The sequence below is a fragment of the Erinaceus europaeus genome, chromosome 1 (genome assembly GCF_950295315.1).
Source record: "Erinaceus europaeus chromosome 1, mEriEur2.1, whole genome shotgun sequence".
In the NCBI taxonomy this organism is placed as follows: domain Eukaryota; kingdom Metazoa; phylum Chordata; class Mammalia; order Eulipotyphla; family Erinaceidae; genus Erinaceus; species Erinaceus europaeus.
In genome coordinates, this window is record NC_080162.1 from 39,144,837 (window position 1) to 39,216,925 (window position 72,089).

A 72,089-nucleotide genomic window follows, 5' to 3' on the forward strand; every position below is an offset into this window, starting at 1 on the left:
AAGAGAAAGAAAAAAGTTCTTGAAGGGACCATGGCACCCTGGGATCTGTTTGTTGCCAGGTGTTTTGGAATATTCTTCTCATTTATTTCTTGCAGTCACAGCAAAGGATTTCACCATTTATGAGTCTTATTAGATGATCTTTACAGACACAGAATTCATAGGAGGCAAAGCTGGGTTTGAACCAGACGTTACTGTGGTCTCAACCCAAATCATCCCACTCTCCTTTCTGCCCTCTCTCCTACTATGTAAACCCATGTGCTCAAGGATGGGCAGTCCAGTCTGTGTAAACCAGGTGGGGACCACACTCACACCAGGTTACATGCATCACAAAGCAGTACACTATCCAAGTGAACTTTTCTGCCAGCTCCAAAGCATATGACATTAAATAAACAAAAGCAGCCAAATTGCTCAGACTCTGAGAACAATGGTGCTTGGAAGTAGTGAGTGACCTAGAACTTTGGTGGTGGGTGAAGTGTGAAACTGTACTTGGGAAAGCCTTCGATATTGAACTGTTTTGCAATGTGCACGATCCAATTTCAATCCCTGTCCTCATCACACTGAAGTAAAATTCACTGCTGTGGTCTCTCGGTCTCTCTCTCTCTCTCCTCTGTCTATCTATAAAAAGAAAAGGGAGAAAAGAAAATTATATCTCTGAAATCTTGTAATTTTATCAACTAATATTGAATCACTTCTTCTTCTAGCATTTGCCCTTCTTCCGTAGCCAGTCAACAGCGTCAAGTTGAGCCTGATGTAAAGCTTCGAGACCTCCTTTGAATCACTAATAAATAGTAAAGAAAAAAAAAAAAAGGATGAAGGGTGTGATTTGAATACTTCATTCCCCACCACTGGGATTTCAAGAGCCATCTTAAGACCCTTAAGGACCCACTTTGGGGAAACAGGATGAACCCAGGTCCTTCTACCATGAATTCCAGGGGCTGCGGACTTAACCAAGTCTTCCCCCTTCCTGTGGTGCTCCAGGGTGAGAGGGAACACTGTCTGCTGATTTCTGCTCTTACAAGTGGAGGTTGCTGTGATTAAAACTGAAAATGTCCTAGTACAAGACTTGACAGGAGGGTGGGTACTCAGCCCAAGTGCAGAGATAGAACTGCCTAGTTATAATGCTTGTTGACCCTTGAAAGAGTGGAATCAATTGCCTTCTCTCTTTCAGTCTCTTCTCCTTGGACGCCCCCCCCCCCCAAATGTGACCACTCAAAGCTATTTCCTGTACTTGGGGGCCTCATCTAGGGTGAGGGTGGGATAAGTCTGCACTCCATGACAAAGCTCACTCTTGGTGTCTGGCTGGTGGAGAGGCCGGAAATAGAGCAGCCCTTGGGGAAGAGCTCATACCCGCCTTTGATGCAGCGTGGTTTGCGGATAGACACAGACAATAAATCCACACTTTTCTAAAAAGTGGGAGGCAGGCCCATCCCAGTTGCCCTGGGGACTCTACCAGAAGTGCTTCCCACAGTTCATTAATCTCTCTCTCTCTTAATATTTCTTTTTAAATTAGAAACAAAATAAGTAAAAGACTAAAGAATAAAGAACCCCTCCTAGAAGCCACATGATTGTTCCCCAACAGGGCTGAATACAAACACCCACCACTCTGTGCCCATCTTGTGTGAGTCTGAGGGTGGGGTGCAAACTGAGTCCAGGCTTTGCATGGTCCAGGATGGTGTCCCCATGTGCCCTCTCTCTCTGGGTGTGGGGCCTGTAAAACCTGGTGTTATTGTGGGCAGCTGCTCAGAGCCTGTAGCCCCCTTACCTTGCATCCCCCCACCCCGGCTTCCTCCTGATGCAGTGAAAACCCTGGCATGAGCTCCAGTGTCTGACCCTATCATGGACAGTGGACAACATGCCCTGTGGTGACCTCTGTGGTGGCTGGGATCTCTTGCATGAGGCAGCACTGACCTTCTACTCTGAGAACTGCAAGGCACAACTCAGCTAACACCCAGCACATGCTCTCAGGGGTGAGGGAACAGGCCCTTCCTCACCCAAAGGCCACCCAAATGTCTAACTCTCCCCCTGCTGAGGCACAAACACTCAGACTTCCTGAGATGTCTCTGCATATCCTGGGCTGTGGCTGCTGCCTACAGAATGGAAAAAGGGTGTGTGTGGTGGGGGTGTCTTCTCCCAGTCAGTTTCCCCACCCCATCGCCAAGTTGTTCTACTGCTGCTTCCCTCCCTACCACCTAGACCAGAAAAGCCACCTCTGCCTCAGAGACTCCATTCTAGGGGGCCATGCAGTGGTGCACCAAGTTAAGTGCACATGAGACCAAGTGTGAGGACTCAGGTTTGAGTCCCTGCTCCCCACCTGCAGTAGGGAAGTATCACAAGTAGTGAAGCAGGTCTGCAGGCGTCTTTCTCTCCCTCTCCCTCTCTCTATCTCCATCCTCTCTCAATTTCTTTCTGCCCTATGTGATTTAAAAAAAATAGAAGAAAAAAATGGGGGTAAAATGGCTACCAGGAGTGTTGGATTTGTAGTATAGGCACTGAGCCACTGAAATAATCCTGGTAGCAAAAAATTAATTAATTAAAAATATAACAATCATAATAATAATAACAGATTTACATATTACCAAGACTCCATTTTAGAAGGCAGATAGCCTGATATCCCTCCTCTTCATTCTCCTCCCCCCCAGACATTCCAGAGAAGTTTCCTCCTTTCTTTTTTTTAAAATTTTTTTTAATTATTTATTTATTCCCTTTTGCTGCCCTAGTTGTTTTATTGTTGTAGTCACCATTGATGTCATTGTTGTTGGATAGGACAGAGAGAAATGGAGAGAGGAGGGGAAGACAGAGAGGGGGAGAGAAAGATAGACACCTGCAGACCTGCTTCACCGCTTGTGATGCGACTCCCCTGCAGGTGGGGAGCTGGGGGCTTGAACCGGGATCCTTACACCGGTCCTTGCGCTTTGCACCACCTGCGCTTAACGTGCTGCTCTACAGCTTGACTCCCAAGTTTCCTCCTTTCTAAAGACTTAGTAATGTTCCATGGGTACAAGGATTTGACCAGAAAGCAGTTCTCAGTTCTGACTTACGGTAGTGTAAGGGCTTGAACCTGAGACCTCTAAGTCTCAGGCATGACAATCTGTTGCATAACTGATATGCAATATTCCCAGGTAGGGTCCCTATTTTTTTAAATGAGCCCCTATTGATGGATATGCAGGGTGACACTGGTCTCACTCTCACATACAAGGTTTCTGTGAGCACCTACAGATTACCTTTTGTGCAGAATTTCTAGGACTCTGTAGGATTAATTCTTAGCACTGGGATTGGAGACATTCCTATTTTGATGGACTCTACATACCCTGCTCATCCCCCAACACTCAGGAAAGTTCCAGGTTCCAGGAAAGCTTATCTACAGCTGAGAAAAGGAAACAGTGGAGGAGAACAATGCTGGGCTAGCCTAAGGGTGTCTCTTCCCTGGCATGTGCTCTCTGTGTTGGAGAGAACTCAGCCAGAGCCAACCTAGGCTGCTGCTTACTCAGCGACGGGGGAGAGGAACCAGGAATTCTTGGCTGAGTGGGAACGCAATGCAGTTTTCCTCTATTGATCAGAAAAGAACTGCCTTTATACCTTCCGAAGCGGAAGTGGCAGGCCAGAAAAGGAAATGGGTAGGATGGGGGTGGAGAGGAGAAAAGAGTGAGAAAGTAGCAAGCTTCCATCTAACCAGTGGGGATTAAATCAATGCCCTGCAGGCAGGGTGGGTCTCAGACAAAACAATGATTATGTAAATAGACCACAGTGTTAAGCAATGGAGCAGGGGGGAGCTGGCTTAATGCCCAACAGACCAAGCCCTTGTACCTCTCTCTGGGTTGCTGTTCCTTCTCCAGAGCAAGGCAGCAGCTTTTCTGTAGGGAGTTCTCTGGGTGCTTCTGATCCCTCCCTCTTTATCCTAATCCATCACACCTTGCTGGCATGTCTATTGACTCTTCCTCCAGCATATGCCCCAAGCCAGCCACTTTCCTCCACTGCCTCTAGTCCAAGCCACCACTACTGCCTCCTCTGTATATCAGTGTCACTGTCCTCTGTACCCTCTTTATCTTCAGTGGGAATCAGAGTGGTTGCTGTCACCCTCTGCTTAAATGTATCCATTAATGGGACCACGTGGTGGCACACCTTGTTGAATACATGTTACAGTGCACAAGGATCTGGGTTCAAGACCCCAACCTCCACCTGCAGGGGGAAAACTTTGCAAGTGGTGAAGCAGTGCTGGTGTCTTTCTGTCTCTACCCCTCTCTATTACCCCCTTCCCTCTGGATTTCTGGCTGTCTCTATCCAACAAATAAACAATGATAATTTAAAGAGTAGAAATATGAAAAAATACATCCATTATCTTCTCACCAACTTTAAAAGAAAGATTTTAAAGTGACACATCCGGTTGACCATATATGTTAGTGTGCAAGAATCTAGGTTCAAGATCTCTGGTCCCCACCTGCAGGGAGGAAGCTTCATGAGTGGTGAAGCAGTGCTGCAGTTCCCTCTCTCCCTCTCTTTCTTGTCTCCCTTCTCAGTTTCTCTCTGTTTCTTTCCAGTCAATAATACATGTTAGCGAGCATAAATCAAACCACCATCCACTGTAAGGAAGCAAAGATGTTTATTAACGAATTGCAATCCGGGCCGAGATGGTGACTGGTGTTAGTCTACCAAACTCGACCCCGAACAGGGCTCAAACCATACAATTTATAGGAATTCAGACTACACTCAGGGAGGGGGAGCACATCACCTTATCAACCTACATCCAATAACAGGCTATAGCAAACACAAGATCCAATCATTTCAAACTTAGCAAAAGCATGATCCATTCAAAGCAAAGCGCGGGCTAGTTTCAAATATAGTAAGATCACACAACCAATAGAATTCAACCAGGCACATCCTCCTGGCTATGACCACCCATCCGGTAGACAGCACACCACAAAGTCTGTTCAAAGGTCCTGATAAGGCTTGTCCCCATGTAGGGTCCTTCGAACAATGGGTGGCCTTCACTGGTGAGGTCCTGATAAGGCTTGTCCCCAGGCAGGGTCCTTCGAACAATGGGTGGCCTTAACTGATTAGGTCCTGCTTATTCAAGGGGGAAGGGGCAAGGAATTTTACACCTCATACTACAAGCAACTCATACTAAAAGCACTTAACAAACAACTGCATAAAAAGGGAATTTCAAGGCTACTGCCTTTTACAATACATAAATAAAATATTAAAAATCATTAGTGATTCAATAAATAGCTCACAAGATTATAAGATCATAGTGACATAATTCCATGATGCACTCACCACCAAAGTCGTGTGCCCAACTCCTCCCCAGACTTGCAACTGCTGCCTCATTTGACCTCCACTCTGACCGTATTACCCCCCTCCAAGATGTCCAGGCTACCACAGGGCATTTATGCTTACAGCAAACCCAGGCTGCTATATATTTCTTTTGAATGGCAAAATGCCTGTCTGATTATTATTTAGAGCTCAATATCTAAGCCATTGCCTCCAGAATCCTTCCCTGCCTACCTCACTCACATTGTTCCCCTCGAAGCCACTCTTTTCCACACTGTCTGGCTTGACTGTTTTCATTGCTCTTTGCGAAATGTATAAGCAGCATAGGTGTGTGTGTGTGTGTGTGTGTTTTCTATCCCACATTTCAGTGCACATTCCCTGCAAGAGCAGAGTCTGATGGTGACACCATGTGGGTGGAGCAACATGAACCAAGATGAACAAGATGCTTCGTTGTCCTTGTAAGTGCACAAAGTAGACAGCTCTTATGAAGCCAGAGAACACCCTGAGACCACCACTCTTTGCATAGATCCAGAAAACCCTCCATATCTTGTCTTTGAGGGAGGGTCATCAACCAGGCTGATTTTCAGAATGGGACTTGAAGTACCAATGGGTGCTCTAATTTTAATTCACATGGAGAACCTAGGTCATGGGAACCCAAGAGAGCCAGAGCAGAGTCTATACAGGCAATAATACTGGCTCTTTAATCCCTGGGAAGTGGTGAAAGGTGTGACCTCCTCACTGCTGATTAGTGAGGTGGGTCTGGGCGGGGTTCAGGAAGCTACAAGAAACCAGGCACATCTGCTCCCCATGATGCAACCCCAGTCCAGCCAGTGATTGGTAAATCAGCACGTAGCTTCCCTGCTCCTGGAACTTGGCACTAGATATGGAACAGGGTGAGCAGGAGTGGGTATGTGGACTAAGAAGTCAGGAAGTCCAGGATGAGATGGGAGAAAGCTGTCTTATTGCCTGAAATTTCCAAAAGCCAAGAGGTGGTAAGAGGAATCTAGACCTCTGGGTAAAGACAAGCTGGTATCTGATGTCATGGGACAGGACAAGTGTGTTGAAACAGTCTCTTCATCTCCAATGGTTGTGAGCTCAAGACATGAGGAGCTGACATGCATGAACCTGCCTCCTGTGGTTCCCCAACTCTAAGCTACCATTAGGCAGGAGGTCTGTGAGCTACTGGAGTATCCTCCTTGTAGAGGCTGCATATACAGCTCTTGAGTCAATGTGGGCTAACACTGTGGTTGTTTAGCCTCTTGCACTTGGGTGATAGAAATACAACCTGAATAAGTTTCAGATGCAAGCGAATCTGAAAAAAGGCCATGAGGGCAGCATGCAGCCTGGGTATCAGGAACTGGAACCAAGCACCTCTTCTCTCTGCACATGCACCTCATTGCTTTTCTTTCTAGAAGGACTAATTTTCTTGGCTTCTCAGCATTTTGAAAAAAACATGATCATCAAAAACTTCAAAGACTTGCCTGTATGTGTTCTCTAGCAAAGTTACAGATCCTAGATAAAGTTTAGGGACTAGGTATATGTATGCATGTAGCCATCAGTTAGGGGCAACTATATACCACAAAGTAAAAGTGCTTAATAGTCCTCTGTGATAGACTTAGACCTAATAAATCTCAGAAATCTAGTAGAATGGCCCAAAGAAGGCACCATAAATTATCTAATCAAATATTTATTACCTAGGCTTAGACACCCTTCTCTCCTATACTCTACTTCACTTCCCTCAATCTACTCAATTGACTACACAAAAGAAAGTGAGTAAAACATATCTCTTAATCTTTTCTGACAGCACCAGTACTACTGTTACTCCTTGATAATCTTTAGAAGAAACACTGTCTACAATTAGCCAAAAGATATACTGGCAAAAGAAAAAACAAGGTAAATATATATATATATATATATATATATATATATATATATATATATAGAGTAAGGGACAATTATTGTCTCCATGATAACCTTTATTAGAATCATCACACAAGGAAATGCAGTAAAACTTGAGGTTAACTTAGACTTCACTAAAATCCTAAGTGTATTTTTTCCCTAACTTGAGGCCAGAACCCATAAACCCAATACCAGTTTGGATACAACAAATGACACTCAATGTTTTAATAACTTGGAGGAAGTTTAAGCTCATCATATAAAAAAGGGACTACACAAGCTGGAAAAAGGCAAGAAGCTGGCTCACTTAATGATGGCCTTTTTGGTTACAGTTAGGCCAGCTCATCACCTGGGGGCCTAGTCAGGGAATTCTTGGATTCCCTCCATAGGTACAACGAAACTAGACTTCTGCTAGATCACTCTCTCTACCAACACTGGTCACTTCCATCAGGAATGTCATCATAAACCCTTTGGTAGGTCTCTCCAGGACCTTTCCCTCACTATAAAGTAGTGTGGTAGGGACTGCCCTACTCTTAAAGGGAGGCTGGTTCATCCTACTCTATCACTCAAGGAAGGCTGGTCCTGAAATGGGTGCAGCCTAGAATGTTCCTAGCTGTGACCATGAACTATGAGCTCAGACTGACAGGGACTCAGAAGTTGTACAGGCTCCTGTGCTAATATACATAGGCCGTGGGTCAGATTGATAGGGTAAACAGCTAATTGTATTTATATATTTTCTTCAAGCTTGGGAGTTACTCTCTGCCCTAATCCAGCTTTCTAGTCCTTTTCTAAACTCTGACACCATTTTCCCAGATAATATTTTTAGACCACCTCCATGTTATTGCTACTTTTAAAATCTTCTAAAAATGAATTCTTTCCTAGGAATTGACTTTTTTTTTAATTTAAGAAAGGAGACATTAACAAAACCATAGGATAAGAGGGGTACAGTGCCACACAATTCCTACCACCCAATCTCCATATCCCATCCCCTCCCCTGATAGCTTTCCCACTGTCTATCCCTCTGGGAGCATGGACCCAGGGTCATTATGGGTTGCAGAAGGTCTGGCTTCTGGAATTGCTTCCCCGCTGAACATGGGCGTTGACTGGTCGACCCATACTCCCAGTCTGCTTCTCTCTTTCCCTAGTAGGGTGGGTCTCTGGGGAAGTGAAGTTCCAGTACACATTGATGGGGTCGTTTGTCCAGGGAAGTCTGGTCAGCCTCGTGCTGGCATCCGGAACCTGGTGGCTGAAAAGAAAGTTAACATACAAAGCCAAACAAATTGTTGAACAACCATAGACCTAAAGACTGGAATAGTGCAGATGAAGTGTGGGGGGTATTCCCTGCAGGCTTTTGTGTACTTCAGCTTTCAAGTATATATTTTTCCCTAGTTTATGGGCACATGTGAACATATGCTCTATCTCAGGGGACCTGGACTATATCTAGGTTTGGGGACTTTATTGGGGAGTGGGACATCTGGAATGGAATTAGAGAATACTATGAAAGGAAAGGTCTCTCCCAAGTGATGAAGCTGAAGGGTTGTCATTCCACCCCTGAAGTCTCTGGACACAGTCTGAAGTGAAGTATGCTGGAAAAACATGGGCAATATACATATATACATATATATATTTAATAGTCAACCCATATCTGTGACCTTAGGAGGACTATAGCAGTTTCCAATGGAAGAAATGGGAATACAGAATTCTGTTGGTGGGAATGGTGTAGAAATTTACCCCTGTTATCTTATAATTTTATAAATCAATATTAAATCATTAATAAAAATTAGGGGAAAATTACTTCTAATATCCAGGTATCTAGCCTGTGCTTCCCAGAGAAGGAAACTGACTGACTTGACTTGGATCCTTTTCTCATTTCCAGACCAACCAAAAGAGACCATATGGTCTAATATGGCTGCTTCCATTGGTAATTCATGATTTCTCCATTGGGATGCTGAACAGATAGAACATAGATGGACTTTCTTCCATAAGTCTCCTTAAAAGAAATTAATTCCTGTGCTGACTATGGGCTTCAGATCAAACAGTTAACAGTATTTAAATATTTTCCCTGTATTTGGGAGCTACTTTCTTCCCTGATCCAGCTTGCTAGTCCTTTTTTTCCAACTATGACACCATTTCCCCAGACGATAACTTAGGTCACCTGTATATTAGATGTCAGGCTCAGGCAAAATCTAGTAAGGTCACGGATCCTTGGAATATACTTAAAATAGACCTACTAGCTTTTTCCAAAATGGAGACCCCCAAATCTTCATCTGCAATATTCTTGTCTTTAGGTTCATGATTAGTCAATTTTTTCTGTTTTATATTTTAAATTTTTTCAGCCACCAGGTTGCAAATGCTATCATGATGCCAATCTGACTTCCCTGGGCAGACGATCTCATCAATGTGTCCTGGAGCTCTACCTCCCCAGATCCCTATCCAACTAGGGAAAAAGAGAGACAGGCTGGGAGTATGGATCAACCTGTCAACACTCATGTTCACCGGGGAAGCCAGACTTCCCACCTTCTGCACCCCATAATGATCCTGGGTCCTTACTCCCAGAGGGACAAAGAATAGGAAAGCTTTCAAGGGAGGGGATTGAATACAGAGTTCTGGTGGTGGGAATTAGATGGACTTGTACCCCTTTTATTCTATGGTCTTGTTAATACTTCCATCTTCCATCTTATAAATAAATAAATAAGCCAATTCCTAGGAGAGAATCTATTTTAGAAGACTTTAAAAGTAGCAATAAATTTAAGAGAGAGAGACTAAAAAATAGACTAAAAATTCAACAACTCAGAGATGGTCATCATCAACATTCTTTACATCTTTCTATCTTTTAGTTGCCTTTGCTATTCCTAAAATGCTGGAGAACCCCAGAGCTCATCTTGGAAAACTCTCTCTCTCTCTCTCTCTATATATATATATATATATATATGTGTGTGTGTGTGTGTGTGTGTGTGTGTGTATGTGTGTGTATTATTGGATGGAGACACAGAAATTGAGAAAGGGGTGGGAGAGATAGAGAAGGAGAGAGACAGAAGGATACCTGCACTTGTGAAGCTTTCCTGCAGATGGGGACCAGAGACTTGAACCTGGGTCCTTGCACACTTAATGTGAGCACTGAACCAGGTGAACCACCACCTGGCCCCTTGGAAACTTCTCTTTTCTGTTCATATTTGCTTACTTGACAGCTCATTCAGACTTGTGTCTAGAATATTATGGAATTTTCAACTTCTCCCCAGACCTCTCTTTGATACCTATTTATATATCATTCTCAACAGCATGTTGGGTAACAGGCATCTCAGACTCCTTCCTTTCCTCTCATCTGATTGTCCCTGTGTCCCATTTCCTTCCATGTTAACTCAACTCTTGTGTGTGTGTGTGGGGGGGGGAAGGGGGTTCAGTTTGGGATCATCATGATGTCTCTGCCTCCTAATATTTCTCCTTATTTTCCTGATCTATCAGCAAATCCTATTAGCTCTACTGTCAAAATAGATCTTTTATCCACTACTTTCCATCCTGTCCACCTGCCACCCTAGTCCAGTCACTACCACCACCTTCTCCCACATCATTGCCACATGTTCCCACTGGCTGCCTTGCTTTTCCTGAATCTTGGCTTAAACCCCACCCAACCAGAAGGACTAGTGATCCTGAAAAAATGAAAGTAGGTTCATACCACTGCTTTCTCCAACCCTCCTCTGGTCTCCCACCAAATTCAAAGATAATGTCTCTTACTGTAATTTCTTTATTTCTGGGGTAGTGAAGATATTCTAACATCTTCAACTATTACTGGTGATGCTTGTACAACTCTGAAAGTATTACAAAAAACCACTAGTGTGTACACTCAAGAATGAGCTTTATAGTATATAAGTTTGTTTTTTTTTTTTTGCCTCTGGGTTATCGCTGGGGCTCAGTACTTTCACTATAAACCCACTGCTTCTGGAGGCTATTTTTTTCCATGTTGCCATTGTTATTGCTGTTGTTGGATAGGACAGAGAGAAATCAAGAGAGGAGAGGAAGACAGAGAAGGGGAGAGAAAGATAGACAGACACCTGTAGACCTGCTTCACTGCTTGGGAATCAACTCCCCCTGCAGTTGGGGAGCTGGGAGTTTGAACTGGGATCCTTACATTGGTCCTTGTGCTTCACACCATGTGTGCTTAACCTGCTGTACTACTACTCGGCCACCTAAAATTTACATCTTAAAAAAAACTTGTTTAAAAAAGATGCAAAGCTGTAGAGAAACTATTTTTAAAGCTTAGTATGGAATTTGAGGTCTTCTAACTGATTTTCAGGGCATGTCTGGAGAATGCAAGAACAATCTACCAAGTAAGAGGTTTCTTCTGGCTCTGTGATTCTCTAAACTCTGGCACTTATAAACTATTCCTAAAGCTTAGAAACTATTTTTTAAATCTTAGAATGGAATTCAAAGTCTTCTCACTCATCTGCAAGATTCATAGGGTCTGTTCAGAGTTCCCTTCCAAAGTATTTTTCCTTCTGTCCTTGTCCCTGTCCAGACAACATGCTTCTCCCCCAGCTCTGCATCTGGGACCTTGTTCAGAGTGTTCTTCTCCTGGGTTGTTCTTCTTGGCTCTTTCCTCTTCTTCAGTGAGGCTGTTCTGCCTGAACGTGTCATTGGTCACGTGTCAAAGTCTCCACTGCTTTCCAGTACTGACATGTTGGGTAGCCAAGAGACTTGTTTCATTGTAGGCATTTGGATCAGTTTCCTGGCACTGCCATAATGAAAGCTCATTGGTGTTCTTAATACAACAGAGATGGATTCTTTCACAGTACTAGAGGGGGAAAGTTCAAAATCAAGTTGTTCATAGACTTGGCTCTGGCTCAGAGACTCTGAGGGGAATGTGTTTCTTGCAACTCTCCTGGATTCTGGTGGGTCCCACACTCCTTGACTTATAGATGTTTCATTCCATTCTCTCCCTCCACTATCACCTGACTTTCTCCCTGTGTGTTGCTTCTAAGGACAATTGTCATATTGGATTTCGTTCACACTGCTTCAGTAGGACCTCAAAATAACTTAATAGCATCTGCAAAGACATGTATTTTACAAATAAGCTCACATTCAGTTTTCTTATATATATTCTCATTTTCTCTTAGCCTAGATGATCCTACTCTGATGTTGTTGGGGTGGACATTGCCAGCCCCATGCTGGAAATGAATGTTGAATAGATTACACTGTTCCTCAGCCTCTCCCATTCACTGTAAATGGCTCTCTAAGCCAGGTTGTGGTGCACCTGGTTAAGTGCACATAGTACTATGTACAGTGACATGAGTTTGAGATTCCAGATGCTTCACAAGTGGTGAAGCAGGTTTGCAGGTATCTATCTTTGTCTCTCCCTCTATATCGTCTCCTCCCCTCTCAATTTCTCTCTGTCCTACAGAATGAATAGGGGAAAAAAATGGCCACCAGAAGTGGTAGATTCACAGTGCCAGCACCAAGCCCCAGTGATAACCCTGGAGGCTAGAAAAAAAATTTTGCTAAGCAAAACAAAACAAGAAGAAAAAAAAAAGAAAGAAAAAGAAAAAAAGAAAAGGTTTTTTAGGGAGGATATGGATCATCCTGTCAACATCCATTTACAGCAGAGAAGCAATTACAGAAGCCAGAACTCCCACCTTCTGTACCCCATAAAGAATTTTGGTTCATACTCCCAGAGGGGAAGAAATATTAATGGAAGATAACCAGAGAGCTCTGAACTCCAATTCCATCAGGACCCTGAGAGAGAAGAGGAAGAAAGCAAAGAAACTTCAGAAGTAGTAATAGGTGTAGGTGTGACTTAGAAAAAAAAAAAAAAGAAGGCAGAAGTATAGAAAATTAAAGGGGGGCAAATATATATAAATATAGGTAGTTATAGAAATAATAGTTAGCGGGAGTCGGGCTGTAGCACAGCGGGTTAAGCGCAGGTGGCGCAAAGCACGAGGACCGGCATAAGGATCCCTGTTCGAACCCCGGCTCCCCACCTGCAAGAGAGTCGCTTCACAGGTGGTGAAGCAGGTCTGCAGGTGTCTATCTTTCTCTCCTCCTCTCTGTCTTCCCCATCTCTCTCCATTTCTCTCTGTCCTATCCAACAACGACAACAACAATAATAACTACAACAATAAAACAACAAGGGCAACAAAAGGGAATAAATAAATAAAATAAATATTTTAAAAAAACTTATTTAAAAAAAAGAAATAATAGTTAGCTCATATATATAACTATGGGAGAGTATTGCAACTTCCAATGGAGGGAATAGGGACACAGACCTCTGGTGGTGGAACAGTGTGGAATTATATACCCCTGTTACCTTAGAAATTTGTAATTAAATATTTACTCACTAATAAAATTTAATTCTATTTGTTTGAGTCCTCTCCCCACCTTTTTTTAGTGAGTCTGGCTAAGGGTTTGTCAATTTTGTTTAATTTCTCAAGGAACCATTATTTAGCTTCATTGATCTTTTGTGTAGTTCTGTTATTTTTGTTGTTGTTTATTTATGCTCCAATTTTGGCAATTTCAGTCCTTCTGGATGCTTTAGGGTGCCTTTGTTCCTCTTCTTCTAAGTCTTTAAGGCATGCAGAAAGGTCATTTACTTGAGCTTTTTCTTGTTCTCTAATGTGTAATTGTATGGCTATGTGTTTCCCTCTAAGTACTGCATAGCTGTGTCCCATATATTTTGATAGCTTGTGTCTTCATTTTCATTTGTTTCCAGAAACATTTGAATTTCTTGCTTGAGTCCCTCTTTGACCTAGCGGTTATTAAGCTGTATGTTGTTGAGTTTCCAAGTTTTGTGACTTTTAGTAGTTTTCTGTTTGTTGTTGAGTGTTAGCCTTACTCTACTGTGGTCTGAGAAGATGCTTGGGATAATTTCAATGCTCTTGAATTTGTTAATACTGTCTTTGTGGCCTAGCATGTGGTCAACCCTTGAGGATGTGCTGTGTGGATTTGAAAAGAATGTGTATTCCAGTTTCTTGGGGGTGATGAACTCTGAAAATGTCCAGGAGGTCTAGTTTATACATCTATTTGATTAATTCTCTTGTTTTTTTTTTTTTTTGATTCTCTGCTTAGTTGATCTAAGTGTGAGAGTGGGGTGTCAAAGACTCTTACTATTTATGTATATTTGTAGCCTTTTCAGTAAGTTTTTGATGTATTTAATGCTTGATGTTGAATAGATGTTAATAATTGTTAAGTCTTCTTGACTGATTTAGCCTCTGATCATTATGTAATGACTTTGCCTATCTTTTATTACTTTAAAGTCTATGTGTCAGAGATGAGATTGGCTGTTCCTGCACTTTTTTGTGGTCTATTAGCCTGCATGATAGTTTTCCATCCTTTCACTTTAAGTCTGTGTTTGTCTTGTTGGGTTAGGTGTAATTCTTGCAAACATATGGTTAGGTTGTATTTTCTGATCTATCCTCCCACTCTGTGCCTTTTGATGGGTGAATTTAATCCATTGACATCTACTGATATGGATTTAAATTATGGAGTGCCATTGTTCAACAGTTTTTTATTTCATCTGATATATGGCAAGTATTATGGTGATGTTCTTGTTAATAAGAGGTCTTATAGAACCTCTTTCAGGGAAGGCTTGGTGATAGTTGCTCCCTTTATCTGTTGCTTGTCTGAGAAAGTTTTTATCCCTCCATCTAGTCTGAATGAAAGTCTAGCTGGATATAGTTTCTGTGGTTGAAATCCTTTTTCATTGACAGCTCAGTAAACATTTTGTGATTCTCTTCTGGCTTTTAGAGTTTGAGTGGAGAAGTCTGCTGATAGTCTTATGGGTATTCTCCTGTATGTGAATTTTTTGTTTCTCTCTTGTAGCCTTTAGGATCCTTTCTTTATTCTTGCTTCTTTTCATTGTAACTATGATGTGTCTTGGTGTCTCCAGGCTTGGGTTGATTCTGTTTGGGACTCTCTGGACCTCTTGAATCTTAATGTCCCTTCTGTTGTTTGGGGCTGGGAAGTTTTCTTCTGTTATTTCCTCTAGGGTGTGTTGGTATGCTTCTAATTCTGCTTCTAAGATCCCTTCTGTTGCATTGCTTAATGCTGTGGTCTACTTACATAATCACTGCTTTACCTGAGACCTGCCCTGCCTACAGGGCATTGGTTTAATCCCCACTGGTTAGATGCAAGCTTGATATGCGCGCTTTTTCCTTCTCCCCACCCCCTATCCTATGTATTTCCTCTTCTGATCTGACACTTCCACCTCAGAAGATATAAAGGCCAGATTTTCTAATGAAGAGAGATTAGATTGATTGCACTGCATCCCCGTCCATCAATAAAGATTGAACTGCATCCAGCTCAGCCATGAGTCCCTGGTTGTCTCTCTCCCGCCCACAAAGGGGGCCCTGCAAGGGTATTCAATTCCCTTCCTTTCTTTCTTCCTCCGGTAGGCCAATTATGCAAATTTTATTTCTTTTGATATCATCCCATATCTCTCTGTTGTTGTTTTCAGTCTCTCTCAATCTCTTTTTTAGCTCCTTTACCTCCTTCTTAGTTTTCTCTAGCTCATTCTTTGGATAATTCTGTTTTCTGCTTCTGTTATCCTTTCCCTTCCCTCAGCTTTCTTCTTCAATTCAGTTATAGTATTATCTTGTTCTGCTATTTGTCCTTTTAGCTCATATATTTCAGCTTTCAGTTCTCTAATTACCTTGAGGTAGCTGGTATTTTCCTTGAGGGTCTCATCTGTTGATTCCCTATTTCTGATAGCCATTTCCTCAATAGTGGCTCTCATTTCTGTAATAATAATAATAGTTCCATTATTGTTTGGATAGTTCTGTTATCTATAATTGCTTCTGACTAATTTGGAGTTTCTTCTGGAGTCCTGTCCTCATTCATTGTGCTAGCAGTTTTATTTGTTTTCAAGTTAGCCCTTTTTTTGGTGTGGTTTGCATTTTTCTGTCCTGTTGTTTTTCAGTTGTGTTGTGTGAGTATAGGCTACACTAGAGTCTTCTCAGATGAAGTCACAAACTTTAGAAAGTACAATAGCTATGAAAGCAAAGATTAATACAGTTCAACCAAAACCTGTTAGTCAAGCAACACCTCCACTCTAAAAACAAAAACCAGCAATACAAAGGGAAGGAAAAAAGAAGAGAGAGAGAGAAAAAAAGAAAGTCAAGAATAGACAAGTAGGAAAGACACCCTTGCTGATCCAGGAGTCTTGATAAAGAGATTATCTCCAAAGGAGTCCCACAAGGAGTAGCTAGTGTTGAGGGTTGGAAAGTAACAAAACAGAAAACTCCCAGCCAGTCTCCCTGTTTCCTTTGTCCTTTTTTGGCCTCTTTTTGCCAAAGTCCAAATATGGATTATAGGACTCTTCTTTAGTTCTTGTCATCCCACCCAGTGCAGCCCTATTCCACTACTGATCCAGAATTCCCACCCTCATCTGAAACATCCCAGTTCTGAAGCAGCCTCCTTGCAGAGCTCGGGCCATGTGTTATTTCCAAGTCACCATCTTAGCACACTAATAAAATGTAAAAAGAAAAAAGAATGAAAAAGCATCTGAGTTGGATTTACATGGATTAGATATACTTGTTGTGCATATAATCTTTGGATCCTTTCTAAGCTCAGCTCCTTTGACCTTCCCTCTCAGCATCACTTCCTTCCTAGTCACATTACCAGTGTTCTCTACAAACCTTTCTTATGTTCCTCCTCCAGCCTAAAATGCTATTCTTCATACCACACAACCCAACCTATGTTCCAGCCTCAGTGTGAGTTTCTTCTACCTGAAACATCTGCATTGACTCCCACCCTACCCCCAAATAGTGCCTAATGCATCCTTGGTCATTCACGCACCAGCACAGAAATTACACCATCCTTGAGTGCCACTCCCTGGGCTAACCACTCAGAAAACAGGGCGGAATATATTCCCTGCAGGCCCAGCCCACTGTAATGTCTCTTCACAGAAGGAGCATGTGGTAGAAAGTGTTGTGTTTCAGACTGAGGCCTCCCACTTAACATCTCTGTTGTCTTGAGTAAGAATTGTGGGCTGAACTGTGTCTCCCCAAGAAGCAAATTGAAATCGTACCTCCTGGTACCTGTGGATGTGATGCTATTTAGAAATAGAAACTGTGTAGATGTGTTAGGTAAGATGGAATCACCTTGAATATGACCGCAAATTTAATGATTCATAAAGTGTATTACAGACACATGGAGGGAAGGAATCATGTGGCTAAGTGCTACATTCACAAGCTAAAGACACCAAGGGTTGCCACAGCCACCAGAAACTGGACGAGGCAGGAAGGATCCTCCCCTGGAGTCTTCCAAGGGAGTACAGACTCCCAACTTATGATAGAATAGGTCTTCTATTGTTTTAAACCACACAGTGTGTGATAATTTGTTATGATGGCAGCTCTGGAAAAAAGAATGCAATAAGTTACTCACTGAGTTTGTGACTCAGTTTTTTCTTCTGTAAAATAACCTGGTCAGAGTTATCAGAATGATTAAATCATCATTTTTGATGCGTTATACAGGCCCTACTATATATGTGAGACTCTTTACTAAGTCCTTCAAATGTGCTATTTACTTTAAAACACTGTATAGGTCTGTTTTAAAGTCATGTTGTACCTAAATTACATTTACAAAATACTTTGGCCAAAAATATTGCTTGAAAATGGATCCCCCCCATCTTTGAAAGCTACTATCTTCCCTGATGCAGCTTTCTAGTCATTTTTACAAATATGACCAAATTCCCCCACCAGACAATAACTTATATTAGATTTCAGGTTCAGGTAAAAACTAGTAGAGTCATGGGTCCCTTGAAATATATATAAAATAGACCTACTAGTTTTTTCCAAAACAGAGACCCCAAATCTTTATATGCAATATCCCAGCCTTTAGGTTCATGATTAGTCAATAATTTGTTCTGCTTTATATCTTAACTCTTTTTCAGCCACAAGGTTCCAGATGCTATCATGATGCCAACCTGATTTCCCTGAGCAGATGACCTCACCAAGGTGTCCTGGGGCCCCACCTCTCCATAACCTTATCCCACTAGGGAATGAGAAAGACAGGCTGGGAGTGTGGATCAAACTGTCAAGGCCCATGTTCAGCGGGGAAGGTGAACATTACAGAATTACAAAAGCCAGGCGTTCCACCACTTGTACCCCATAATGGTCCTGGGTCCATACTCCCAGGGATATAAAAAATGGGAAAGCTATTAAGGGAGGGGTTTGGATATGGAGCTCTGGTGGTGGGAATTATGCAGAGTAGTGGCCCTCTTATCCTATGATCTTGTAAATATTTCCATTTTATAAAAAAAAAGATTAAAAAGAACTAAATAACAAAAGAAAATGAAGTATTGATCAATATTATATTTTGTTTTTATTTCATGCTATTGTCTGTAGGGTTATCACTGAGGCTTGGTGCTGGCATAACAAATCCACTGTTCCTCGGATGATTTCTTTTTCCTTCCCTCTGTTTCTTTTTCCCTTTTTCTTCCTTCCTTCCTTCCTTCCTTCCTTCCTTCCTTCCTTTCTTTCTCTCTTTCTTTCTCTCTCTCTTCCTTTCTCTCCCTCTCTCTCTCTCTCTCTCTCTCTCTCTGTCTCACTCTTTCTTTCTTTAGTTCTTTCCTTTATATAGAGACAGAGAGAAACAGAGAGAGAGATGGGGGAAAGCAGGAAAGAGATACCTGTAGCATTCCTTCACTGCTCATAAAGGTTCTCCCCTGGATCCTTGCACATGATAATGTGTGCACTCCATAGGGTGCAACACTTTCCAGACCCTTGATCAATATTTTCAAGACAAGTTTTTGAGATATATTCATATGTATATATGAATAATTTGAATGAAACATTGGAAAAATCTGGCAATTATTACACCTGTGGATCCATGCCCAAACCCAGATCTAAAACATGTGCCTCACTTCAAGCAGTCCTCATTCAGCTCCTAACTTGAAATCACTAGTGTGGGACTATGTGGAAGTTTGGTAGAGCTTAGGGAAGCTCCTCCCATCTTCACAGATGGAGGTCTGAAAAGACACCTCTCTTGTTAGCCTCTCTCCATAGAGATGAGCCAAGAGAGAAAAGTCTATCATACTCAGCTTGCCTCTGTAAGACTCCCGAAATTCACAAAGAGCCTACATCCCCTACTGTCAGCCAAATGGTTACACTCACTCAAAGTTCACACATTTCCACTTCACCTTATGATCACAAAGGAAGAGCACATCCTGTCACACACTCCTAACACCGGACAAGTGAAAAGCCCCCAAGACCTTATTTCCTGTAGCCCTTTTGATGTCTTTAAAGCCTTGTTCTTCCCTCTCTATCTCACTTTACTGATTCAACCCCTATTCTTCTCTCAAATGCCTTTGGATAATTAAATGTCTGCATCAGGAGACTAATTGTATTGATCTTTATGTATCAACTCTTGTCATACCAGCCCCTGCCATAGGGGCATGCTGACCTTTAAGAAACCTGTGAATTCTGACATGTGAAAACTGTTCTTTGTCTAGCCTTCTATATTAACCCAAACCTACCCCCCAATAAATGAGTGTGTTCATACCAGAATCCTCCCTGGGTTTCTTTCTTTTCATGCAGTTTCTTGAACTGATGATGAGAAATTTGGTAGTTTACCTTTCTAGCTGAGAACCACCCACGCGAGTGCCGGCACACTAGTCTACTTTCTGTCATTCTAGATGGGGCTTGACTTGTCCCACTATTTATAGGAGCAGAACCATCCGGTCTGTCTTCTCCTCTGCCTGGTTTTTCCATGGTGCTGGGAGGTTACACTCTTTCTTCATTCCTGAGCATCCAGTATGGGTGCACATAACACATTATCCATTCTACACACATGTATTAGTGTTTTAATTCCCATTCAATGGCAGACAAAGAACAGAGGAGTTATGCACTTAGGCATGTTCTCACAGCTTCTAAATTCAGAAATTGGACCTAATGAAACTCTGAGCTAAAGCTTTATGTGTCTATAAATGTGTGTCTTTCATACATAGGCATGTATGGAGCATGTGGAACTATTGGTGGTAGTTGTAGGAGAAGACATTTTACTAAATATACCTAACTGCATTGACCAAAGCTATGTATGGTAGTGGTTCTCTATAGCCTACTCCTGATGGCTCTTTCTGGATATATTGCTGTTTGACAAATAGATAATTGGTCCCCAGCAAAGAGCTAGAACACATGAATTTAGAACAAACCCATGAGTCTATCAACCCTTCCCAACCTCATTCCATAAGTTGAGCAAGAGAAAACCATAAAATGTCAAATGGCACTTTGCTTCTGTGATTAGTGAACAAGAGAAAGTCTTTATGGGCAGCAGACTGGTCTGGAGGTTACAATGGATGGTATGACTCAATTACCTGCCTAGCCTGCCACTCAATCACATCTTCTGGCTGAGAAGTTATGGTTGTGTATCTCTGAAAAATCCAGGACTGATGAAGCAGCTATGAAGACTCTAAAGAGATGAAGGCAACATAACAGTTGTGGGAGGGGAGAAGGATCCAGTGAAAACACTAGGGTCAAGGAAGGGGGTAGGACTGCTGTGGGAAGGGGGCCTTTCAGGTCCTGGTGCAAGATGATGGAGGAGGACCTAGACTGGAATGTGGGACTATGTGAAAACTTGGTAGAGCTTAGGGAAGCTCTCCCATGCTTGGATGGAGGTCTGGAAAGACACCCCACTTGTTAGCCTCTCTCCTTAGAGATGAGCCAAGAGGGAAAAGTCTCCCAGACTCAGTTTCTCCTTGTCATTCTCCCAAGCTCACGGACAGCCTACAGGGCTCTCACACTTAAATTCCCCTGCTAGCAGCAGGCCAAATGGTTGCCTGCTTTAGGGTTCACTCAGAGTTCACACATCCACTTCACCTTTTGATCACAAAGGAGAACACACTCTATCATATACCCCACAACACCAGACAGTGAGAAGCCCAAATCTTATTTCTTTGTGTCCTTTGATATCTGTATTTACATCAAGTTTTGTTTTTCTTTTCTCTACCTCACCTTACTGGTTTAACCCCTATGCTTCTCTCAAATGCCTTTGGATAATTAACCTGCCTGCATCATGGAGATTAATTGTCTTGACCTTTATGTATCACATCAATTATTGTCATACCAGCCCCCACCATAGGGGCAAGCTGACCTTTAAGAAACCTGTGATTTCTGACATATTTGAAAAATGTTCTTTGTTTAATTCTTTATATAAACCTGTACCCATCTTCAAATAAATGACTGTTTGTACCAGAATATTCTGCGAAGCTGCTGTCTGAATCACGCAGTCCCTGAGATCCGGTGAGGGAGGTTCAGTGGTTTGCCCGCTGGCTGGATCCCCTCCACTGGAGTTCCAGCACTGGAAGTGTAAGTATTTTGTAAAAAACTGAGAACTCTGGATGTTGGGCAGTGGCACACTGGGTTAAGTGCACATAGTATGTAAGGACCTGCACAAGGATTCTGGTTGGAGCCCTCCCAGCTCCACACTTTCAGGGGGGTTGCCTTACAAGCAGTGAAACAGATCAGAAGATGTCTATCTTTTTCTCTCCCTCTCAATATTCCCCACCCCTCTTTATTTCTTTCTGTCCTAAACAAAAACAATTGGAAAAGAAATTCCACAGGAGCAGTGTAGTTTCGTAGATTCATAGTGTAGTTGCTGAGCCCCAGTGATAACCCTGGAGGAAAAAAAAACCTGAGAAATTTTACACATGCACCAACAACTGCTTCTACTGTAAATCATTAATCCCTCCCCAATACAAAATTTAAAAAAAGAAAAAAATACTAGGGACACCAGGTCTCTGTGGTTCAGTGATAGGTCCTGCTGTCGTGAGAGCCTGGTTCACTTGGTGTGGTCTCTGGTTTACCTCTGAGGAATAAAGTGGCTTCCTCCTTACTGGGAGAGTGGTGACTCACCTTTAAGTCACCAGTAGTGGGGAAGATACAACAGACCACAGTCTGTAATGCTCACATGAATTTCTAGAAAGTTCTGGTTTAGGGGGTCTGGGAGTAGATCTGAAATGCTGTGATATTAAAACGTTCCTTAACAATGCTATCTACTGGCTGAAAGGCTGTTAGAGCAAGAGAGCAAGCCACATCCTGATTTGTGAAGTGTTTCTACACACACACACACACACACACACACACACACACACTCACACACACACACACACACACACACACACACACACACACACACACACGAAAAAGACAGACATCTGTGTGATTCAAGTTCTTCCTTGAACCAACCGTGTGGTTGGGAGCAAAAGGAACAGTCCCTTGAGGCTTATCTATAAAATAAGACAACTGTCAATCACTTCTTAAGTCATCATGAAGATTAAAGGAGATAACATATTCTGGTATTTATAACCATATTGGCCTGGAAGAGAAGACGAATCTGTCATAGGTGTTGGGGAAGAGAGAGAAGCAATTCCCTTTTGGTATCTCTCTGTGGAAATGTCCCAAGTCTCTTTCTTCTTCTGTTGTGGTCCTGCATCCATGTATTTATGCAAGAGCCTATTTACATACTCACTTACTTATTCACTCTAATGTCAGACATCATCTAGGAGAGACTTTAGGAACCATTTAATGGAACACTTGAGGGCTGTTTGAAATGCTGATTCAGATCTCCATAGATTTCCCTGGGACAGCACTTGCTGTGGTAACTGTAGAGTCTCCAAATTTCATCAAGCCACTCTGGTTTCATCCTCAAGAAGAAGACAGGTCACCCCAACAAGAAACACCATTTGCCTCTATGAGAGGCCTTTGGAAAATTTTTATTTTCCTCTTCAATTTTTGGACATTCTAAAGTATGTAATACTCTAACAACACCCCCCCAAAAGAACTTTTTGTTAATCGGTGTACTTTTAGGACACACAATGCAACAAGAACTCTTGGAACCTGTCCTAGAATTCCCTGATTCATAGAGGTCCTCTCCTCACCTCCTTTTCCAGCAGAAGAATGCTCCAAGTCTCTGAGACTTGACTAAAACAAGACAATAGCTAACCAGAGGTCCAAGGTCAGCCAGAATTCCTCTGGAGTTGACCTTAAGATGGGGGTGGAGGACCAGTGAGGGTCAAGTCCTTTAAACTGAAGAAGCTGCCCGAGGGCATTTCTAGGGAACCAGGATGGTTCCTCAAAGGCTGTTTGTTTTTCATCTACTGGAAAATATAGCAACATTGGAGAGATAAAGGCAGGAAGAAAATTCAGATCAACCCCAAGTGGTTAAGTACCCCACCCGAGGGAGCTCACATAGCTACCAGAAACCCAACCAGCCTGTCATGGGGCTGTTATTTATTTATTTATTTATTTAAATTTTACAAAATTACATGTCAGCAGGGGTTTAAATCCACACCATGACCACCACCAGAGTTCTGAATCTTCACTCACCCCACTGCACACACAGTTCCTCTAAGATTGTAGACATGGACCAACCATCATGTCTACAACTATCTGTCCACATTTATACATAATTGCCCCATTTTTCTCCTGATTCAATCCTTTCTTCCCCTCTAAGCCACTCATGACAACATAGCTGCCTCCATATGTCCCTCTCCTCTCTTTTTCCTTCTCTCTCTCTGGGTGCTGATGGAGCTGGAGTTCAGAGTCCTCTTATCTTCATCCTATCACTTCTTTCCCACTGGGAACATGGATCAAAGTTGTTTTTGAGGTACAGAATGTAGAAGTTCTGGCTTCTGTATCTGCTTCTCCACTGAGCATGGGCGTTGATAGGTTGATCCATACCCTCCTGGGGCTGTGTTTAGAGCTAATTAAATGGTAGGTTTTCCAGGCCAGGAAAAGACAAAAACAACCCACGGCTTCCTTCTGTGAATTGACCACATCTGTGCTGAGGGATCTGGGTGTTCATTATGTAAGAGATTTAGCTTTGACAGTACACTCAAAGCTCACCCTCTCCACTTAATCCATCACAGAAAAGGTTTACTTCGTCACAGTCAACCTACAATGAAGAAACTGAGGCTCTGAGAGATCGTGACCTGACTGAGATCATGGAGTTGTCAGATGAGGAGATGAATGTACCTCTGCTCACTCACCATTAAATATAGTCTCTCAGAACAAGTTTCTTTGTGTTTCTTTTCCCAAAAAATTTAAAGATTTTTTTTCTTAATTTAATTTATTCAATTATGGATAGAGACAGAGTGATACTGAAATGGAAGGAAGAGCTAGACAGGGAAACCTGCAAGCCTACAAACCTCCAAACCTTCTTCACCACTTATGAAGTTTGCCCTCTGCAAGTGGAGATTAGGAGTTTGAACTTCGGTCTTTGAAGCACTGTAATGTGTGCACTCACCTGAGTGTGCCTGAGTGTGCCATCACCCAGCCCCCTTTCACATTTCTTTATATTTAACTATTTTTTAAAGCATCACTAGGGAATGAACCCATAACTTGTGCCTGCATGCTCGGTACCACCACTAAGCAGTCTCCCCAGTTTGACTTTGTCACTCTTTATTTCTTAGATTGAAAGAGAAGAGAGAGAAGAAAGGATAGAAAGAAGAGATACCACAGCACTTCTCCATCATCAACAAACTTCCCTCAGTGTCATTCATGACACTGCCATGTGGTGGTGGAACTTGAACACAGATTTAGAGACTTTGTGGTGCTACTAAGGGCACACCTTTCTACTTCATCACCTTGCTTTTATTCTCCAACTTTTGCCCTCATGGCTGTAAAGTTGCTGCCAACCATAACTGTTTCTCCTCAACACATGACAGGAGAGAGTGACTTCTTCATGAGCCTGTTAAATGTTGAAAAGTTCTCTAGAGCTTTTTTTTTTTTTAATTTCCACTCATCTCTATTGGCCAGAATTGTGTCATGTGTTTTTCATAACCCAGTCTCTGGGAAGAAGTGGAATTACTATGACTGGCTTGGATCAATCAAATTTCATCCTAGGGGTTCTCTATTCCTTCAAGTCCATGACTCTCAGGTAATAGGAAACTGTAGGATAGGTGACAGTATTCCAGATTTGCCTTAAACGATGTATTCAGTAGACAGATAAATAGATAATACGTATAAACAAGGTATTAAATTCAAATTTAGATAAATAATTTTAGCCAAAATACATGTGGGATATTCTCATACTAAAAATTATTTATTAACTAGAATTTAAATCTTGTTGGATAGCCAGTGCTGGCTCTTGGAGTACTAATAAGGGATGGGTAGTGTCTGCCAGAGCTGGTTTAATCCCCAATCTCTCTGCTAAGAAGAAAGCCAATCTGTTTGTATGAAACATGAATCTTGATAATGTTTTCTTTCATACCTCTATATCTCTTTCCAGCCCACATACCAAATCTCAGCAAAAATGAGGGTTTGCTCATTGATATTGAAACTGGGTGACTGGGGGCCAGGCGGTGGAGCAGTGGGTTAAGCGCACAGGGTGAAACTGGGTGACTGATAGTCACCTGGGGTGTTTCCTTCCACTCCACATCCTGGTCCAGACCCCAGTTTCAATTTGTGTGTTTCAGTTCCCTTAGACCTAGTTTCAAAATATCTCCCCAGTGGGGGTTGGGCAGTGGTGCACCTGGTTGAACACACACATTACTAAGCAGAAGAACCTAGGATTAAGGTCCCATCTGAGGGGAGAAGTTTCACAATAGGTAAAGCTGTGCTACAAATTTCTCTCTCTTTCTCTCTCTCTCTCTCTCTCTCTCTCTCTCTCTCATTCTCTCCCTCTCTGCCTTTCCCTCCCCTCTCAATGTAAAATAAATTAAAATATTTTTAAAAATATCTCCCCAGTACACTTATTTTTCTTCTTGGCTACCACCATCATCTGCTGTGAACAATCTTCAGTCAGGGTCTGCTCAAGTCCCCAGAGGACATCTGAGAATGTTTGGAGACATTTCTGATTGTCACGCCCTGGGAGGGAGGGAGGGACAGGATTGTTCCCACACCAGAATTACCTGGCCCCAAATGTCACAGTACTGAGCTACAAACCCTGCTATGAGTCCCACCCTCAGCCCAGATGACTGGCCTGCCTCCCTTACTCCCCACACATACACACTGGCCTCTCAACTTCCTTTCAGTTCTTAACTCAGCCAGCTGGAAATGTCACTGAAGCCTTTTTCTTCTCCCATTATACCCTCTCAGTGACCTTCTCTACTCTGAACACCACCGAGCACTGCCTCTCTGGGGGAGGCAGTGTGATTTTCTCTGGACTTGATGTACTTATTTGTGCTGATGCTTTGACTTAATTTAATTTCCCATTTTTCTTTCTCCAAGAAATGTTGCTTTACAAAGCAGTCTCAAGGGAACAGTTTCACATCTCCCCCAAATACATAACAGCACACCTCATTCTCCACCGAAGTACCATCTCCCTCTGCTGCTTTCTTCTTCAGTGGAATTAAATTAACACTTAAAAATAAACAAAAAATTAATAAAAGTCCCAAAATGTGGAAACTCAACAGTACAGTACTAAAATATTGGGTCAAAGAGGAAATTAAGGAAGAAATAAAAAATTTTTGAGAGTTCAATGAAAATGAAGACACGAGCTATCAATATATTTGGGACACAGCTAAGGCAGTACTGAGAGGTAAGTTCATAGCCATACAAGCACACATTTAGAAACAAGAAAAAGCTTAAATAAACAACCTGATTGCACACCTTAAAGATTGATAAGAAAAAGAAGAACAAAGGAACCCTAAAGCAACCAGAAGGATGGAAATGACTAAAGTTAAGGCAGAAGAAAATAGTATTAAAAATAAGAAAACCATACAAAAGATGAATGTTGGTTCAAAAGTAAAGTTTGGTTCTTTGAAAGGGTAAACAAAATAAACCTAACCAAAGAAGTGAAAGACTTGTATACTGAAAAATATGAGTCACTACTCAAGGAAATAGAAAAAAACACAAAGAGGTGGAAAGATATTCCATGTTCATGGGTTGGAAGAATTAACATCATTAAAATGAATATACTACCCAGAGCCATATACAAATTTAATACAATTCCCATCAAGATCCCAGCCACATTTTTAAGGAGAATCGAACAAAGGCTACAAATGTTTATCTGGAACCAGAAAAGACTTATAATGGCCAAAGCAATCTTGACAAGAAAGAACAGAACTGGAGGTATTACACTCCCAGATCTCAAATTGTATTATAGGACCATTATAATCAAAATAGCTTAGTACTGGAACATGAATAGACACACTGACCAGTCGAATAGTATTGAGACTCTGGAAGTAAGCCCTCACACCTATGGATATCTAATCTTTGACAAAGATGCCCAAACTATTAAATGGGGAAAGGAGAGTCTCTTCAAGAAGTGGTTTTGTAAAAAATTGGCTGAAACATGTAGAAGAATAAAACTGAACCACTATATTTCACCAAACACAAAAGTTGAGTTCCATGTGGATCAAGGACTTGGATGTTAGACCACAAAATACCAAATAATTAGAGAAAAATATTGGCAGAAGTCTTTTCTACATAATTTTTAAAAATGTATTAGTGATGTAATTTTGGTCTACAAGATTATTTATTTATTCCCATTTGTTGCCCTTGTTTTTTATTGCTACAGTTATTGTTGTTATTGCTGTTGTTGGATAGGACAGAAATAAATGGAGAGAGGAGGGGAACACAGAAAGGGGGAGAGAAAGATAGACACCTGCAGACCTGCTTCACCACTTGTGAAGCGACCCCCTTGCAGGTGGGGAGCTGGGGACTCAAACCGGGATCCTTATGCTGGTCCTTGCACTTCGTGTCACCTGCACTTAACCTGCTGTGCTACTGCCTGACTCCCTCTGTATGAATTTCAAAGACATCTTCAATGAAATGAATACAATTACAAAGAAGACTAAGGCAAATATAAACCTATGGGACTACATCAAATTAAAAAGCTTCTGCACAGCAAAAGAAACCATCACCCAAACAAAGAGACCCCTCACAGAATGGGAAAAGATCTTTGCATGCCATACATCAGACAAGAGGCTAGTAACCAAAATATATAAAGAGTTCATCAGACTCAACAACAAGAAAACAAATGACCCCATCCAAATAATGAGGAAAGGACATGAACATAATACTCACCACAGAAGAGATCTGAAAGGCTGAGAAACATGAAAAAATGCTCCAAGTCATTGATTGTTAGAGAAATGCAAAAAAAGACTACAATGAGATACTACTTCACTACTGTGAGAAAGTCATACATCAGAAAAGATAGCAGCAACAATTGCTGGAGAGGTTGTCGGGACCAAGGAACCCTCCTGCACTGCTGGTGGGGATGTAAATTGGTCCAGCCCCTGTGAGAACAGTCTGGAGAACTCTCAGAAGGCTAGAAATAGACCTACCCAATGATCCTGCAATTCCTCTCCTGGGGATATAGCCTAAAGAACCCAACACAAACATCCCAAAAGATTTGTGTATACCTATGTTCATAGCAGCATAATTTTGTAGTAGCCAAAACCTGGAAGCAACCCAAGTGTCCAACAACAGATGAATGGCTTAGCAAGTTGTGGTATATATACACAATGGAATACTAAAGACTCTGGGGTGGGTGCGGGGGGAGAGTACAGGTCCAAAAAAGGATGACAGAGGACCTAGTGGGGGTTGTATTGTTATGTGGAAAATAGATAAATGTTATGCATGTACAAACTATTGGATTTGGGAGTCGGGCTGTAGCACAGCCGGTTAAGAGCAAGTGGCACAAAGCTCAAGGACCAGCATAAGGATACGGGTTGAGCCCTGGCTCCCCACATGCAGGGGAGTTGCTTCACAAGTGGTGAAGCAGGTCTGCAGGTGTCTGTCCTTCTCTCCCCTTTTTTTATTCCCTTCCCTCTCTCCATTTCTCTCTGTTCTATCCAACAACGATGACAACAATAACAACAAACAAACAACAAGGGTAACAAAAGGGAATAAATAAATATAATAAATATTTTTAAAAGACAAACTATTGGATTTACTGTTGAATGTAAAACATTAATCCTCCAATAAAGAAATTTTTTAAAAAATGGTGCTTTTGCTATTTTCAGCCCATCTTGGATTGAGCATGAAGAAATAATGTTAAGTGAAATAAATCAGAAACAGAAGGATGAATATGGGATGATCTCACTCATAGGCAGAAGTTGAAAAACAAGATCAGAAGAGAAAACACTAAGTAGAACTTGGACTGGAGTTGGTGTATTGCAGCAAAGTGAAATACTCTGGGTGTGTGGTGTAGGTGTGTGGGGTAGGATTCAGGACCTGGATCATGATGGCAGAGGACCTAGTGGGGATTGTATTGTTATGTGGAAAACTGATAAATGTTATGCATGTATAAACCATTGTATTTACTTTGGACTCTAAAACATTAATCCCTCAATTAAAAATAAATTTTTAGAAAGACAATATGATATTTCTAAAGCTTATATTTGCTTCTAAAGGCTAAATGTTATCTCTTCTTTGACATTTAAAACTATTTACTTATTTGATAAGACAGAGAGAAATTGAGAGCAGGAGGGAGGGAGAGGGAGAGAGAAAGAGAGACACCTATAGCACTGTTTAAACACTTGTGAAGCTTTGTTCCTGCATGTGGAGACCAGGGGCTTGAACCCAGATTCTTGTGAATATGTGCACTCCACAGGATGTGCCACCATCTGGCTCCCTACAAGTTATCTCCTCTGCAGTTGTTTTCCTTTAGGAAGTTTTTTCAGAATATTCTGAAAGTATGGTCATAATAGATATAACTACAAAATAAAAGGTTGAAATTCTCTTACCTCTGGGAAGATTTTGGTGTTGCTTATGTAGGTATTGTTGTTTATTTAAAGGTTCCTATTTGGCCTCCAGCTCCCCAGAAGCCCCACCCATGAATGAACCTACAGGGTTTGCTTGCTCCCTGGGAAGAAAACAGACTTATTTTTCATGACCAGCAGAGGGGGCTACAGGAATGCCAAATCTCTTTATCTTGGTTCCCACACAAAAATTGGAGGGTTTTAGGTGTTGTGTTTATTTTTTTCCCACCAGAGCTATTCCTGGGGCTTATTACCTGCACAACACTTCTCTCCCCCCCATATTTTATTTTATAAGACAGAGAGAAATTGAGAGCAAAGCGAGAGACAGAGAGGAAGAGACTTGCAGACTTGTGAAGCTTCCCCCTTCAGGTGGAGAGTAGAGGTTCAAACCTGCACTTAACCAGGTACAAGGCCTCCCCCATCCCTCAACTGATCCTTCATCTCTCAGTTCCCTAAGAGAACATTTGGGGACACTTAGTAGACAATTCCTTTATTTCTTTGTGCATTTTGAACTAGGACTGCCTTCTTTAGTTTAAGTCAGTATTTCTCAACCCTGGCTACCTGTTAGACTCACCTGCATAGCTTTTTAAAAAAAATAATTAATAAAATTAAACGTCATTCAGTTAACATGCCCAGAAATTCTAATTCTTGCTTGAAACAGACCTGAGCACTTCAGCCAAGTTCAGGGTCAGCTTGCAGTGAGGGCACTTTTAGGAGCAGACTCTGTTCCTGGACCTGCCTGAGCCTCATTCTGCAAACCCTCACCAGTGAGAGATGATAGCATGTACAGGCCACTTGCAGAGGTGTTTCCTAATGATAATCTTTCCAACAAAAGCAATAATGCAAAGTTTATGCAAGGATATAGCAACCCTAAGTGACTCAAAAGGTATTTAGGGGGCGGTTCCTCCCTCTGGTCAGAATGAGTAATCCTTCAGCAAGATTACAAGGCATTTAATAAGAAACTGTCTCCAAGGTGAAAGTCCAAAATAAGGGAAAACTGTAGCAGGAAGCTTTGCTTCAGACACCCCTTTTGGATAGTGTGCATAGGTTGATCTCTTTTCCCAAGAAGAGCAGAAAGTGCTCCCAGTCCTTTTTCTCAGATCCAAGGACAGGATGAGGTTCACTTCATTAATCTGGCTCCTTCAGTATGCACCTGGCAGGGGGGGAGGGGGTGGTCCAGAAAGAGACAGGTGACCTTGAGACCTTGCCAGGTGCAAGTTGTGCCAGGGGAACCAGAAGTGCTCACCTTTTACCTGGGGAATGTGTCCAAAGGCCCTGGAAGGTCAGAATTCACACCTACAGCTGAGTCAGGACTCTCTATTGCAGGTAATACGCTGTGTCAATTGCAAATCAGCTCAGTCTCCATTCCCATAGAGGAAGCCAACGTAGTGATTTTCCAACCCTTTCACTGTCCTCTCTCCCCTGAGATTGTTTTTCTGTTTAATCTTCTTAAAGAACATGTGTGTCTTCCAGCTTTGCCTTTTTATTTCAACTAACCAAAAGAGAATCCAAACTACAGAAGCCCTGGCATGGAAAAGGGAGGAGGAGGCAAAACATTTTTCCTCCTGTAAAGCAAAATGACAGGCTTATGGAGTCAGAGTAGTTGCAAAACTCCATTGTCTCTTTCTTTCAATATAAACTCTCACTCTATTCACTCATGAAGCCTGTTCTATAAAAACTAATGATCTTAGGGGCTGGGCAGTGGCACACCTGGTTGATCACATGTGTTACCACGGACAAGGTCCAGGTTCAAGTCCCAGCTCCCCACCTGTAGGAGGGAAGTTTCATGAATGTTGAAGCATTGAATGTGTCATGAATGTTGAAGCAGTGCTGCTCTTTCTCTCTGTCTCCTTATTCCCTCTCAATTTCTTTCTGTTGTATCAAGAGGAAGGAAGAAAGGAAAGAAGGAAGGAAGGGAAGAAGGATGGAAACAATGGTCACTGGGAGTGATGGATTTGTTGTGCAGGCACTGAGCCCCAGTGATAACCTTGATGGAAAAGAAAAACCAAACTAGCTATCCTACAGAGGAATATGAACAACAAATAGTAAAGGGAAAACAACAACAAGAGAATGGGGTGGACATGTCTTTCCAGTTCCAAGAAGGTGTCTGTGAGGTTTAAACAAAATCATTCTTCAGATCCCCATGTCTAGGGTCTGGTGTACTGCTCCATAAATACTGGGTTATTAAGTTATGAACATGGAAGTGACAATATATTTAAATCAATTGCAAAGGGAGCCTGGTTTATCCTGAGTCTTCAAGTAGTAAAAATTGGTTCCAATATAATTTAGCCCACATCAGAAGTCAGGTTTAAAATGAACATTGTAGGGGAACTACAAATTACATTTTTAAGTATTGGTCTGTAATTATAGTCTTAATTAATTACACGAGGGATTAGTTCTTGAAAAGGTGTATAAAATGTGTCCTGTTTTGAACTAGGGAGACAGACAGCTATGGGAAGGAGCCACTCTTCTAGACAGTACTTCTTGTTCTGTACAAACTGGGGATTTCACTCATCAGGCTTTGCTTAAAACGTGTCCCATGGGTATGGATCAACATGCCAATGTTCATAACCAGTGGAGAAGCAATTACAGGAGCCAGAACTCTCACCTTCTGCAGCTTATAGAGAACTCTGGGGGTGGGGTGGAGAGCAATGGTGCACTGGGTTAAGCACACATGGTGAGAAGCACAAGGACTAGAGCAAGGATCCCAGTTTGAGCCCCCAGCTCCCCACCTGCAGGGGGATCACCTCACAGGAGTTGAAGCAGGTCTGCAGGTATCTATCTTTCTCTCCCCCTCTCTAGCTTCCTCTCACCTCTCACCTCTCAATTTCTCTGTCCTATCCAACAATAACAGCAACAACAAAAACAGTAATAACAGCAACAAAAACACAACAATGAAAAAATGGCCACCAGGAGCAAGTGGGTTCATAGTGCAGGCACTGAGCCCCAGCAATAACCCTGGAGACAAAAGAAAAGAAAAAGAAAAAAAGAATTTTGGTACATACTCCCAGAGGGGGAGAAATGTTCAGGGAAGATGACCAGAAGGCTCTGAACTCCAATTCTCTCAGGACTCAGAGAGAGAAGAGGAAAATCGGAAGGACATTCAGAAGTATTAATAGGTATAGGTGTGACTTAGAAAGGAAGAGAAGGCAGGGACATAGAAAAAAATGAGCAAATACATAAAAGTATAAATAGTTATAGAAATAATAGTCAACGCATATCTATGAGCTTTGGAGATCTGTTGCAGTTTCTAGTGGGGAACACAGAACTCTGGTGGTGGAAACAGTGTGGAGTTATACCCCAGTTGTCTCATAATTTTGTAAATCATTAATGAATTGTCAATAATTTTTTAAAGAGACTCACATGTTCTCTTAGTTAGGAATCCCATAGATGCCATTTATCTGGAAACAAGTAACAAACAAAACAACCAAGAAGTTCATGTTCTTTGTAGGGAAGAAAGTTTAACTCAAATGACAGAGCAGAGATTTAAAAATACAAATTATACCTCCCAGGTCTAAGCTTCTATTCAGTCCTGGTGTGACTCCTGTTAGAACTTTGTAAACACTCATGTCAACATTTGCAGCATCTGATCTTTACTAATTGAGATGATTCTTTCCATTCTTTGCTGCAGCCTGCTCACTACTGTTTAACTTTCCACTCTGAGCTCTTCAAGATGTACTAAATTAATAATTCTGTTTTAAGGTCTTTCAGGCATGTATTTCAAATGCTGGTGAACTAACTCATGTAAGGCTGATATGCCTGAAAGGAAGGCCTGTTTCTTTCCTGTTCCAATCCCACCCCTCAGAGGGCCCTCTGGTAACAGCTGAGCCTGCCTAGAATTTTGTTTTTAAACAAACACTGAATCATGCTCTCTTTTACTCATTTGCCCCAGGGAGCCAAGAACAAGTGGAAAATTCAGCACAATGGGGACTAGTTTTTATCCTTCTGGATCTTGAGCAGAGATAATACTTAAAAAAAAAAAAATCTATAACAAGCCTGTGAAATGAGATTCTCCCATGATGCTACAGGTGTGGTTTGTTTACAGTTGGGAGCAAGGCTTCTTGCCTCTTCCATGTTTGTGTTTTCTTTAGGCTGGGACAGGGCTTACTCTTTCTGAGAACATGGAGTTGTCTTAGTCACCACAAAGAGAGATGTTCATACTCTCTAAATCCCCTTCCACATTGAGGAGTTTCCTTTACTCCAACCATAGCAAAGAAACAAGTTCTCTCTGGAGAGAGATGCAGGAGATAGGGGTACCAGATTGCTCTTGTATAAAAGGGAAAGTCTCATGTCCAGAAACTCTGCCCTAGTCAGAAGTAAATGGGGATGGTGGATGGCCAGCCCTTCTTAGGAGCGTGGCCAATGTCAGAATTAGTAAGTTAAGTCCACTGTTGAATTGTTCTCCCCAGAATGCAGCCTTGGGGTAAATAATGGTCCTGTGTTGAGTTTCCTTCACACAGACCAGAGGCTGAAAGTAAGCAGTGCTATTTGTCCCAAGTCCTCTGTGGGATCACAACAGCAGGGCTATGCTGGAAGCTGGCATTTAGCTGGTGATGACATGGGAAGCTAAGCTACTCACACAGTGCCAGATATTTAGGCCTGAACTGTGAAAGGGCAAAGGATCAGAGCAAGTCCTTTAGTATCCTTTCCTGAACTTTTTCTTTCTTCCTTAAAATTTATTTATTATTTATTTATTTTTTTATTTAAAAAAGGAGACATTAACAAAACCATAGAATAGGAGGGGTACAACTCCACACATTTCCCACCACTAGATCTCTATATCACATCCCCTCCCCTGATAGCTTTCCCATTCTTTATCCCTCTGGGAGTATGGACCCAAAGTCATTGTGGGATGCAGAAGGTGGAAGGTCTGGCTTCTGTAATTGCTTCCCCGCTGAACATGGATGTTGACTGGTTGATCCATACTCCCAGCCTGCCTCTGTCTTTCCATAATAGGGTTGGTCTCTGGGGAAGCAGAGCTCCAGGACACATTGGTGGGGTCCTCTGTCCAAGGAAGTCTGGTTGGCATCATGCTGGCATCTGGAACCTGGTGGCTGAAAAGAGAGTTAACATACAAAGCCAAACAAATTGTTGAACAATTATGGACTCAAAGGCCGGAATAGGCAGATGAAGTGTTGGGGGGTACTCACTGCAGAATATTGTGTATTTTTGCTTTCAGATGTATATTTTGCCCTAGTTTGTGGATACGTGTGAACATATGCTTTATCTCATAAGACCTGGCCTCTATCTAGGTTTTGGGACTTTGTTAGGAAGTGAACCGCCTGGAATGGAATTAGAGAACACTATGAAAGGATAGGTCTCACCCAAATAATGAAGCTGAAGGGTTGTCATTCCACACCTGAAGTCTCTGGACACAGTCTGAAGTGAAGCATGCTGAGGTGGCACTCGTTGCATTGATTAGGTTGTGATTGGCGGATGCAATATTATTTGATATGAATTGAGAGACGCATGCAGGAAAGTGCGCCCCACCCTAAGGTTCCAGGGCTGGGGGAAATATAGGTACTATAGTGGAAATGTGAGATTCCTACTGTCTTAGGGTTCAAAAAGACAATGAATAGTTATTGTTATCATCACAGTATTTGGTAATTGGGTTAACATTGAAAAGTCCCTTTGTTAGGATTTGCTATAATACCCAACATCTTGTATATAGCTGTGCCACCAGTTGCTTCTGTTCTCCCTGGTCTAGGCTTTTGAGAGAATCAACATATCAAAGACTCAGACTATGTATTAAAAAGACTCAGTCTGTGCTTTAAACAGTTCGAGACATACAATTGATTTTTCCCCGCTCATATTAATTAAATAGTGATTTATATGACTACAATTTAATAGGAGTGTACATAAACACCATTCCCACCACCAAAAGACTGTGTCCCATCCCACCCACCCCGTAGCCCTGGGAAGCCCAATATCCACTCTCCCTCTCACCACAGGGTTTTTACTTTGGTGCCCTACTCTAGATTTACTCAAATCCTGCTTTTAGTTTCCCTTTCTGTTCATCTTTCTCAATTTCTGTTGATGAGTGGGATCATCCCATATTCATCTTTATCTTTCTCATTTAGCTCACTTAACATAATTCCTTCTAGCTCCATCCAAGATGGATCAGAGAAGGTGAGTTCATTGTACTTAATAGCTGTGTAGTATTCCATTGTGTATATATACCACAGCTTTCTCAGCCACTCATCTGTTGTTGGGCACCTGGGTTGCTTCCAGGTTTTAGCTATTATGAATTGTGCTGCTATGAACATAGGTGTACGCATATCTTTTTGGTTCGGCATTGTGGAATCCTTGGGGTACATCCCCAGGAGAGCAATTACTGGGTCATATGGAAGGTCCATGTCTAGCCTTGTGAGAGTTCTCCAGACTGCTCTCCAGAAAGGCTAGACCAATTTACGTTCCCACCAGCAGTGCAGAAGGGTTCCTCTGTCTCCACAGCCTCTCCAGCATTTGTTGCTACTGTCCTTTTTGATGTATGCCATTCTCACAGGGGTGAGGTGGTATCTCAATGTCGTCTTTATTTGCGTTTCTCTGACAGTCAGTGACCTGGAGCAATTTTTCATATGTTTGTTAGCCTTTTGGATCTCCTCTGAAGTAAATGTTTTGTTCATATCCTCTGCCCATTTTTGGATGGGGCCATTTGCTTTTTTGTTGTTAAGTATGCTGAGCTCTTTGTATATTTTGGTGATTAGTCTCTTGTCTGATGTATGGCATGTGAAAATCTTCTCCCAGTCTGTGAGGGGTCTCCTAGTTTGTGTAATAGTTTCTTTGGCTGTGCAGAAGCTTTTCAATTTGATGTAGTCCCATTGATTTCTTTCTGCTTTAGTCTTCCTTGCAGTTGGGTTTGTTTCATCAAAGATGTTCTTGAGGTTTAGGTGGGAAAGTGTTTCACCAATGTTTTCCTCTAAGTATTTGATAGTTTCTGGTTTAACAGCCGGGACCTTGATCTATTTGGAGTTTATTTCTGTTTCTGGTGAGATAAGGTGGTTTAGTTTCATTCTTCTGCTTATTTCAAATCAGTTTTCCCAGCACCATTAATTGAAGAGAGCCTCCTTCCTCCATTTAATATTTTGGGCCCCCTTATCAAAGATTAGATGTCCATATGTGTGGGGGTTTAGTTCTAGGTTTTTCAATTCTGTTCCACTGTTCTGTGTGCCTGTTTTTGTTCCAGTACCAGGATGTTTTGAAGATGATGGTCTTATAATATAGTTTGAGATCTGGGAGTGTGATGTTTCCATTTCTGTTTCTTTTCCTTAAGATGATTTTGGAAATTCTAAGTGTTTTCTGGTTCCAGATAAATGATTTTAATTTTTGTTATATTCTCTTAGAGAAGCTTTGTGGAACTTTGATGGGTATCACATTAAATTTGTATATGGCCCTGGGGTGAATATTCCTTTTGATGATATTTATTCTTCCAATCCATGAGCATGGGATGCTTTTCCATTTCTTGGTATCATTTTCTATTTCCTTGAATAGTGGAAATAGTTTTCAGTATACAAGTCTTTCACTTATTTGATCAGTTTTATTCCTAGGCATTTTATTGGTTTTGCTGCAACAGTGAATGGGAGTAATTTCTGTATATCTTCTCCTCAGATTTAGTGTTTTCATAAAGAAATGCCACTGATTTTTGTACATTGATTTTTGTAGCCCGACCCCTTGCTATATTGCCTAATAACTTCCTGTAGTTGTCTGCTGGATTCTTAAGGTTTTTCTTTGTATACTATCATATCATCTGCAAATAGTGAGAGTTTGACTTCTTCCCTTCCAATCTGCATTCCTTTGATTTCTTTCTCTTGCCTGATTGCTATGGCAAGAACTTCCAATACTATGTTGAAGAGTAATGGTGATAGTGGACAGCCCTATCTAGTCCCCGATCTGAGAGGGAATGCTTTCAGCTTCTGTCCATTGAGTATGATCTTGGCTGTAGGTTTGCTATATAGGGACTCAACTATCTTGAGTAATTTTCCATCTTTTCCCATTTTTGTAGTGTCTTGAGCATGAATGGGTGTTGGATTTTGTCAAAGGCTTTCTCGACATCTATTGAGATAATCATGCAGTTTTTGGCTTTGCTTTTATTGATGTGGTGAATGACATTAATTGACTTACATATGTTGAACCAGCTTTGCATTACTGGGATAAGTCCTACTTGGTCATGATGAACAATCTTTTTGATATACTGCTGTATCCAGTTGGCCAGGATCTTGTTTAATATTTTGACATCTATGTTCATCAGAGATATTGGTCTGTAGTTTTCCTTTATTTGTTGTGTCCCTATCTACTTTTGGTATCAGGGTGATGTTGGCTTCATAGAAGGTGGAAGGGAGTGTTCCTGTTCCTTCGATCTTGTGGAAAAGCTTTAGAAGTATGGGTATTAACTGTTTCCTGAAAGTTTTGTAGAATTCATTTGTGAAGCCATCTGGTTCAGGACTTTTGTTGTTGGGGCGATTCTTAATAACTGTTTTGATTTCTTTGTCTGTGATTGGTGTATTTAGGTTTTGTAGATCTTCTTGGTTCAGTTTTGGAAAGGCATATGTTTCTAGGAATTCTTCCATTTCTTCCAGATTTTCTAGCTTGGTGGCATATAGTTTTTCATAGAAGTTTCACATAATAATCTGGATTTCTGTGGTGTCAGTTGTGATATCTCCTCTATTGTTTACGATTCTATTAATTTGAGTGTTCTCCCCCTTTTTTTTTAGTGAGTGTTAAGAAGTGTTCTCCCTTTTTTTTTTTTTTTTAGTTTTTTAGGGGTTTGTCAATCTTGTTTAATTTTTCAAAGAACCAACATTTGGTTTCATTGATCTTTTGTATGGTTCTCTTATATTCGATGTTGTTTATTTCTGCTCTAATTTTAGTGATTTCTGTCCTTCTGACTGCCTAAGGGTTCCTTTGTTCCTCTTCCTCTTAGTCCTTAAGGCATGCAGTAAGGTAATTTATTTGAGCCTTTTCTCTAATATGTGATTTTATGGCTATGAGTTTCCCTCTCAGTACTGCTTTAGCTGTGTCCCAAATATTTTGATAGCTTGTATCTTCATTTTCATTTGTTTCCAGAAACATTTGAATTTCTTGCTTGAGTGTCTCTCTGACCCAGTAGTTCTTAAGCAGTATGTTGTTTAGTTTCCAAATTCTGTGACTTTTAATAGTTTTCTGTTTGTTGTTAAATGTTAATTTTACTCCACTGTGGTCTGAGAAGATACTTGGGATGATTTCAATGCTCTTGAATTTGTTGATGCTGTCTTTGTGGCCTAACATGTGGTCTATCCTTGAGTATGTGTTGTATGGATTTGAAAAGAATGTGTGTTCCAGTTTTTTGGGGTGAAGAACTCTGAAAATGTTCAGGAGGTCTAGTTTGTCCATCTCTTCATTTAATTCTCTTGTTTCTTTGTTGATTCTCTGGTTTGTTGATCTGTCTAAATGTGAGAGTGGGGTTTTTAAGTCTTCCACTATTATTGTATTACTATTGATGTATTTTTGAAGTTTGTTGAGTAGGTGCTTGATGTATTTAGATGGTCCCTCATTGGGTGCATAGATGTTAATAATTGTTAAGTCTTCTTGGCTGATTGATCCTCTAATCATTATGTAATGGCCTTGTCTATCTTTTATTACTTTATTTAATTTAAAATCTATTGTGTCAGAGATGAGAATGGCTGTTCTTGCCCTTTTTTGTGGTCCATTGGCCTGTATGATGGTTTTCCATCCTTTCACTTTAAGTCTGTGTTTATCTTCTTGGGTCAGATCGGATTCTTGCAAGCAGCATATGATTGGGTTATGTTTTCTTATCCATCATCCTACTCTGTGCCTTTTGATGGGTGAGTTTAATCCATTGACATCTATTGATATTATGGATTGAATGTGTTTTAGTGCCGTTATTCAAAAATTTTTTATTTGCTCTGATATATTGCAAGTATTGTAGTGATGTTCTTGTTTATAAGAGGTCTTTTTGAACCTCTTTCAGAGACGGTTGCCTCCTTTAACTGTTGTCTGAGAAGTTTTTGATCCCTCCATCTACTTTGAATGCAAGTCTAGCAGGATATATTATCCTTGATTGAAACCCTTTTTTCATTTAGGGCTCGATTGATATCTTGCCATTCTCTTCTGGCTTTTAGAGTTTAGGTGGAGAAGTCTGCTGATAGTCTTATGGGTTTCCCTCTGTATGTGACTTTTTGTTTTTCTCTTGCAGCCTTTAGGATCCTTTCTTTATCCTAAGTTCTTTTCATTGTAACTATGATGTGTCTTGCTGTCTTCAGGTTTGGGTTGATTCTGTTTGGGACTCTCTGGTCCTCTTGAATCTTAATGTCCTTTCTGTTGTTCAGGTCTGGGAAGTTTTCTTCTATAGTTTACTCTGGAATATTTACTTCCCCTTTCTCTCTTTCTTTCTCTGACAGGCCAAGTTATACGAATGTTACTTTTTTTGAGATCATCCCATATGTCTCTGCTGTTGTTTTCAGTGTCTCTCAATCTCTTTTTGAGCTGTTTTACCTCTTTCTTTGTTTGCTGTAGCTCATCCTCTGTCTGGATAATTCTGTTTTGTTTTTTTGCTTTTGTTAGTCTGCTTTCCCTTCCCTCAGCTTATTTCTTCATTTCAGCTATTTCAGCTTTCAGTTCTCTAGTTACCTTGAGGTACCTAGTATTTTCCTTGAGGGTCTCATCTGTTGTTTCCCTAATTCTGATAGCTCTTTCCTCCATAGTTGTCTTAATTTCTGTGATTATTAAGTTTACTATTGCTTGCATACTTTTCTTATCTATGGTTACTTCTGACTGATTTATAGTTTCTTCTGGGCTCCTGTCTTTATTCATTGTAGTAGCCATTTTATTTGCTCTTGGTTTAACTATTTCTTTTTTATTGATGTGTTTTTTATTTTTATGTTCTGTTGGTCTTCAGTTGTTGTGTTTTGAGTACTAGCAATGCTATACTAAATACCTTTATGACGAATGCAGTAACCAACCTCAGAAATTACAGTAGTAACTGAAGCAAGGATTGAAGCCGTTTAACCAATACCAGTTAGCCAGACAATGCCTCCAGTCCAATAAAAAATATCAGCCAAATCCAAATGAAAAAGAAACAGACAGGAAAAAAGGGATAGCAAGAATAGATAATTATGCAAATCTACTGTCCACTGTAAATTCTAGGGGTAGCAAGAGGAGAAAGGGAAGTAGAGAAGAGACACAAACAAAGGGAGTCCACTCTGAGATATATTTCTTCCCCTAAATATTTCACAAATGAGAATCAATGAATTCAGAATGCAGAAGAAAGAGGAAGGAATAAAAGAAGATAAGAATGATGAAGAAAAGAGAAAAAGAAAAAAAGAGCAGTGAAGGGAAAGAATTTTTTTTAATTAGCTAGGAGGAGGGAGAAAGGGGAGTGTGGATAGAGGAGGCAGATAGAGTGAAACAAGTTCCTCTCACAATGGATAGGACACCCAGTAACCTAGCAATGGAAAATACACTAAAAGTTAATGTTGGTCAACCTGAAGGGGGGGAAGGGACACGTGTATATATAATAGTAATAATAAAATAGAACAGAGTAAAAAACCCTAACAGTCAGTCTGCAGCTTGGATGGCTCCTGATTGGTTCAGGCAGACTGAGCAAAAACAGTCAATTGTTAAAAAAACAAACAAGCAAAAAACCTCCAGGTAGTCTTTTGTCATTCCAGTTGAGCTTGAGCCACTTAGAAAGCAAAAAAAAAAAAAAAAAAAAAAAAAAAAAAAAAAGCAAAGAGAATCAGAAAGGAAAAGGATTGGAATCACATCCCTGGTTAGCAAGGAAACTTGGTAAAGAAAAAAGCTCAGCAGGGAGCCTGCTAGTAGCAGCTCTCCAGCCTCTGGGTCCGGTTATAGGGTGGGGGGTGGGGGGGGAGGAGTGTGCTTCAGAAATAATAAAAAAATTTCCTTTATTTTTTCTCTGTTTTCTAACCCAAATTGAGCTATAGTCACCTCCTTGGTGTCACACTCAAAACCCCTTATTCACCGTCCTGCTGATGGCCAGGTATCCTAACCTTTTCAGCAGTTGTTGTCGGAGCTCATGCCAGCAGCTGCCTCCAAGACAACCAGAGCACCACTTCTGTCAAAATCAATGTTAGGATTGAGCTCAGTATATCATATCATGTCTGTCTGTCTGTCTGTCTGTCTATATGTATATAGCCATCTCCATGGCTTCAGCACCTCAGGCTGACTTTTTTTAGATCAAGAATGGAACAATAAGAAGCAGAGAGAGCAAGAATCCACAGCATTGAACTTTCAATACATTGGGGGCTGGGCTTAAATATGAGTTGTACATGTGGCAAAGTAAGGCATTATCCAAGCGAGCCATTGTATCTTTTGATTCCTTACCCTCCACCCTGGACTCTTTTTTTTTTTTTTTTCTTCCTTCAGCATCTCTGTGCAGCCCCAGAGATTTTTGAATCTGAAATTGTAATCTGGCTTGTCTCCAAAAGAATCTGCCCAGAATCAGAAAAGTCACTGACTGCAGGAAGCAGGCTTGGACTTGAGTAGCTTCTGCTTTTCTCTATGACACACATGGGATGATGCTCTCCCCCCCCACCGACACATACACACTCTCTCACACACACACACACCTTTCACCCCTGCACACACACTTTGTGTGAGCTGGTCCTAGTACATCTGGGAGATGAGAGATGTAACTCTGGGGCTTACTTCATACAAAAAGAGTTGCATGAATGACTGGGATGCCAGGTCACAGTTTCTTGTAAATTACCCTGTTCTCTATGGCAGCTCTGGGTCCTCACTCAGCTGCCATTGCGAGCACTCAAAGTTACAAACCTCTCCCCACCCAGGTAGGTTGGATTATGTAAAGCCAGGCCTGCTTCCTCTCCCTTAGTAACGATGTACACATTTTATTAGTAAAGCCCATACGATGGAATTACTATATTTGTCCTGTCTCTAACCAGAGGACAAAGGCTTGTACCCTCCCCAGATCAAAAAAAATTATTTGCTTCTTGCACTATTAAAAGAAAAAAAAAATCCAGCCGTTGTAAATTTAGCTTGCAAAAATTGAGAGACAACATTCTGTAATTCAGATTATTAAAGTTCTTTAAAGAACAAAAGTAACTTGGAAAAATCTGACTAGATCCATTAATAATCTGGAGCTGAGAAGCAGATGTTCTCTGTGAGAACATTCTTCCAGTTGGCAACAGTCCTCTCCCCCCAACTCCCTATTATTATACCTAACCTTTTTAGATATTGGTGTTTGAGACCCCCACCACTCCACCAGGGAACAGACTGAGTTTCCTAATCTGCTTAGGTATTTTGAGGAAAAGTAACTATGCCCAGTGTCATGTGTGATGAAAGTTAGGTTCATAGAAAACATTACTTCTGCTTTCTTTCTTCTATTGTTTAGCTCTCCTGTCTGCCCTACCTCTCTGTCTCATTTCCTTTCTCTTCATTACTAGGAGACTGTGCTTTTATTCTGAGTGACAGTGGCTCCAGCAAAGCAGTATTTTTAAAAGTTTTATTTGTTTTTTATCATTGTTGTGGCTATTGTTGTTGTTGTTGACGTAGTTGTTGTCGGATAGGACAGAGAGAGAAATGGATAGAGGAGGGGAGACAGAGAAGGGAGAGAAAGTTATACACCTGCAAACCTGCTTCACCACTTGTGAAGAGACTCCCTGCAGGTGAGGAGTTGGGGGCTCCAACAGGGATCCTTACATCCTTGTGCTTTGTGCCAAGTGTGCTTAACCTGCTGTGCTACCTCCTGGCCTCCAAGTTTTGTTTATCAGTTAATGTGAGAGCAAGAGAGAGCCACTCTAGCATATGCAATGTCAGGGATTGAACTTGAGAATGCATACTTGAAAATCTGATGCCATGTCTACTATTCTACGTCCTGGAACACACAAATTCATTTTCAATTCAAGAAGGAGAGATAGGGAGAGAGGACCAGAGCATCACTCTGGCAATGTGATGCCAGGAATTGAATTTGGAACTTTATGATTTTAAGTTCAATACACTAGTCACTACTCCACCTCCCAAACTGCACAAAATAAACTCATTTTTAAACTTCCTGCAGACAGAGTTGGCCCATGAAATGTAAGATGCTTAGTATGTTTCCTTTTTTTTTCTTCCTCCCTTCCTTCCTTCCTTTAAACAAGCCAATGAGCATGTTCAATTCCACTGTTTCTATGCTGAATTTTTCATTATTTTTCCTTTATTATTATTATTATTATTATTACCTCCAGGATTATTGCTGGGGCTTGGTGTCTGCACCATGAATCCACTGCTCCTGGTGGCTATTTTTTCCCTTTTGTTGCCCTTGTTGCTTTATCATTGTTGTTATTATTATTATTGTGGTGGTGGTTGTTGTTGGATAGGACAGAGAGAAATGGAGAGAGGAGGGGAAGACAATGAGGGGGAGAGAAAGATAGACATCTGCAGACCTGCTTCAACTTTTGTGAAGCAAGCCCCCTGCAGGTGGGGAGCCGGGGGCTCAAATTGGGATCCCTGTGCCTGTCCTTGCACTTTGAGCCATTTATGCTTAACTCATTATTTTTACTTAACATACAAACACACACACATGTACCATAGCGCTGGAACTTTCACTGGTGATGTGGTATTGCTGGCTTGAACCCAGGTTAAGTGCCTGGCAAGGCACATGCCCAAGCCAGGTCTTCATGCATGGTATGTATGTGCTCTACTGATAAGTCACCACTCCCTCCACCTAACCCTTGGGGGGGTCTTGAAAACTGTCTGACTCGGCTGAGAAATGTGCCACATTTTTCTCAGGGAACTCCCCTTGCTCCTTTCTCCAGCTTAGAATAAATCGTGACAGCTCCAGCACCTATTAGAGGCCATGAAGGGATCAAAGACTGATTCTCATGCTAAGAGTCAGACACAGAGTCTGGTTCTAAGGGCCTGGTGTCACTTGGAAATCCTGGAAGTAAATACACCTACCTTATTTAAGTCACTTATTAGAGTTCTCTATAACAGAGAACCAAATGTAATTCCAACAGTTTACTTTTCCTCCTTCTTTACTTTTTCTTGTGAAAACATGCTACAGTAGCTTCGGGTGTTTACAGGGTATCCAGCTTTGAATTTACATCTGATCACCCAAAAATTAATTTCAAAATGTGAACATAGGAATGAGCCTATCTTAGAGTTCTATAGTCTCCAAACACATCCTGATATGGTTATCTCATTTTTAAAATATCCACTGAAGTTTCTTTTCTTTTTTTTTACCATAGAGTTAATTTAATAAAATGTAATGTAAACATTACTCCACAATCTTCTCCCAAAAATTTAGCATTACAAAAATCTGTAGATAATCTTATAGGACTCCTCCAACAACTGATTCTTTGTTTTTTCCATTACTGCTCTCAGGAGCCTTTCTTAGTCTTTAGGTTGATTTTGTATAGTAGTTCTTGTTTCCTGGATCTGTATATCTTCCTCTTTATACAGTATAGGGAAATTCTCAGCTGGTAATCTTATCCATATGTATTCTTACCTTTTCTTTGACTCTTCTGGAACATCTATGATGGGTATTTTGCTCATTTTTACAATGTCCCATAAATTTCTAGTATTACCTTCATTTATTTTGTTTTCCCTGTTTTTCTTTGATGTTCTCTGCTATATCTTCATGCTTACTTATTCCATCTTCAATCCCCATTTTTTTTTCCTCTTGAGACCCTTCAATCTATTTATTGTATCAGCTGTTGCAGGCTGTTGTTTGGTTACTTACTATGGCTACTAAATTACTTGCATTAAGTATTCGTTCAGTTGTCATGATTTTTAATTCTTGATTTTCTGTTTGTATGTTCCTCACATTCTTTCTCACAGTTTCTTACATGCTTTCTCTCATAGTTTCACTGTTACTTCTCTGTTTTCATGGGAGATTTCCATAGTGGTCATGGTACAGACTAATGTGCCTATTTTTATCCTGGAGTTTCCCACTACTAAGTTGCTCATTTCACTGACCAAGTTGAGGACTAATGAGTTCAAGTTTTTTCCCTGGGGGCATTAATATCTCTGGTGCATTTGGAGAATTTTCAAGGCTTTTGTCTTGATATCTTGGTGAAAGTGATTTTTTTTTTTATTTCCCATGTTACTTGAACTTTTGTAGTGGTCTGTATTGGCAAACCCTTAGTTGATTCAGGTTCAGCAAGGCAAGTTTCCCTTTAGGGTAAGCTTTCCTCTGCTAGGGTGGGTTTCTGACATGAAACTGTTGTAGCTGCCTGGGAGGGTTCCATTGTTCACCCAGCCATTCATCTGGGAAATGCTGGGGCATGTTGAGCTCTCAGAAATTGATAAACCACACCTTAAAGTTTCTTTTCCAAAAGACTGGAGTAGCTTGGATGTTGGTGCAGTGGCTAGAGTGCTAGACTTACAGGCTAGAGGTCCATCATGTGTGCCAGAATGATGCTACAATTCTCTCATTAATAAAGAAAGAAAGGAAATACTGGAAACAAAATATACTTCAAAAGAAAGATCTGCAGGAGCTGAGACATAGCTGACCCAGTAGAGTACACACTTTACTTACTATACTACAAGCCCCTGGTTGAAGTCTTGACACCACATGTGACTACTATGATCAGGCTTGCTTCGGCAGCACATATACTACAACTGAGAATAGTATGACACCAGAAGAAGTTCCATAGATATAGGATCAATGTAATATTTCTTCTCCATCCCCCTATTTGATATAAAAATACCTGTGGTAGTAGTAGAATTGGGCATATACAATGACTGGACACCACAAAAAACAAAAAAAAGAAATAACTGTTTCCTTAGACTCCTGAAACATTTAACATAGGAACTTCAAGATTCTGGCAGTATTTATTAGAATACACACACACACACACACACATGCTTTTTTTTTTTTCTTAAGAGTCTAAAACTTTTCTCATAAAATTGTTCTATATCTGCCCCTTCCATTATGGTAGCCACTGACATATGTAGATTTTGAGCTCTTAAAATGTGGTTGTATGACTGAGGAATGGAACCCTGAGCATATTTGTCTGCACTCCACGTAAATACAAATGAACTCACTTGTCTTGGGATTGATACATTGAATTGTTTAGTTTTTAGCATCATTCCAGCAGGTTAAGATTTCAGTTAGAATTCTAGAGAAATTTCTGTACTTCCTCTTAATATCTCCATCTCTCCTAGAGCTAAATGCAGCCTTGATGATTCAAGTTGAATGAAATCTTGGTTGGGTTCCAAATCACTACTTCCAGCTGTGACATTTGGTAATGTCCTCCTCCTCCTCCTCCTCCTCTTCCTCCTCTTCCTTCTTCTCTTGCTCCTCTTCCTCAGCTTCCTGCACACAAAGCCTTTCAGGCCTGTCTTGAGGACTGAGTTATGAAGCTCATATGCAAATAGCCTTGGCAAGAAGTAGCTTCTCAGTGAATTAATACAACCTGCCTGTGCTGGTTTTCTGTTATTCACATCCGTGTCTATCTCCCCTTCCCAGCACTGGCTTCCTTGAAGCTAGAATTCTGCTTCTTCCTTGAACCTGGCCCAGTGATCAGAGACACTGGAAATTCAGAAGCCAAGTGACTCAGATGGTTGTGTGATGGAAGCCTTACTATGCCTGGGCTCGGTCTCCAATAATGGTAAACCCTATGGTGGCAAGTAGCACTTGGGGGTCAGTGGGGATTACCTTCTACCTGATTTTCAACCTGGGTGGTCCTGGTGAGGATCCTTATTGTTAGGGAACTGCTCGAAAGGCCTGTGTGATGGGTTTGTCATTTTTGAGCCCCATAGATTATTTAGTTCACTCCTCAATGACATGGAAAGACTAAGGTTTCAACATTACGAAGTCAAGTCATTGACCTGGGGTTATATTTTCTTCCAACATGAAGATCATCAGAGGATCTAGGTAGGAATTCCATAAGTAGGGAAGTGTGATAGACCAAGTAATACTCCTTTATGTGAGTTTGGGACTCTCTCATGGCAGACCCCATGCTAAATGCTTCTCATGAAATATAGTGTGTTTTCAAAGCATCCTCATGAAATAAGCACTTTATTGTGCTAATTTTTACCCAGGCCATATATGTAAGCAACATGTCAAAGTCATACAAGTAAGCCAGTATCGGAGTCAGGAATCCAGTATAGACCTTGAAGTCCCCTTTTTAACCACTGGGATGTTTTGCCTGCACCAGGTTTCCTGGAATGCTTCAGACTCTGAAGCTTCCAGATGAGAAAACAGTATTTATTTATTTATTTATTTATTTATTTATTGCCACCAGGATTATCTGGGACTTGGTGCCTACACAACTCTACCACACTGGGTGAATATATATATATGGAGAGAGAGAAAGAGAGATGGAGGGAGAAGGTGAGAGATACCTGCAGCACTGTAGGGATCAGGGTCTTGAACCTGGGTCCTTGGACATGGCAATGTTTGTGCTCTACCAGATATGCTAGTACCCAGCCCAACTGTGATTAATTAATTATTATTATTATTACATGTATGATTGCCTTCAAATAAAAGGGGTAAATGCCACGTGTGGGAAGAGGTTATGGTCAGCACAGATCTCCTCAGCCCTGGAGAGAAAGAGAGCAAGGGCTCCCATCACTAATAAGTGAACTGCGCAGTGCTTACTAGTTTATTAATTAAACTGCACCCCACAGTCTGACAGACTCTGCAGTCAGAATTGACTGGAGTGCCAGTGCCTCGGGGGACAGAAGGGAGGGGCCTCCGCCTCTCATTCGCTGCCAGGATTCAGGGCAACCAGTTACTCTTGTCAATCTTTAGCTTAATCATTTAGCAGTTGTAAAGGACTCATTAAAAATGCCGAGGTTTATTGCAAGTACCTTGGGCCCGCTCGGGAGGCAGGCCAGCTAGGGAGCTTTGTACCCACTTGCCTCTGTGAGCCCCAGAACAAAATCGCTGACTGTAATTATACCACAAAGGCTTAGAAAAGAAACTTTGGAGTGGGGGTGGGGTGTCAGGGTGGGGATGGGAAGAGGAGCTTAGACCCTAAAACTCCAGGGCCTGGGCCTTGAGAAGGGTAATTCCCTGTGCTAAACTCCTGCTCACACTCCTTCCCCACCCAGACACATATAGATCATAGTGCCTCCCCCAAGGATGCCCACACTCTTTGCTGGCCACTCCCTGCCTCTCCGTCTTTCCTTTTGGCTACCTATCAGCGGGGAATCTAAGGACCTAAGGGAATATCAAGGCAAATGCTAGAAGAAGAAGGGAATATCAAAAGCAAGAAGAAAATCCTTTTACCAATCTCTTCTTGCACTGCTTGTGTTCTTGTGACTGACACATCCAGATTTGTCCTCCCAGTTTCCTTGGGACTCCGGGGGCACCTGGAATACTGTCCTTTTGATTATCTAGTTGAGAAGCCAGGTGGTGGCATTCTTGGTAGAGCAACACATTGCCTTGCGTGAGGATCTAGGTTCAAGCTTCCAGTCCCCACCTGTAGGGGGGAAGCTTTGTAAGCAGTGAGGCAGTGTTGCGGGTGTCTCTTTCTCTCTCTCTCTCTCCTTCTTTCCCCTTTTCCTTCCCTCCTTTCTCTCTTTCTTTGTTTCTTCCTTTCTTTTTTTTCACTTATTAGTGATTTTCAAAATTTTAAGATAATAGTGGTATAATTACATATGGTCCCCACCACCAGAGTTCTGTGTCCCCACCCTCTCCATTGGAATCTGCAGTAGTTCTCCAAAGATCTCTGATATGGACTGATTCTATAACTATCTACCCATATCTATATATACATATACTTGCTCAACACTTGTTCAGTGGTTTTGCCTTCACTTCCTTTCTTAGTCACCCCATACACCTATTACTGCTTCCGGGTGTCCTTTTTTCCCTCTTATCTCTCAGATAATTGAAATGGTGCCTGACTTCCGGTTGGTGTTTTCCAAGTTTGCTTCCCTTTCAATGATGGTATAAAAACAGGATTCCCATAAAATTAGTCTCCTTTATCCAATTTAGTCACCTAATACCACTTTTCCTTCCACTAAACACTATTTTGTTCTTACCAGAGTTTGTTTTTGTATTGTTTGTTCATTTGATCATTTATTTTGTTTATCTTCCGCATGTCATAAATCATTTGTCTTTCTGTTGGTTATTCATTTAGTGTGGGGGTGCCTCTTTCCCGGGTGCATGCTCTCTGGGTTGGAGAGAACTCGACCAGGCTCAGCCTGCACTGCTACTCACTCAGCAACACAGGAGATAGATGACTCAGGAACTCGTGGCAGCATGGTAATGCAAAAGGATGTATTGATCAGAAAGCCAATGCTTTTATAGGATAAAACCAGAAGTGGCAAGTCAGAAACGGAAATGGCTAGGAAAGGGGGTAGAGAAAGGCAAAAGCTTGCTGGGAAGGTAGAAGCTTCCTTAGCATCTGTTGTGAGGTTTTTAACCAGTGGGATTAATGTTACCCTGCAGGCTGGGCGGGTCTCAAGATAGAAAGAAGATAGATCAGTGGGATGGGTGGGGATCTTTCAGGCAAAACAATGATTATGTAAATAGGCCATAGTATCAGCAATGCAGGATGGGGGGGCTGGCTTAATGCCCGACAATTTAGTAGACTTTATTACATCAAAAATGCAGGAGCATGAATACAGAAGATAGCATAATGGTTATGTAAAAAGACTCTCATGCTTGAGGCTCCAGAGTCCCAGGTTCAATCCTCCACACCATCATAAGTCAGAGCTGAGTAGTGCTCTGGTAAAATAAATAAAATTAAAATAAAATTAAGAAAAATGTAAGAACATTCGATGTTGGTGGGGATAGCAACCTTAGTACATTCTTGCTGAGAATGTAAACAAGCACAGCCATTGTAGTATAGCCTCTCCTTAAAAAGGTTGGGAATTGAAATGTCATATTACCCATCAGTTCTTTTTATAAGTATCCAGTCAAGGAATACAAAAATATTAATTCAAAAAGATACGGACTTTTTTTTTTTTTTTTTTTTACCTCCAGGGTTATTGCTGGGGTTTGGTGCTTACACTATGAGTCCACTGCTCCTGGAAGCTGCTTTTCCCCTTTTGTTGTTCTTTTTGTTTATAATTTCTGTTATTATTATTATTGTTGGTGGTGGTGGATAGGACAGATAGAAATCGAGAGAGGACGGGAAGACAGAGAGGGGGAGAGAAGGATAGACACCTGCAGACCTGCTTCACCACCTGTGAAGCGACCTCCCTGCATGTGGGGAGCCAGGGGCTCAAACCAGGATCCTTATGCTGGTCCTTGCTCTTCACGCTATGTGTGCTTAACCCACTGCGCTACCACCCTGCCTCCAGACTGTAATCTTAAACCTACTTTGCAGGTTGATGTACACCATATTTGGTAGCCATCATAATGAAATATATGAAGATCTTAAATTATAATTTTGTGCTCCTGAAACCTATACACTTTCAAAATAAACTTAATTTAAATTTTGCTTTCAAACTAAAAAAACACAAGATCCTCTGGTGACGAATACTTCCAGTCCTCGTGGGATGGGGGTACAGAGCCCTCTGGTTTACTTTCCCTATTATTTGCCTCTCTGGGAGTATGGACCAACATTCTTTTTTGGGGTGCAGAAAGTGGGAATTCTGGCTTCTGTACTGGACATGTGCGTTGGAAGATCTGTCCATACCTTCAGCCTATTTCTATCTTTCCTTAGTGGGGTAGGGCTCTGGAGAGGTGAATTTCCAGGAAGCATTGGTGAGATCATCTGATCAGAGAAGTCAGGATGGAATCATTGTAACATCTGGAACTTGGTGGCTGAAAGACAGTAACATGGAAAGCAGGACAATGTGTTTAATAACAGGTACCATAAAGTAGGAATAGAAAGAACAGATAAAAATAGGTACTATAGGGTGAAAGGAAGGTAAGAAGTTTATTTTAGGCATGTCCTAGGAGCCTATGTCTTAGTAATCTTTGCTTGAGATTAATAGCTAGCATGGGGGTAAACTAGAAATATTGTCTGGGAAGATGGTATCAGAGTTGAGAAATGAACTAGGAAGCACTACTCTGCCACTTGAGGAAAACTGGTCCAGAAGTGAGTGCAGCCTAGAAAGTGCCCAGCTGTGACTATACACTGTGAGCTCAGACTGACAGGGAATCAGAGTTCATACAGGCTCCTGTGCTAAATATGAATAGATATGGACCCCAGGTCAGACCAATGTGGTAAATAGTTTATTGTATAGTAAATAATTATAAATTATATGTATAAATTATGTATAGTAAATATTGTAAATAGTTTGGGAGCTACTTTCTGCCCTGATCCAGCTTTCTAGTCCTATTTTCAACTATGACATCTTCCCAGAAACTATTTATAGTCCACCTGCAAGTTAGCTACCCAGTAAAAATTACCACAGTCATGAACCCCTAGGAACATACCTAAAATAGACTTTCTAGCTTCTATCCACCTTAAAATTCCTATTCCCAACTAATTTACTCCTATGTTATGGTTCCTATTTATTGAATATTTTGCCCTGTTTTTTTATGTTACTGCATTTCAGCCACCAGGTTGAAGATACTACTGTGATTTCATCTTGAACTCCCTGGGCAGATGATCTCAATAATGCTTCCTCAATAACCTCACTTCTCAAGAGCCCTACCCCAATAGAGAAATATAGAAATAGGCTGGGGGTGTGGGTTCCAACACCCATGTCCAGTGGAGAAGCAAGTACAGAAGCTAGACCTTTCACTTTCTGTACCTCAAAAAGAATTTTGGTCCATACTCCCAGAGGGATAAGTGTTAGGAAAAGATGACCAGAGGGCTCTTAACTCTAATTCCATTAGGACCCAAAGAGAGAAAAGAGAAAGAAGTGATAATAATAATAATAAATTTGTAAAAGGAAGGACGCTCAGAAGTAGTAGGTGTGACTTAGAAAGGAAGAGAAGGCAGGACCATAGGAAAAAATGGGCAAATATATATAAATATAGACAGATAGTTACAGAAGTAATAGGCAACCCATATCTGTGATCTTGAGAGAACTAATGTAGTTTCCAATGATGGTAATGGGGACACAGGACTCTGGTGGTGGGAACGGTGTGGATTTATACCCCTATTATCTTATAATTTTGTAAATCAATATTAAATCACTAATGAAAATGATTAAAAAAAAAGTAAAAAGGAACTAGGAAGCAAGATCAGGGCAGAGAGTTGCTCACAAACATGAATAAAATATATAAATGCAATTAACTGTTTGCCACATCAATCTAATTTGAGGCCCATATCTATTCATATTTAGCACTGAAGCCTATACAGCCTCCAAGTCTCTGTCAGACTGAGCTTATAATCCATGGTCATAGCTGCAAACATTCTAGGTTGCACTCATTTCAGGACCAGTCTTCCTCTAGTGGCAGGGTAGGATGAACCAACCTCCTTTCAGAGAGTGGGGCAGTCCTTACCATTGCTAGTTCATACTAAGGGTACAGTCCTGAAGAAGCTCACAAAAAGGCTAATGAGTGTGACCAGTAATGGTAGAGAAAGGGATCTATTAGAGGTCTAGGCCCATATCATCTACGGAGAAATCCAAGGATTCCCTATCTAGGACCCTGGGTGATGTCCTCCATTTCTATTTTTCTCTGTCTCTACCAAATAAAAAAGAAAGAAAAAGAGGTAAATGCCCCTGGGAATGTTAGGTTTGTCATGTAGGCACTGAGTGCCAGCATTAACCCTGGTGGCAAAAAATTAAAAAGGGCCAAAAAATAGCTCAATTGTATAGTGCACTGCTTTGCGATATATGTAACCCAGGTTCAAGCACAGACTCCATCACATTGAAGGAAGCTTCAGTATTGTGCTCTTTTCACTTTCACTCTCTGACTCTTTGCTTTTGTTGCTATCTGAAAAACATCCTAGAGCAGTGGAGCCCTGGTGATAACAGAATAGAGTAGAGTAAAGTAGAGTAGAGTAGAGTAGGGTAGGGTAGGGTAGAGTAGGGTAGGGTAGGGTAGGGTAGGGTAGGGTAGGGTAGAGTAGAGTAGAGTAGAGTAGAGTAGAGTAGAGTAGAGTAGAGTAGAGTAGAGTAGAGTAGAGTAGGACAGAACAGAATAGAGGGAGTCCAGCGGTAGCTCAGCAGGTAAAGCCCATGTGGCACAAAGCACAATGACTGGCATAAGGATCCTGGTTCTAGACCCTGGCTCCCCACTTGCAGAGGAGTCGCTTCACAAGTGGTGAAGCAGATCTGCAGTTGTCTACCTTTCTCCCCTACTCTCTGTCTTCCCCTCCTCTCTCCATTTCTCTCTGTCCTAACAATGACGACATCAATAACTACAAAAATAATAACTACAACAACAATAAAAATCAGCAAGGGCTATACTAGTTTTTTTTCCCCCTGAGCCTGAAATCTTATATGCAGGTGAATCCAAGTTATTGTATGAGGAAATGATGTCATGGCTGGGAAAAGGACCAGAAAGCTGGATCAGGGAAGAGAGTAGTTCCAAAATATGGGAAAGGTGTATAAATATTGTTAACTGTAAACCCCATCAATTTGATGTGATCTGTGGCCCATATTCAGCTTAGGAGCCTATGTGACTTCTGCATCCCTGTAGATCTCAGCTCACATTCTGTGATCATGAGCAGGAACATTCCACGTTGGTGGTAGTGGTGAGCATAGCTGCCTTCCATGAGTAGGAACATTCCAAGCTGCCCCAATATCAGGACCCATCTTCCTCAGGTGTAGCATAGAGTATGTTGTCCATTCTCCCTTCAGAGGATGAAACATTCTCTAGTGTTGTTGATCTAAGTTGAAGGCAAGTTCCTTCAATAGGGGCCTATTGTGTTGTTCCTGATAGAGATGACCAATAACAATGGAAAGAGGGATTTATTTACTGCTATTCCAAGACCACATTATCCCATCATGTCTGTTTGAGAATCTCATGACTCTCTAAATAGGGCTCCAGCTGATGGGGTGGCCTGATAGTGACTAAAGAATTATTGCTAATGCATGCTAGTCTCTTGCCCTTATTCAGCTTTTGCAGGCCTTGCTTTGATAAGGTTAGCTTTGGAGTGAGTGAGGGAAGTGTAATAGGAAGTAGGTGAGGAGGGTAGCTAAGTCTAAGTAGACACTATTTCATTATGAACTTTATACTGACTCACTGGCAAACGCTAGAAGAAGAAGAACTGACTCACTAGAGACTATTGTGTACTTTTGCTTTCAGGTATATATTTTTTACCTAATTTATGGATACATGTGAACTATGCTCTATCTCACAGGACCTGGTCTATATATAGGTTTTGGGATTTTGTTAGGAAGTGAACCTCCTGGAATGGAATTAGAGAATCCTATGAAAGGAAATGTCTTACCCAAGTAGTGAGGGTGAAGGGTTGATATTCCATGCCTGACGTCTCTGGACACAGTAAAAACAACAACAACAACAAAAAAACCCACAAAAACAAACAAACAAACAAACAAACAAAAAACTAGTATAGCCACAGGCCCTTTGGAATATAACTAAAATATGCTTACTACCTATCTATAAAATGGAGACCGCCCCCCAACTCTTCGTCTATACTATTCCAGCCTTTAGGTTTGTGAATAGTCAACAATTTGTTTGGCTTTATATGTTAACTCTCTTTTCAATCACCAGATTCCAGATGCTAGCATGATGCCAACCAGACTTCCCTGGATAGATAGACAAACACACCAATGTGTTCTGAAGTTCTGATTCCCCAGAACCCTGCCCCACTAGGGAAAGAGAGAGGCAGGTTAGGAGTATGGATCAACTTGTCAATGTCCATGTTTAGCTGGGAAGCAATTACAAAAGCCAGACCTTCCACCTTCTGCATCCCATAATGACCTTGGGTCCATACTCCTAGAGGGTTAAAGAATAGGAAAGCTATCAAAGGAGGGGATGGGATACAGAGTTTTGATGGTGGGAATTGTGTGGAGTTGTACCCCTCTTATCCTATGGTTTTGTTAGTGTTTCCTTTTCCTTTTTATAAATAAATAAAAAATTAAAAAATTAAAAAGAAGATGGAAGGCAGACTGCTATTCCAAGACCACGTTATCCAGGCAGGTAATGTTGTTTTCGCCGGGCTAGCTTCACGGGCGGGTAACAGACGACCAGGGACTCATGGTTGAGCTGTAGGCAGTATCTCTTTATTCATGCAGGATGCAGCACAATCTAAGCCGAGCTAAGCTAAACTCGAGGTACTGTAAAACTCACCATGCTGTCTTTATATATACTTGCCAAGTAGGGTGGAAACAGGATGTGACATAGAGAGGGTGGAGAGAAAATTGACTGGTGAAAATCAGAGTGTGACAAGGAGAGGATCAGGGTGTGACAAGGAGGGGGTGGAGCAGGCGAGAATCCTATCACTGAACCACCAATGCCCTGGAGGGAGGGTGGTGCTTGTTAACAGTGGTTATGTAAATAGAATGCAGTGGTTATGTAAATAGAATAGTGTTAAGCAGGGGGGATTTAAACCAAATGAAACAGAAGGGGTCTCATGCATACCAACAAGGTAATTGTTCAATTTTTCATATTTTTACACTAATAAATGCATTGACCAAGAAAAAAGAAACAAGGCCAGCAAAAGCTAAAATAAATAAATAAATAAAATTTAAAAAAGAATAGAATTGAATAGAATGGAGTAATACCAAGAAAATTCTTTATACCAGTGATATAACTCCACTCTAGGCTCAGGGACATAATGACAAACATTCCCTCTTCCCTGGCTTTACCTCTTAACCTTCACACCCACCTAGAAAGCCCTTGAAGTCTAATGTGAATGGTGCTGCCAGCTTCTTTATTAAAATAATAATTCTGCCATTTTTATCAGGTTCCCTCCTGGAGGATGGGGTTGTCCCCATCAGAAGAAACTTCAAGATTTCTGGAGACTTCCTTTCTGTCACCTCTTCTGTGGTGCTCCTGGCATTTCATGAGTGGCAGCCAGGATATACTGCTCAGCACCCTATAATGGAACAGGAGAGGTTCCCAGAGGATGACCCAGCCTGAAAGCCAAAGATGTGGACATGAGGCTGGAGAAGTCATTCCCACCCCCTTCTCAAAAGAGGTACTAAATAAAATAAAACTAAACTAAAATAAAATAAAATAAAAGCTATCACCCTTGCTTACTTCCCTTTCACCCTCAGTTGCACTCCTACTCTCTTCCTCTCAGATGATCTTAGTTCTGCTCTCAAGGTTTGGGTAAAAGTGTGATGGTTATACTAAAAGGCTTTAATGCCTGAGGCACCTGAGGAACAAAAGGCCTTGTGTTCAATCCCCAGCACCACAAGTCAAAGCTGAGCAGTGGTTAATAAGCAAAGAGAAGAAAAGGAAAGACCTCTTAGTTCTGTTGTTATTGCCCACTGGTTTAGTTTTACTTTGTTGTGTCCATACATTAATTTTATTCCCTTGTGTTATACACACATGCAATGCAATGCTTACCTTTCTCCTTCTGACTTATTTCCCTTCACCTAATTTCCCCAAATTTTACTCTTTTGTTGAGAGTGACAACATTACAACTTTTTATATGACTGGATTTCATTGAATAAAGTTACTATGTCTTTATCCAACATCTATTAATGGACACTTCAGTTGTTCCCATATCTTAACTATTTCCCCATCCTTTTTAAGCATCCTTCTTGGTTTGGGATTTGTTTCTGGAGTGGGAGATGTTGCTTTAGTCTGGTTCACCAGGAGTGGAATTATTGGGTGGGAAAATGAGATCACAAGTAGGGAAGGACTCTGACCACAGTCCTCTCTCCTGAGCCACCGTGCTGTCATCCAGCATGACCCTTGTTGGTCATTAAACCAGCTCCCCTCTGCTCCATGCTACATTGCTTGATGCTGTGGTCTATTTACATAATCATTGTTTTGCCTGAGACCCACCCTGCCTGCAGGGTATTGTTTAATCCCACTGGTTAGAACCTTTACAACAGCTGCTATGGAAGCTTTCTACCTTCGAGCTCTTTTCTCCACCCCCTCTCCTAGCCATTTCCTTTTCCTATTTGCCACTTCCGGTTTCTAAGATATAAAGGGTTGTCTCTGATCAATAAAGGTATTGCATTGTGTTTCCGTTCCGCCACGAGTTCCTGGTCTCTTCTCTCTCTGGCGATGCTAGCTCAGCACCTTGTGGGTCTGTTTCCAACTCAGCTGAATGGTGGAAATGAGTGTCAGAATGATCTGACACTCTGAATGATCTCCACTCTGTGGAGCTGCTGCAATGTCTTCCTTCCCACTCTGAGCCAAAGTCACTGGAATGACTTTTCTAGCTTCACATCCACATCTTTGGCTTTGGGGAATGAATTCTTCTCTGTACAGGGAGCCTCTCCTGTTGCATAGTAGGGTTCTGAGCAGTATATCCTGGCTGCCACCCACATGATGCCAGTAGTCAAAGAATGGAAGCAGCCTAAGTGTTCATTAACAGATGACTGGGTAGAGAAGTTATGGGAAGTAAAAATTCACAATAGTCTGCAATGACTCAGTAAGTACAGCAAGCAAGTAGAAAGCCTAAGAAAGACACCATAAAACACTCAGATATTTTTCTACTTAGACTTAAATTCTCTCCTCATCTACTTCCTAGTTCACTTCCCTCAATCACTTGAAGTCTAACCTTGCTAGTTAAAGTAAGGACTAAAAAAGCTGGGTAAGGACAAGAGACCGGCACACTTTAATGATGGCCCTTTTGGTCACTACCAGGCCACTCCATCATCTAGGGACCTAGTCAGGAAATCCTTGGATTACCACATAGATATGATAGGCCAAGACCTCTAACAGATCCCTCTCTTCACCATCACTAGTCATCTCCATCAGGAACAACATCATAAGCCCACTTTTGGGCCTCTATAGGACATTGTCCTCTGTAGAATAGCAATGGTGGGAACTATTCCTCTCTCTGAAGGGAGCTGGGTCAACCTGCTCTGCTACTTGAGGAGGACTGGTTCTGAAATGAGTGCAACCTATAATGTCCCTAGCTGTGACCATGGTATGTGAGCTCAGACTGACAGGGATGCAGAGGTTACACAGGCTCCTACACTAAGTATTAATAGATATGGGCCCTAGGTCAGATCAGTGAGATTTACTGTTAATGGTATTTATATGCTATCCCCATATTTGAGAGCTACTTTCTGCTCTGATTCAGCTTTCTAGTTTTATTCTCAACTCTGACACCATCTTCTCAGACAATACTTTTAGCCCACCTGCATGTTAGCTGTTGGGCTCAGGAAAAAATTAGTAAAGTCATGGGCCCTTTGGAATATACCTAAAATAGACTTCTTAGCTTCCTCCAAAATGAAGACCACAAATTTCATTTGCTATATAAGAATATATATATTCTTTTATAATATATCATATAATCTTCTTTTATAATATATAATAATATATAATTTAACCTTTAGGTTCCTGGTTATTAAACAATTTGTTCGGCTATATATCTAATGCATTTCAGTCACACCAAGTTGCAGATGCTACCATGACGCCAACCTGACTTCCCTGGGCAGATGACCTCACCAATGTGTCCTGGAACCCAACCTCTCCAGAACCCTGCCCCACTAAAGAAAGATAGAAACAGGCTGGGAGTATGGATCAACCTGTCAATGCCCATGTCCAGGCTAGAAGCAATTACAGAAGCCAGACCTTCCCCCTTCTGCACCCTATAACGATCCTGGGTCCATACTCCCAGAGGGATAAAGAATAGGGAACTTTCCAATGGAAAGGGTGGGATATGGAACTCTGGTGGAGGGAACTGTATGAAATTGTACTCCTCTTATCCCACAATCTTGTCAATAATTATTAAATCACTAATAAAAAAGTAAAAAAAGTTATAGGATGTATTTCATAGAATACTACTCTGCAGTCAAAAAAGCTGATATTGTTTGTGTCTTTGGGGACAAAAATGGATGGAATTGGAGATGATTTTGCTTAATAAAATAAGTAAATGTGTGAAAGGTGTATTATTGGATGGTTTTACTCATATGTTAACTCCACAGAACTAATACACATTAACTTTCAAAGAAAAAGAAGGAGGAGGAGGAGAAAGAGGAGAAAAAAAAAGAAGTGGCAAGCAGTAGTTTCTAGGACTTTGTGAGGACTACAGTGGTTATCTTTGGGAGGTGAGGTAGGAATCAGTGGTGGTGGTTATAGTGCAAATCTATACCTTGTGATCTTACCATCTTGCAAACCACTATTAATTGCAAATTTAAAAAATGAAAGTAAAATAAAACCAACCATGAGCCAAATGCAGAGGGGTGTAGGGCTCTTTGTGCAGGCCATGGAGTCCTGTGAATGCATGATTATGGAACCCAAACTTGTAACGGACATAATTCTGGGCCCCCAAAAAATGCAGCAAAGAAGACACAGTGCCTGTCCTATGTCGTTCACATCTTGCAGCAAAAATCACAACAATTCCAAAGCATAAGTGCTTTACATGCATTCACCTACTAGATACTCACGCTCATCTGCTAAGGTGGGATTAGCTATCAGAGAGGTTATACAGTTGGACCTGGGATTTGGAGCTTGAGCTAACTAACCTTACTTTTCAGCGGTGAAGGTAGTTTTGGTCTCAGGAACAGTGTCTATAAAGAAAATAAATAAATTAAAAATAATAGCTTCTCTGAGCCAGGGGTCCTAGCAGAGAAGGCAGGGTGCTGCCTGCTGGGGCATGATCACCCCACGCTCCTGCTTAGCTTTCTCATCCCCACGTTCCTTTCATCCTAGGAAACCTGGCATCCTTTGTGCAAGATAAAAATCAGCCGTTCAACCCATTCCACACTGCAACTGGTTGAATCCCTGGACCGCCGCCACTGGCAGTTTAGGTTGGGGCTGGGTTTATGGCTCTGTCAGTGGGAGTGGAGTCTAGGGCAGACCTAGCCCCATGAGGACACTCTGGGCGGATGTTTTGCAATGACAGCAAGTAATGTGTTTCTGGGAATGGAGGCCAGCAGCCCCAGATTATCTGCTGGTGGCTTCTCAATGTCTTGTCTTCGTGGTAGGCCTTGGAGGGGAGTGTTATGGTTCTTTTTGTTGCACCCAACTTTGTGTTGGCAGTTGTGATGTAGACAAAGGATTACAGACAACAATTCCTCTCTCTCTCTCTCTTCTTATTTAAATATTTATTTATTAACATGAGGAAAAAAGGAAAAAGAAAGAGAGAGAGAGAGAGAATGCCAGAGCACCCCTCTGTCTCATGTGATGTGGGGGATTGAATTCAGAACCTCATGCTTTCAAGTCCAAAACTCCAATCACTGTGTCGCCTCCCAAGTCACCCAATATTTCTTTGCTTTTTTTCCCAAGTGTGTTTTTGACCCTTTCCATGGTGTGATAAATAGCCAAATTTGAAAGACTCTTGACCCTCTCTCTTCTCTTTTATGCTCATCCCACACCACTCTGGGAATTTCAACAAGCTCTGGAGCATCCACACAAAATTAGAAAAAGATTCATATTTGATTAATGTTTACTTTAAAATAGATGCAGACGTCTGAAAGACATGTCTTTAGGCCATAAGCAGAACTGTGGGCCCAGACAGGAGGACAGACACACTAGGTGAGTAAGTGATGGTGAAAAGCAATCTCCATGCCCAGCAACGGGGGATGGTTCCATGATGGCAAAACCACAGGCGGGGACAGGCTGTTGTGCAACCACAGAAGGTATTGTTTGCAGAAGGACAAAATGGCATGGGAAAATTCTCACAGCTTCGAATTAAATGATTAGAAGCTGCATTCTGAACTGTAAGTAATAAAAGGAGTTTCTATAATTACATCCCAAATGGGTATGTGTGTGCATGTGTGCTGGAGAATGGGAGGAACATGCTGAAATGGTAAAGGCAATTATCTTTGGCTCGAGGAAGTTTTCTTTTCTTCTGTTTAATCTCTTTATTTTCTGAGTTTCTACTTCAACAACCTTTAACTTTACACAGAAGCTAATAAAAAGGACCAAAAATGTTATTCTAAAGAGTATCTCTTAGAGTGCTTGGAGTCTTTTGTTCCCTTTCTCTGTCTATTCCCTTAATATCCAACAGGATCATATTCCTCTTATGAAGGATAAGTGTTATTCATTTTATTTTCCAGAGAGAAAAGTGAATGTATATTCTTTCCTCCTTCCTTTTTTCCTTCCTTCCTTCACTCCTTCCTTTTTTACTTTCTTTCTTCCTTAAGATTTATTTATTTATTTATTTCCATGAGAGACAGAGACCAGAGCACCACTCAGCTCTGGCATATGATGGTACAAGGGATGGAACCTGGAACTTCTGGGGCCTTAGGCATGCAGATTTGTTTGGTGGTGTTCACTGTGGTTTCTCTCTGGACCAGAAAGATTACATTTCTAACCAGTTCAGAGGTAGAAGATCTGGGATGCAAACCCAGGTGGCCTGGATTTTAAGAAAGTGTATTTTCTTAAAAGTGTATTTTTGACCATTCCACGTCATGGAATAAACTGACATTAAAGCTATGTAAGCTCAGACAGGGAAGAATTAACAGTTGGCCATGGCAGGCACCCATGAGTTGATTTTGGAACCACAAGCATGTTGGCAATCCTAATCTCTTGAGTGATATTAAAACTCAAAGCACATAAAGCTAAATGCCAACTAGAAGAGACAGTCTACTAAGATCTTCAAAGAAATAATACCTCTGTATCTTTCTTTTTAAAATTTCTTTATTGGAGAATTAATGTTTTACATTCAACAGTAAATACAATAGTTTCTACGTGCATAACATTTACCAGTTTTCCATGTAACAATATAACCCTCACTAGGTCCTCTGTCATCCTTCTTGGACCTGTATTCTCCCCACCCACCCACCCCAGAGTCTTTTACTTTGGTGCAATACGCCAATTCCAGTTCGGGTTCTACTTGTATTTTCTTTTCTGATCTTGTTTTTCAGCTTCTGCCTGAGAGTGAGATCATCCCATATTCATCTTTCTGTTTCTGACTTATTTCACTTAACATGAATTTTTCAAGGTCCATTCAAGATTGGCTGAAAATGGTGAAGTCACCATTTTTTTATAGCTGAGTAGTATTCCATTGTATATATTCTGTATCTCTTTCTAATGATGTTTCTCTTTATCTCACCTCTGTCCTACTGAACCCAAAACACACAGCAATAATTTTAACGTGTCCTAGGATTTTTCTCTACATTGTTCCTAACCCTATTTAATCATCTGAATTATTTCATCTCAAGGTTCTTCACTTGGGGGCTAACTGTGACCCTCTCCCCAGGCCAGAGAACTCCCACCTCCAGAGTCTTCCAGATACCTTACCCCCAAGTGCATGTGACTGACATTTCCTTATTCTGACCCCATAGAAGTATTGTGACAAGAGGGCTACTTATTTCTACTTCGCAGTGTGGGTGAGGGAAGCTCACAGGGGTAAAGGAGTTGGTGCAAGCTTCTCCTGCAGGAAGTGGTGGTGTCACTCTCTCTTCTCCTGCCACCTTTGTAGATTTTGCAGAAAGAGCCCTGGATTGAATGGAGATCCTCTAGGTAAGCATTTACCTGGAAAAACAGATAAAATCCTGTTATGAGACAAGAGGACCCTACTATACTTAGCTTGATTGGTGGGTGAAAAGTGAAGCCAGCAATGAGGCACAGCCCATATCCACTAACCTGAGTGGGTTTTTATAGAAGGTCAGAGCTATCTGGAAGTCATACAGCTTTGCTGAGAATAAGGGCAGCAACTTCACAGGTACCCAAGCAGGTGAGCAGGGCTCAGCAGGCGAGGGGGTGGAACATGCCTCCTGTTTCAGCTTGGGGATGGTCCAACAAAAAGCCATAAATCAAGTGATTGCAACACAAGAGCTGTCTGAAACGCAGCCCGGTAATAAACATCTCAGTCACTTTTATTATTATTTTTTTTCTGAAACTAATCAGTTCAGTATGAGTCACTTTGTAGAAACTGAGACCATTCCCTCTGCAAATGATGTTGCACTGAGTAATTGTGCTGATGTTCACATCTCAAAGATGATGCCCAGCTTCCAGAAGATTTCTAGAAAACTTATCATTACCCATCCAATGCAGGATTCAAGGGCTGGGTGGGAGGCAATTTGTTCTATGGTTGTAGGACAACTTCTAGGTACAACACAGCAGATACCAGGAAACATTCTTTTACTAAACAAGTATTGTTGACCTGATTTAATTTCAGACCAATTCCATGTCAGGTCAATGTTCTGTGTTTTATCTGGTAAACCTGCCCATAAGCCACTCTTGTTTTTTCAGTAACACACACCTAACAAAAGGTCTCTACAAAAGTGAAAAGAGACACCCACTATGGAATTTGTTATTCTCTTGCTATCTTACTTAAAACACCTTAGCTGGTTCCTATTCCTCTTAGCAATGGTTTGAAAACTCTGAGTCTGCATCAGATTGATGGCTGCAGGGCATATTAAAACATCAGTTGTTAAGTTCCAACTCTAGACCTGCCTGTTAAGTAGTTATGTGTCTCAATATCATCTCCTGGGACTTACTTTCCCTACACTTGTCTAGGTCTTCTATTTCTTGACTAGTCTCCCTTGTGCCGCTCCATGCTATAGCTAGGCAGGAATCTTTTGTCTTATCCTCTGTGTCTTCTTCAGAGTCTATAGTGGAAGCTCAGGAATAAATGGATGAATGAATGAATGAATGAATGAATGAATGTGGTCTTGTATCATTCAGAGCAGTGGTTCTCAAATGATTGTGATTAGGCTCCCAAGTGACACTTGGAAATGTCTGGAGATTTTTTTTTTTAAGGAGACACCCCACACCACTGAAGCTTCCCCATAGTGCTCCTATGGGCTTTATCAGAAGTTAGGAGCTAGGTTGCATACAAGGAAATGCAAGCACTCCATTAGTGAGCTATCTCACCAACACTGAAGACATATTTAACCCACACTTGGATGGCTGCTGCTGGCATCTAGTGGGTGGAGATCATGAACACTGTTCAACATATTGCAATACACACAATGAACTATGCAGAATGAACCAACCACAATGCCAACCATATCAAGATGAAGAGGTACAGCTCCAGAGCCTCCCCAGTTTCTGACTTTTCCTAATCTGTTTCCACCTTGCCCTTGGGAAGGCTTGCGGACAGAAAGGCCTCCTTGTCTTTTTCTAGAGGTAAAAGCTGCATGTTGCTTTTCCAGGTTCCTGAAGGGCAGAATTGACTTGCAGGGAGCTTTGAGTGAGAGGTCATTTTTTATGACAGTGGGTGCAAAACAGTGGTGGAGAGAGCTTATTTGGCTTTGTGTAAAGCTTCAGCTACCACTTCTATGACCCAGGAACTTAACAAGGGGACAGGAAGCCTTTCTCCCCTGGCCTCTATTTGAATACCATCTCAACACCAACATTAGCTCTCCTGACACTCTGGAATTCCAAATATTTTCATATTACTTATTTTGTGTTTTGTTATGATGTTTTTGTTTCTTAGATGTTTTTTTGATTCATCTCTTCTTTCAGTAAAAATATATGATGTTTTTTGTTTCTTGGACATTTTTTGATTCATCTCTTCTTTCAGTATAAATATATGGAGAAGCCACCACGTACAAGCTTTGTGTTAGTTGTTGAGGAAACATCAATCCCGTCTCATCCTACATGATGGGAACCATATGATGAGTGCTGGATACAAATCGGCTGTGACACTATACATGTGGAAGTGGTATAAAGATTCTCTTCTGAATAGATGTCTTCCATAATTGGATTTTCTACACAGTTTTTAGTTTCTTAAAAGTCACTTACTGACTGGTATTTAGTGGTTGTTTGAGCTTGTATTTGTGTGTGTGTGTGAAATCAATAAGAAGCTGTACTGTAGTCATCCATTAACCAACCAATAAATTAAAGTAAATATACAAAAAAGAAGAAATTCTATGTAGGAATCCCAGTATTCGCTGAGTATAGCCCTGGATGATGGGGTGGCCTGGTAATGACCAAGAAAACCATCATAGAAGTATGCCAGTTTCTTGCCCTTATCCAGCGTTTGTAGTCCTTACTTTACTTGACAAAGGTTAATCTCAGAGTGATTGAGGGAAGTGAAATAGGGAACTATCTGGGTCTAAGTAGAAACATATTGATTACGTGCTTTATGGTGTTTTGTTTTTTTTTTGTCTCTCTATTTGCTTGCTGCCCTTATTGAGTCACTGTAGACTACTGTGAATTTTTACTTTAAGGTTTACATTTTTCCATAACTTATGGATACATGTGCACATGTGCCCTGCCTCATGACCCTGGTCTATATCTAGATGCTATGGCTTTGTTAGGAATTGTGCCACGTGAAGTGGCATTAAGGAGTCCTATGGGGTAAGAAAGGTATCATCTGAATAATGGAGCTGAAGGATTGGCATTCCAGGCCTGGTGTCTCTGGATACTGTCTGAAGTGAAACATATTGAGATGGTATTGGTTGCATTGACTTGGTTGAGCTCAGCAGATGCAGGATCAAATAGTATGAATTGAGAGAAGCATGAAGAAAAATGAGCCACACCCCAGAGGTCCCAGGACTAGGAGAGATAAGGGTTTTATAAAGAATGAGGAGAGACCTTATTGTCTTAGAGTTTAAGAAGGTACTAGATAGTTATTACTATAATCAAGTTATTTGGACCGCTAACAGACCCCGCTCTCCACCATTGTTGGTCATTTCCATTAGGGACAGCATAGTGGATGGACCCTCCTGTGGGCCTCTATAGGACCTTGCCCTCAGTGAGGAATAACAATGGTAGGGACTGCCTCACTCTCTGAAGTGAGATTGAGTCAACATACTCTGCCATTCCAGTAATATTGGTCCTATAATGAGTACAGCCTAGAATGGTCCTAGCTAAGACCATGGAATGTGAGCTCAGACCTATAGAGATGCAGAGTTTACACAGATTCCTGTGCTGAACATGGGCTCCTGGTCAGATTGATGGGGTTTACAATGAATTATATTTATATAATTTTCCCATTTGGGGGAGCTACTCTCTTCCCGATCCAGCTTCCTAGTCTCATTTCCAACTATGACACCATCTCCCCAGACAGTATCTTTAGCCCATCTGCATGGTAGCTGTTGGGCTCAAGCAAGAATTAATAAAGACATGGGCCCCTTGGAAAGTACCTAAAATAGACTTCCAAACTTTTCCCAAAATGGCGAACCCAAATCTCATCTGCTATATTTTACCTTTAGGTTCTTGATTACTAAACAATCTTTCTACTTTATATCTTAATTCTTTTTAGCCACCTAGCTGTAGATGCTACCATGACTTCAACCTGACTTCCCTGGGCAGATGACCTCACCAAAGAGTCCCAGAACCCTACCTCTCCAGACCCCTTCCCCACTGGGGAAAGATAGAAACAGGCTGGGAGTATGGATTGACCTGCCAACTCCCATGTCCAGTGGAGAAGCAATTACAGAAGTCAGACCTTCCACCTTTTGCATTCCATAATCATCCTGGATCCATACTTCCAGAGGGATAAAGAATAGGAAAGCTTCCAATAGAGAGGATGTGATGGAGAACTGTGTTGGTGGGACTTGTGTAGATTTGTACCCCTCTTATCCAACGGACTTGTCATTCATTATTGAATAATTAAAAAAAATTATAACAACTATCCTTTAAATCATAATTTCCATAAAAGAATAATATGAACATTTATTTTTAAAAAAAGGAAGTTCCCACTTTCTTCCAGGAATGTAGTTTCAGGGCATTTTCCCATCTTCCCTTCAGTAAAAACACACATGTTCTTTTTGAGAGACACAGGCACTTTTTTGTTGGTCTGCTTCTAAATTCTACTTCTAAGACCCCTTCTGTTGCATTGCTTGACTGACGCTGTGGTCTATTTACATAATCATTGTTTTCACTGGTTTAATCCCCACTGGTTTGTGTGCTTTTTCCTTCTCCCTACCCCTATCCTACGTACTTCCTTTTCCTGACACTTCTGCCTCAGGAGATATATAGGACACCTTTGTCATTAGAGACTAGCTAGATCACACTGCATTCCCACTTAATAAAGATTGAGCTGCGTCCCACTCAGCCGTAAGTCCATGGTCGTCTCTCTCCCGCTTGCGAAGCTAGCCCGGCATTTTTTCATGTAAATGGCTCGGATAAGGAGGTCATTTCATAAGCTGTCAACTACTTCTCTCCCTATTTAAATCCTGGGTAATAGGGCCTGAGCTTGATTCTTGAAAATGTTTTGGGGTCAGGGGACCAAACTAGGTGCACTTGGTTAAGCTGGAAGTGAGACACCTGGAATTTCTCTGAAAAAAAATTCAATCCTATATTAATCAGGGAAGAAGCCTATAGGAAAATAATCAAATCCTACAAAGCTCTTTTCTCTCCCACTTTGGGGGACATGTGACAAATCTCATCCTCTTTATTGGTCCCTTTTAAGCATGTTGCAAGGGCAGTGATATATCTAAACATAACTTCAGAGCACTGTGATGCCTGCATTCCAGTTCTGACCTTGACTCCTAAAGGCACCCCCAGAACTGTGAGCACCCCCACCCTGGTGGATAGCTATAGGACTGGGGTGGAGTTCTGTGCCTCTGTGAAGAGAAATGAGACACTCTCCCCGCACATTTGGTTTCAATTCTCCAGATTCATCTGCACCGTTTGCTGTGAAGATGAGATAAAATCGAGGAAGTGTAAGCTGAGAGCCCAACTGGCCTGGGAACACTCAGAAGGAAAAAGAGCATTTGGAGTAGTTGAACTGAACTACCTTCTGTACCCCCTAGAATGTGGGGCTCATTTGGGTAGTGGGGATGGATGAAGGGACCCAGAGACCTGGTTCTTCCTCTCCTGGGTTCTGCCAGAGAGGGAACAGGAAGGAGTGATTTATTTAAACCCAGTGATAATTTCCCAATCCAGATTCTCCACAGGGGTTGACAGGCTCCCACTGTAGGAACCCACTGCAGGTTATGGTCACACTTCCCACACACTGGATGCACTGTGGACAGAGAGTGGAAGCACCAGATCTCCCAAATTCTTCAACCAAAGCCAGGAACTTACATTCTTGTGTGACTGACTCCTTTGGGCCTGGGCCTTGGACTGCCATTTGGACAATCAGTGCTATTTGGTTTAAATCCCTGCTCTGGGACATACAGAAAGTTGTTACTTAGTGAGCATGTACTATGGACCAGATGCAGACTCAGGGTATAACCAATCTTCCCTCATTCTACTAACCTCACAGACTGCCGGGCTAGCTTCGAAACCAGGGACTCATGGCTGAGCTGGGACACAGTATCTCGTTTATTAATCAGATACATTGCCTTTTTATGCATCTCTTCACTTGAAGTGACAAGGGAAAGGAAATGACTAGGAGAGGGGGCGGAGCAAAAGAAGAGCGCAAACAGAACAAAGAAAGCTTCCATCTAACCAGTGGGGATTAAACCAATACCCTGAAGGCAGGGAGTGACCCAGGTAAAACAGTGATTATGTAAATAGACCACAGCCTCAAGCAATGTAACAGAAGGGGTCTTAGAAGCAGAATTTAGAAGCATACCAACAACAGACCTGCCATGGAGATCCAATAATCAGCTCTCCTTCATATGGGGAAATGGAGGCATAGGGCAGGCCAGATTTTCCCTTGCAATTATGCAGTTTACCACCTCCAAACTCATAAATAGTTCCTTCTGAAAGTGGATTTACTGGGTTTGGAAAACCCTCCAAAAGGGAAATAACAGTCACAAACAGAGGGGTAAGGCAAGGGTGATATGAAGGTGGGCAGATGAGTAACATAAGCCTGGTATTGCTCATGTTCTCATGCCCTTTAGCAGTCGTCATTTATTATAGCTGAATTGTGTTCTTCTCCAAATTCCTATATTGTAGTCCTACCCTGATAGGAAATTCAAGATCATTCTTTTATGACCTGAACTATAATCCATACTGTCATGCCCTTTGATGCTATGTTGTAACTCTTTGAAGAGTTGATTTCAACTTACTTTTTCAACATTTATGAAAGCCAACATCAGTTCTTTGAATGCTGGGGGTGGGGGGCTCAGAGAGTTACCTCCTCAGAGAGGTGCTTCCCACACTATGTCCTTGTTCCTGACTACATCAGTGACATCAGTGAATTTGCACCTTTGATCTGATACCAGCATTGATCTATATCCAGAGCTCCCCAGCATCATTCCAGAATAGCACTCAGAGGAAACATGAACAGCCCCCCACGCTCACCCACCTGGTCCCAGAAAAGCTGCATTTGTCCCTATTAGACGTTAACTATTTTATTGATGAATGAATGAATGAACGAATTCTGACAAAGGGATACAGAGACAGAGGGACTATAGCACTGTTCAGCTCTGGTTTATGATGTTGCTACAGTCTGAACCTGGAAACTCAGAGCCTCAGGTATGAAAGATTTTGGTCTAACCATTATGCTGTCTTCCCAGTCTGAATTTCTTTTATTTATTTATTTTTGTATTGCCACCAGGGTTATTGCTGGGCTTGACAATATGCCTACACAACAAATCTAGTACTATTTTTTCCTTTTTTTTCCAACTCCTTTTTATTAGGGCAGAGAGAAATTGAGAGCTGAGGGGGAGAAAAAAGGAGAGAGAAAGAGAGACACCTGCAGACCTGCTTCACTACTTGTGAATCACACCCCTCCCCAGAGTCTACCCCTGGACCCCCTTACCTGCAGGTGGGGATCAAGGGTTTGAGCCAGTGATCCTAAATCATGCTAATGTGAGTACTTATCCTGGTGCACCCCCACCTGCCTCACTGAACTTAAGTGTATTAAGAATTCCTGAACAGTTTCTTCCTCCCTGGGTGAGGTTGGTGAGATAACACCCCCTATCAATTTCCTTAGGAGGCTTCCTTTCAGTGCTTAGCATGTCAAGAGGATCTGTTCCCAGTCTGGGCACCCATCCCCACTGGGTAACTTGACTTCAGATGGGGGAGCTGACTGCTTCCAGGGCTTTGTCATACAAAAAATACACAGTAAAACACTGGGATGTCTGGGAAATGCTCACACACCAAACTGCAGAATGGACTGAGGACTGGAGGGAGGTCCATGCCTTGCTTCACATGCCCCTTTCTATTCTGATTCAAGGCCTGGGCTGGATATGTTGAAGAAGTGAGTCTCTGATTTGTGAAATGCACATGATGGTCTCTGTCCGGTAAAGGCTCACAAGTTATGACTCTGCCACATCAACTCCATTGATGGTTTTAGTTTTGCACTAATTTCCGTAGCTGTTTGATTAAAGTAATCTCTTCTACTAGAGTGTGAGTTCCATGATTCTGTATCTTCAAGTCCTAGCACTGTGCATGTATATTGAAGATATCCAGTAAATATAGGCTGAATAAATGACTTGCAGCCTGATTTTAGCTCCATTGTGAAGAATCAGATTGTAGGTTAGTGTCTTCTCTGAGAAAAAGTGAAGGGGAGAAAAAGTGAAGCCAATATATAGGGATATAATAAAAAGAAATTTTAGATGAATGATTGGATGATTTATTTGATGGATGGATAGCTGTATGGATGGATGGATGAATAGATAGGTAGATGGATGGATGGAAAAAAGGCTGATGAATGAATCAATGAATATATGAAGTGGAGAAAAAAATTGGTAAATAGAAACAATCTGATAATAAGATAGAAGCTATATAATATATAGAGAGAAATCTTGTTTTGGCCATACATAATTCATTGTAATTTATATCACTCAAACTTGGTCCCAGAAAAGGTCACCTGAAGAGTTTCTTTGCAGAAGATTACTAATCCCATTGTGATTTCCTGGTTTAAAAAAAAAAAAAAAAAAAAGGTTAGACAAACACTCAAAGGAATGAGCCTTTCCTCTGAGGGGGTGGATCAAAGAAATACTGTTTTCATTTCCCCTAGTCTGGTAACTTCTGTAAAGAGTATACTTTGATTTAGTTTTAGGAGAAGATTTGCCATCTCTTTTTCTACTCCTCTTATTGCCTTTATGACTGACCTTATCTGCCCACACTTGGGGGATTTCTCTCTGCTACAATTAGGAGGTAGTCTCCAGGCCTTTGCCTGGCTGAATGTTGGGGTGAGATTGTTTATAGTAGAAATCTACCACAGGCTATCCCAGATTTATTCTTTTTTTCTAATTAAAGGTACAATAGCTATCTTTGGGACTGCCCACCCCCACCCATCTTCATCTTATCTACATTGCTTTGAAGGAAATTGAGACTTCCATGATTAGTTCAGGGTCACCCAGTAACCCAACTAGCAAGTTCACTCAATAATGCATAGTGCATAATGTGTTTAGAGGTTAACAGCTCTCAATTTCACTGGATGCTGATGAGGATGCACATTTAAAGCTTCTGTAGCCATTTTGTAAACAGAAGCTCTGATCCTAGTGCCACCATTTGAATTTAAAGTTGCAAGTGACCACTCTGTTTTCAGTTTTAAGCCCGCCATGCTCAGTATTCCATTATTATTATTATTATTATTATTATTATTATTATTATTATTGATTTAATTATGGATGGCAATTCCATTGGATAAGAGGAACCACAACCAGAGTTCTGTTTCCCATCCCT

The 72,089-nt window shown here is 41.3% G+C and overlaps 1 long non-coding RNA gene across 1 annotated transcript; it reads left to right on the forward strand.

Moving 5' to 3' along the window:
* The first annotated feature begins 6,065 nt into the window (after positions 1 to 6,065).
* On the forward strand, positions 6,066 to 59,497 carry LOC132541809 (uncharacterized). Its single transcript, XR_009552890.1, has 4 exons — positions 6,066 to 6,158; positions 47,226 to 47,367; positions 56,491 to 56,724; positions 59,101 to 59,497. It is a non-coding gene; the product is annotated as an uncharacterized LOC132541809 (long non-coding RNA).
* The last annotated feature ends 12,592 nt before the right edge of the window (positions 59,498 to 72,089 follow it).